The 61,869-nt window shown below is 41.3% G+C and overlaps 3 protein-coding genes and 2 long non-coding RNA genes across 5 annotated transcripts; 3 read left to right on the forward strand and 2 right to left on the reverse strand.

Annotated features, from left to right (window-relative positions):
• Nucleotides 1–15,980: 15,980 nt before the first annotated feature.
• LOC133739183 (uncharacterized) lies at nucleotides 15,981–18,469 on the forward strand. The gene is made up of 2 exons (XR_009860474.1): nucleotides 15,981–17,180; nucleotides 18,142–18,469. It is a non-coding gene; the product is annotated as an uncharacterized LOC133739183 (long non-coding RNA).
• Nucleotides 18,470–22,486: 4,017 nt separating this feature from the next.
• Nucleotides 22,487–27,520, forward strand: LOC133739189 (DNA (cytosine-5)-methyltransferase DRM2-like). The gene is made up of 9 exons (XM_062166929.1): nucleotides 22,487–22,683; nucleotides 22,915–23,052; nucleotides 23,243–23,342; nucleotides 23,430–23,476; nucleotides 24,353–24,466; nucleotides 24,702–24,801; nucleotides 25,097–25,188; nucleotides 25,304–26,026; nucleotides 26,337–27,520. Exons 1-9 carry the CDS (start codon nucleotides 22,681–22,683, stop codon nucleotides 26,766–26,768), a joined length of 1,749 nt encoding a protein of 582 aa, XP_062022913.1. The 5' UTR covers nucleotides 22,487–22,680; the 3' UTR covers nucleotides 26,769–27,520.
• A 672-nt stretch (nucleotides 27,521–28,192) lies between these two features.
• Nucleotides 28,193–33,570, forward strand: LOC133739198 (DNA (cytosine-5)-methyltransferase DRM2-like). The gene is made up of 10 exons (XM_062166938.1): nucleotides 28,193–28,337; nucleotides 28,464–28,522; nucleotides 28,850–28,981; nucleotides 29,407–29,506; nucleotides 29,606–29,652; nucleotides 30,608–30,721; nucleotides 30,964–31,060; nucleotides 31,402–31,493; nucleotides 31,604–32,323; nucleotides 32,688–33,570. The coding sequence occupies exons 2-10, from the start codon at nucleotides 28,520–28,522 to the stop codon at nucleotides 33,114–33,116; spliced, it is 1,734 nt and encodes a 577-aa protein (XP_062022922.1). The 5' UTR covers nucleotides 28,193–28,337; nucleotides 28,464–28,519; the 3' UTR covers nucleotides 33,117–33,570.
• A 5,761-nt stretch (nucleotides 33,571–39,331) lies between these two features.
• On the reverse strand, nucleotides 39,332–42,975 carry LOC133739209 (probable LRR receptor-like serine/threonine-protein kinase At3g47570). The gene is made up of 2 exons (XM_062166949.1): nucleotides 40,152–42,975; nucleotides 39,332–39,982 (listed from the first exon to the last, which is right to left on the reverse strand). The coding sequence occupies exons 1-2, from the start codon at nucleotides 42,859–42,861 to the stop codon at nucleotides 39,540–39,542; spliced, it is 3,153 nt and encodes a 1,050-aa protein (XP_062022933.1). The 5' UTR covers nucleotides 42,862–42,975; the 3' UTR covers nucleotides 39,332–39,539.
• Nucleotides 42,976–44,626: 1,651 nt separating this feature from the next.
• On the reverse strand, nucleotides 44,627–45,596 carry LOC133724517 (uncharacterized). The gene is made up of 3 exons (XR_009853747.1): nucleotides 45,428–45,596; nucleotides 44,938–45,019; nucleotides 44,627–44,850 (listed from the first exon to the last, which is right to left on the reverse strand). It is a non-coding gene; the product is annotated as an uncharacterized LOC133724517 (long non-coding RNA).
• Nucleotides 45,597–61,869: the final 16,273 nt, after the last annotated feature.

The following is a 61,869-nucleotide window of genomic DNA, read 5'->3' on the forward strand; positions in this document are numbered from 1 at the left end:
AAAACATATCGCTTTACTCCCACTTTTTAGTTCATTTTTTTCTTCTTCTAAAAGTTATGATTAGTCAATTTATTATCTACTATAAAACATCACATGTATAAAACTTTGTAATTGTTAATTTGTTTGACCATCCAATGACAACTTCGTAGTCCGCCATTATGGAGAAACTACTGATACAGTTTTGGTTGAATGTTCGACTCAAAATTTTATACTTTGTCAATAGGGTGTTTGGTGGATAAGAACTCAAATAATACAAAACCTATTTCTAAGCATCTATTTGAACTTTGAAGGGAACAATAATGAATCCTTATGGATTTCCCAATAACTAAAACAAGTAATTAATATGGTCAATTATATATACTAATCAAATTAAACAGTAGCCTTAATGTAGTTAAATAATAGTGTATTTCATGGTTTTTTAAGTTTAAGGATATTTTAGGTAATTTGGGTTGTGTATTTAGTAAAATGTTAGAATGAAAAATTAAATGGTATGTGTATTGAGTAAGGAGTGTGTATTGAGTAAGGAGTGTGTATTGAGTAATTAGAGGTGTGTATTTAAAACTTCTCAAACAAAAAATGAGCTAGCAATTAAAAAAATAAACAAATATTTAAATAATTAATCATGAGGTACATAAAATAAACATTAAGAAAAAATGACTAATCTTTTTTTTTTTTTGCCGAGCTAAAACAGAAAAAAAAAAAACCACAAAATAGTTCATGTTATTTTCTTGTTGATTAGAAATTAATTTTTAAAACTCAATACCTTGTGTTCAATTTTTTTTATTGAAAAAAAAATTTATGTTGTCTGATTAAAGAATGGATATGTAATTAAGATTTATAGAGTAATTAATCATTGAATTAACTAAGTTTTTTTTTTAAAGATAATAGTTTGTTTGCAAATTATATGAGTGAGGTTATTTGAGGAAATTCAGTGAGGTTTAGTGAGTAAATTTAGTATTTGAAAATTTGATAGGAAATGTAAAAAACATAGGAGGTCAAGTGAGTAAATTTGGAGGTTCCAATAGAAAAACTCCTTCTTGATTTACCCGTTATATGAATTGTGAAACCAATTTGTGTGATTGAGATTTACTTTCTCTTCTTTTAAAAGTAAAACCAAATTTGGTGTATTCCATTGGATGACTTTAAATGACCTATCACAGGCGTCATTGCAGCAGTAGCATTATGCACTTTCATTGTGTCATAACGTTGAAATTCTTGATATTTTCAATCCTCATAGCATTATTTCTACTCAATATGTGATGAGAGTTACATTCATACTCTAAGTGAACGAAGATTTTTATGATCCAATTTCATCTTTTTTATGTGACGATGACAATGTATTAAGTACCGATATCACAAATAATGTCTTACCTTATTTGGGGTACGACAAGGGAACATTATTTAAGTAATTTTAGTATATAGACAATTAAGCACAGTTAGACACATACGTCAAGGGATCAAAACAAAGCTCCCCATGCCATTGCTCGTTTTGTAGCCCGTGAGAATGGCCAAGTTTTATGGTTAGAGCATGAGCCTCACTGGCTCATGTCCATCATTAATAGTAATAGACTTTTTAATCAGTGTTAATGAGAGAGAAATAAGTAGCTCTTGCACCTTATTTTTTATTTTATTTTATTTTAAATAAAGCGTTGGTATGGCTGTTCTCAAGTCTTGATGAAATATAACCATTGCAAGTGGCCTAGTGGTTCTTGCCTAGTTGGGTGTGCTCCTCAACCTAGATTCGAACCCCGAAGCTGTCAAAGTGGCGAGGCACTGTGCTGCAATGCACAGTTGGAGCATTTCACATGCGCCGAAGGGGTTTATCTTGGGCCTAGGAAGCCTTTGGGTTCCCCTTGACAAAGTCAAAAAAAAAAAAAAAAAAAAGTCTTGATGAAATATATGAGCAATAACATTCAAGCTCTTGCACTTCTTTCGTTATGGGGAGTCATTCAGGCTACAGTGAGTTATTTTCGACATTTGTAATCTTTCTTATAAAATAAATAAAAATTTCTTAAGCTCTTGTACTCCTTTCGTTATGGGAGTCATTCAGGCTACAGTGAGTTATTCCCGACATTTGTAATCTTTCTTATAAAATAAATAAAAATTTCTTAAGCTCTTGTACTCCTTTCGTTATGGGAGTCATTCAGGCTACAGTGAGTTATTCCCGACATTTGTAATCTTTCTTATAAAATAAATAAAAATTTCTTAAGCTCTTGTACTCCTTTCGTTATGGGAGTCATTCAGGCTACAGTGAGTTATTCCCGACATTTGTAATCTTTCTTATAAAATAAATAAAATTTCTTAAGCACTTGCACTCCTTTCGTTATGGGAGTCATTCATGATACAGTGAGTTATACCCGACATTTGTAATCTTTCTTATGAAATAAATAAAAGTTCTTCAAGAACAAAACAAACATAGTTAGACACCTATTACGCTATGAGTAAAAGATATGTTATTGCCCATACATAATGTTAGAATTCTTTTGTATTTTAACAAATTGATTGTGGTACGTTACTCCAAAAGCATGACAAGAATAAGTCCTAGCCTGATGGAAGATAAATTTTGATAAGAACCACCAATTACCCTCTAAGAAGCCCTATAGAGAATAGTTTAGGGTTCAACCTGGCTCATTTATGCACCACTATGTTTGCCACTCCTATAAGATGCAGCTTTCATGCAATAATGTCAATGTGCAATAAGGTTTGTTTTCAATATCTCCTAAGCACAAGTTTGACTTTGTTTCCCTTCTTTTTCCTTTCTTTACCACCATTGTGAAAGTTTCCTTCTAATTTTATGGATCCCCAATCCCATTTCTTTTCTTTTTGTGGGATGGTGAGGTCTTTCACAAGGAGAATTCATGCATCCTCTAACTAAGAAATCAACCTTAAAATCCAACCTCCCCTTTATCTTGAATATCTTTACATTTGAAGCTCCTCTAAATTAAGAAACATTGAATAAAACATTGAACAATTCAAAAGACTCATCTAAAGAAATAAAAACTAATACATTAGCGCGCATAAAATGCTCAAGTGTCTGTAAGTGACTTATAATAGTTGATAGTTTATATGAACCTACCATCTGTTGAAGATAAAAAGTATTTTAAACTCATATAAAGTTTTACCATGTGCAGATTGTGTGGTGCTGCCTTCATTGGAAAGATAAACTCTATATTAGAATTTTCAAGGATTTGAGTCTTTTCATGTACTATTGATTTGGAGTTAAACGCTTAAATTTCTTCAAGATATATATCATAGCAAATTAGTTCACATGTTAAACACAACAATCACACATGCTTAACGTTAACATGTATAAATTCTCTGCATGTTTAACTTAAGTCTCAAGTCTCACATATGCAAATAAACTTCTAAGGATGTGTAGTATTATCGATCCCATAATGTATATACTTCGATATAAAAATGTCAGCGCCTCCTTCCATTTTCTCCTAGAAAAAAGCTCATCAACTTTACATCCATTAATTAGTGGTTTAAACTTCTGAGTGGTTTTAATCCAGGTACATGATGACATATTAAAATAGTTGACTAATTAAGCATCTAATCCTCTTTATAACAAGGTCAATCTGCATTAGGACAAGTTTACCCTACTTTAAGGAAAGAATATAAAATCACCTTTTACTAGTCAACTCCTCCTTTTTTTTCCACACTCAATCGAGGAAGAATCATTGTCAATTAGACAATGGGTTGATACTAATTGTGGATTAATTTTTTAAAACAGACAATAATATGCTGTTGGCACTACTCTGTTATTGGAGATTAATAAATTCACTTCATTTTAGATTTATTATGGTTTAGTTTGGAACTTTTGTTGAAGTTTGTACAAAGCATCCCATTAATATATATGTGCCACTTTGACAATTTGATTTAAAACCAATGCATCAAAAATTACTATGTTTGTTTGTTCCCTTTGCAAAGCTGGAATGCAGATACAAAAACGTATAATCTACAGGAAGATCGACATCAATTTGATTAAGGCCAGGGTTTTAATTAACTTGAAGAAATGGATGAAAGACTAATTATAGAGTGCATAGGCAAGAAGCAGGTTCTCCTCTATTGAATAGACATTTGTGATCCATACCAGTTCCTTCGAGTAGCTTAGAGGCTATTTTTCCAAATTTAGTAGATGAAGTGGCATGCATATTGGAGAAGTAATGAATATTAGAGGAGTAATGAGGCTTGTTGGATATGATATAGAATGTGGGAGGATAGGTATTTGTCATGGAATAGAATAAGGGTAACTTAAAAATGTGGTAATGCTTTGTGTTTTTACTAGAATAATTGACGGTCGATAGAGAAGGAAATGAAAAATACATAACGATCTAGTTTAATACTTTAATTTTAATTCAATTCTTCAAATGTTTTGATAAGTTGAGTTAGTCCTAAAAACTTTGAGAAGGAAAATCGTTAAAAGATCACATAATTTAAAAATCCACTCTTATGTTTAGATTCAAATTCTACCCTTCAAAAAATCAATCCATTTGATGAAAAAATAAATCATGTCAATCAAAATAAAATGATGAAATTTTTTTTTTGAATATAAAAATAATCCATCCCCCAGAAGTTTGGTTCATGTGATTGATTGATTTGTGGACCCTTTTGTCTTACTTTTCTTTCTTTGGGGAAGATGTAATTTTAGTAAAACTAGTTTTAAGTATAACAGAGAGTCCAAAGCTAACTCATTCGCTAGACGCACCACCAGAAAACATTTACATAATATAAAAATAAGGGAAAAATTCACCAACGGTGTCTGGACACTTAGGGGACTTTCAGAATGATACCTGAACTTACAAAGTTATCAATGTGATACCTGGACTCATTTTTTCGTATCAACGTCGTACCTATGACCAATTTCCGTAACGGCTCCGTGACGGAAATTGGCCGTAGGTATCACATTGATACGAAAAAATGAGTCCAGGTATCACATTGATAACTTTGTAAGTTCAGGTATCATTCTGAAAGTCCCTAAGTGTCCAGACACCGTTGGTGAACTTTTCCCAATTTTGCACGTGCGATGCACATGAGTCACTTAATGAAGACAAAAGGACCGATTTACCCTCAAATTCTTTCTTTCTTTTCTTTTCTTTTTTTCTTTATTCTTCTTTCTTTCTTTCTTTCTTTCTTTCTTCTTTCTTTCTTTCTTTCTGGTTGCTTCTTCCCTTTATTTGAATCATCAAGATTCAAATCATCTTGCTCGTCCGATTCCCACCGCCGATCGCCGATCAAACACCGCCGCTGCGTCTGAATCCACCTTCATGCACCACAAATGTTTCTGGTTCCCCCAACTTCAAATCCTATAGCAAATTGAAATTGTGCATTGAGGCTTCACCGCTCACTCCGAGTTTATCCCCGCCGCCGTCGCCAATGACTTGACCACAACAACCTCCACCACCGCACAACAACGTCGTCCTCCGCTGCTTCTCGATTGGGTTTGGGGATAAGGACTGCTTCTTCCTCCACCGCTAGCGAAATCGTGGAGGCTCAAGGCCACATTCTAAGGACCACCGGCCGGAAGGACCGCCACAGCAAGGTTTGCACCACCAAAGGCCCCAGGGACTGCAGCATCAGGCTCGTCGCCCACACCGCCATTCAATTCTACGACATGCAGGACTGGCTTGGATACGACCAGCCTAGCAAGGTCGTCGATTGGCTAATCAAGAAAGCCAAGGCCGAAATCAACGAGCTCGACTAGCTGCCACCGTGGAACCCAAACTAAATTTATGTTCATACAACATTTTCTCCGACGATGCCGATATCCGCCGCGCAGGACACGCAGAACGTGAGCCTCAATTTCTCGATGGTGGAGGCTCCGAGTTCTTTGTCTACTAATCGGCGAGGCACAATGGTGGGTAGCAGCGGAGTGGCGAAGCTGGTGAATAAGAACAGCTCGAATTTTTTGCAGGTAAGGATGGTGTGGAGGCCGAAGTTGTTAATCTTTGTCTGCCTAAAATTGCCTCTGATCGAAGTTGGGCTAGAGGCCGAAGTTGTCGGCTAAACCGATGAAATTGCAGGTGAGGATGGTGTGGAGGTGGTGTTGCATGTCGGGAACGAAGGAGAGGATGGAGGGGTGGGATTGGAGCTGTGATTTGAGAGTGGAGGGCTGGCGGGGTCTGAGTTTCTGATCAATGGTGTATAAAAGGGGGTCGGAGGAGAGAATGAGAGTGGTGGTGGTCAAGTCATTGGCGGTGGCGGCGGGGATGAACTCGGAGTGAGCGGTGAAGCCTCAATGCACAATTTCAATTTGATATAGGATTTGAAGTTGGGGGAACCAGAAACATCTGTGGTGCATGAAGGTGGATTGAGACGCAACGGCGGTGTTTGATCGGCGATCGGCGGTGGGAATCGGACGAGCAAGATGATTTGAATCTTGATGATTCAAATCAGGGGAAGAAGAAACCAAAAAAGAAGAAGAAGAAAGAAAGAAAGAAAGAAGAATAAAAAAAGAAAAGAAAAGAAAAGAAAGAATTTGAGGGTAAATCGGTCATTTTGTCTTCATTAAGTGACTCACGTGCATCGCAAAATTGAGAAAAGTTCACCAACGGTGTCTGGACACTTAGGGACTTTCAGAATGATACCTGAACTTACAAAGTTATCAATGTGATACCTGGACTCATTTTTTCGTATCAATGTGATACCTACGGCCAATTTCCGTCACGGAGCCGTTACGGAAATTGGTCATAGGTACGATGTTGATACGAAAAAATGAGTCCAGGTATCACATTGATAACTTTGTAAGTTCAGGTATCATTCTGAAAGTCCCCTAAGTGTCCAGACACCGTTGGTGAATTTTTCCCTAAAAATAAATATAACTAAAAGAAAGAACCCCAGAAAAAGCTTCTCTAAAAAACATCCATCCACGTGTAATTGAAAGCTTGCATGTCCAACAACCAAATGTAAGGCAGTCAAGAATTACTACTGAAACGGAAAATGGAGGAAGGAAAACTTGAGGCCTCTAATATGCTCCACAACTAAAAGGTGATACGAAAGATATTGTACATCTAAATATTTTTCTAATTTCAATCCTTCCTATTTCTATCTTTTGTTTCCTTAAAAAAATAATAATATATAAATATCAAATAATTACAATCGCTGATACAGACATCTTGACCAAACTCACAGATTTTTTTCTTACTCTGATCTTAGAAAGTAGAAACAACTGGAGCATAGGTTACTCGAGAATGCTTAACCAGATATCCTAGGGGAAATGAACAAGGGTATGTGTGAGCTACTGATCTATTACAATGGCGACTAGCATAATTGCATAAACCATGTTTTTTGCGTATACACAGACAGAAGAGATATGATATTCTCCATCGATGAGACAAATAAGAGCAATTCTCCATGTTTACCATTGAACAATATATAGATTTAAAGTCGCTAGCTTTCTACAAAAACTTGATGATGACCTCATAGAGAGGAAGAAATTCCAAACCTCTCCGATAGCAAAGATAAGAGAAACTCGTGAATTACAAATTCGACAATAAAATTTCCGTCATGACTAAACACAACACCTAAACCATCCTAAGAGGATCAGCAAACCAAACCACAATCAATCTTCGGCTTACATAGACTTTTCTATGCATGGAAAAATTAAAATGGAAACGATTTTGTGTTTAACGAAATAATATAGTTTTACTATGATGCAATGGACTTCATTCTAAACAATAACAGTAGACTAAAAAATGAAATTTTACAAATTCGTACGTAACTGAAAAACATCTTATCGCAACAACTGAAAATGGCCAAGTGGTTGAGCGTCCTGGTTAGGAACCTCCCTACCCGCGTTCGATTCACGAAGTTGTCAAAGTGGTCAGACACCATGCTGCAATGCACAGTTGAAGCATTTCACATGCGCTGAGAGATTTGTCTTTGGGTCTAGGAAGCTTTTGGGATACCCTAACATTGAAAAAAAAAAAAAATAACCATCATACTGCACTATACCATAGTCAATGTTTTATTTACTTTTTGTATGTGTGTGGGTGTTTGTGTCTATATAGATATTAATATCTAAGAATTTCCCTGATATACCCATTTTTCGATCGCATATCCACATCTCGACTATTCAGTTTTTAGGCATATATGAGTACATCATCTTTGCAAATTTTTAGCCAAATTGATAATCATTAAGACATTCAAAACTGCGATTTACAATTATGAACACGAACGGTTCAGGTTGGATAGATTCGGTTCGTTCATTGATTTAATCTAGTTCGATACCTTAACGATCATCAATTTGGCTGAAAATTTATATAAGTGATCTATTCATTTGTTCAACCCACCAGGTAACGCATACAAGAGGATTGGGTGTGGTGATTAGAGATGCTACTGGTACTGTAGTCGCTGGTGCCTGTGGGCAGTGCGATGATGTTTTGTCTCCATTGGTGGTTGAGGCGTTAGCCAATAGGTTGGCTTGCAATGTGGTGATTGATCATCATTTGGCTTCGGTAATTTTTGAGTCTGATTGCCTTCAACTAGTTCAAGCTATCAAAGCTGAAGGTGATGATACTTCTGATTTGGGAAGGATTGTTGATGATATTTCTGCATCTCTTTCTTATTTAGCAAGTTCTTTCTTTTCTCATATCTATAGGGAATCAAATAATTTAGCTCACAAGTTAGCTAATAAATATATATGTGCTCTAGTTTCATGGAGTGGGAGTGTCCCTCCTGTTTGGCTCCAATTTTGTTGCAGCTGGTCAACAGTCTCTTTTCTGCGCGGGCGTGCCAGCACCGTTCGGGTGCGGTCGTTGGGGGTGTCCCTTGACCTGACTTCTTTTGAGCGACTGTAGACGAGGAGAGCACCAACCTCGTCGCAGGATTCTTTGTGCCTCGTGCTGGAGGACTTTGTCTTGTGTCACCAAGTCGATACTTATCGTTGTAGGTTAAGCAGAGCGAAATCACCGGGAAGTAGAGAGAAGTACTTGCTAAAGCGTGACTTTAGCTTGGCTGGGTTGCTAGGGCGTTACCCTTGCTTGGCTGGTTCCGTAACCGTTGTGGTCACGGTACTACAGTCGGCTCCCGAGGAGACTAGGACCGAAGCACTTTGACAGAGGGTTTGGTGGCACTGATAGTCGGCTCTTGAGGAGACTAGGACTTAGAGTGTAATCACCTATAAGAGAAAGAGAAGGAAAGGAGTTGCTCTTAGAGAGGTTTGCTGAGAGAACTTAGATCATCTTAGAGATGTTTTGATGTATGAAATGAGTGAATTGTTCTATGTTGTAGCCTCTATTTATAGGCTACCAAGCAACACTATTTGGCATTTAAACAAATCATAATGGAGCACTTAATGGGATCATGATGGAGCACTTATGAGTTTATGGAGCACTTATGAGTTTATGGAATTGTTAGGTTCAAGCACTTAAACACTAATGGAATGTTAGGTTTAAGCACTTACTGCACCAATTTTGCTGCAGCTATATCTCCACCAAGCATTCAGATTTTGACCATGACTTCTTCATATGAAATGATCCACCATGAATGTAGATTGTTGTGGTAAAATTTCAGAATTTATTTCCATGTGGTTGGGCCGGAAATGCTGCTGGACCTCTTACAGGTCCAGTTTTCCAGTTTTGCTTCTGCAGAAAATTGGACTGATTATTTGAAGGCCTTCCACTCAAATCTAGCTCTGGCACTCTTCATAAGAAATGATTCTTGGGCTGTCTAGAATGGATCTGCAGAGTTTCAGCTCATTTCGAATTCATTTGGTCAGTCTGCCACCCCTCCTTCCTTGTTTAGCTCGGTTTCTCCTAACCGAAGTAGGAAAATGTGCTATAGTTGACTTTTCATGATTCCATAGTAGGCTTTATTTAGCCTCTAAATATATATATATTTCGAACTTGTCGACAATATATAGCTTGAGCCACTGACATTGGCTCAATTTCTCCAAGACGTGTCTTGTCAAGCCAAAATGCTCATTTTGGGTCCAAACACCTCCAGAACTTAATGGGTTTCTTTCTACTTCGTGTATATATCAATAAAATTTGTCGTCTTTCCCTTCAAAAAAAAAAAAGGTTTTATTTTTCATTCTTTTTCCACCCAAGCTCTATATAAACAATAATGCCTTCCATAATCATTGACTACTTGTTCTTGCATGGTTGGGTTGAGGTTCAAATTGAAGGCTTGCCAAATCCATATTTATAATTTTATATAAGTTGAAACGATAATCGGAGAAAAACATGATATTGAATTGGGTTTAGTGAGCTCTGTACTTCCTGGGTCTGAGAAAGGGAGAGGTACCAAAATTGGATTGCTTCGCACAAAGAATTGGTCTTTATTTTGGTTTTTTGATGCATCAATAATGTTTAATGAAGCAAAGATTAAACCTTTTTGGAGGGAAGTGCAGTTTTGATGATGATGTGATGATCTTTTCTAAATTGGAATGAAATAGAGAATTTGTTACGTGCAAGAAGAAAATATGGAATATGAAAGCATGATTTGATGAATTCTTTGCTTATTTTGCTGCTCAAAAGGGAGGTTTGGCTTCCCAAATCCATGCCCAAAGACCAATTCTTGTTGTTTTTTAAGGTCTCATTTCGAGGAAGATCAAATAGCTGGGTTTGTGATGAATAGAAATTTTTTTGTTTTCTTCTTATTTTTTTAGTCGGTAAAATAGGAAATAAAATTTTACAAAAATTACAAGAGGTCTAAGTAGCAAATAGGGAGGTCTAAGAGCATCTTTAGCAATGCTAGCCATTTTTGAGTCAAATTTTAGCTAAAGAAGCTAAAAAGTCATTTTAGCTAGCCACTTTAGAATTACGTCTGCATCAATGCTCTCTATTTTAGCTAGTTTTGAATTTATATTATTTTTTAAATGAATATTAAATAGTTTAAATGTATTTATAAATTACATAAAATAACTTAAAAGGAATGTTTTAAATTATAGAGAGCCTCATCCCGCTCTCTATATTTAAGAGCGAGATAGCTAAAAGTTATAATAGAGAGCCACTTAGGAGTCTGGTGCAGCTGCTAAAATAGATAAAAAGCTAAACATGCTCTCCAAAATAGCTAAGGAGCCACAATAGAGAGTCTGCTAAAGATGCTCTAAGTGTCTAACTAGAACCAAAACTCAGTTATTCGCAGAGAAACATACACTATGGAATATGGAGGTTATATCATGGTGTAAAATTTTAACAACGGTTTCTAGTCAAGATATGGCCTAATAAAGAGGCAAATTAACTTGTTTGGGAAAGTTACCTCGAAGTGAAACCTCTGAAGCCAGATTTGAATGAAGCGAAATCCCCTCAAGGTGAATCTGAGTGAGGAGAAATCTCCTCAAGGCAATTCTGGGTGAGAAGTAATTCTCTAAATGTAAATTTGTGTGAGAAGAGATCTCCTCAAGGTGAATATGGGTGAGGAGATCGAAATCTCCTCAAAGCGAATCTGAGTGAGGAGCATTCTCTTCGAGGGAAATCCGAGTGAGAAGTGGAATTTAGGTGAGCAGACATTTCCTGCAGACGAATATGTGCGAGGAGAATTCATGATGGAACAATTTCAGCAAAAGAAAACAAACTTGATGGAGCTATGTTTCAAAAAGTAACTCATTCAGTTCATCTTTCTCAATTATATGGGATTGACCTCAATTATATTCAAGTTTCAATTTAGACATAGAAAACAGACTATTGGATTATAATCCGCACAAGAGTGTAAAAAGTTGACAGCTCTAAAAAGATCTATAAGTATCATGTTCATCACTACAATTCGTACTATATGGGTCATATGTCTTGGTCTGATTATTGTATTTTCGTAGATCAGAGAGCGACTTTTCAACCACAGAGTCTCTTTTTGGATGTAGATGAAGTTGATATTCATATGTATTTATATGTAATTCCAATATATTGACTCTAAGATATATTTTTCCGGATATCCCCGATATTTTCGATATTTTTTTTTTGTTAAAGTTCCGATAAATATGTAGATACATATATTTTAATCCTTACCAAAGACTGACATATCACCATAACTCAATTTAATGTTTAAACTAAATTGAACCACACAAGCGTAATAATGGTAATATTTACCCACTAGAACACTCATACTTCTATCTAAACCAGAAAGCCACAAACCACCCAAACAGACTTCAACAAAAACAAAATTATTCAGACAGAGAGTTAGGGTCATGAGAAACCAAGGCTAACTATAACACGCGGTGCTGCAGCCTCAAATAGTTGAACGATCAATTGTAATGGATTGTATTAGTTTTTTTCCTATTTTTATTTCGTAATGAAAACAAAGATATACCCATTGCTAATAAAAAAAAATTAAGCATCTGACAAAAATAACTAGAAGATTTGAGAAAATGTAGTTTATTTGGTCTTAAACAGCTAAACACGCTCGATGTTTAAGTTTTTTAATTTCTTTATCTTGTGTTTTGTTTAATACCTCTGTGGTGTGTCTATCTTATTTGGATTTGCTTGCAGGTGTGAAATTCTAATGAATTGAAGGGTTTATTAGGGTTAGTTCAACTATCCATCGGGTGTGTGTGTGATTTTGAAAGAGATATAAAAATTGTTCTCCTTCGTCAGGGTATTCCGAACATTTGCTCCCATTTTTCATAGTAATAAATAGAAAAGACAATGAATCTTATATGTTCGACACGTGTTATGATAATGATAGAGTGACCTTTGCATACATCATTATCAATGTGAAAGAATGTTGGTTTCCATACGTCCAAGTTTATATGTCACTCACTTGTCACAATCAATTTTTCTGAGTGGAATTGGTGCCGATTTTATTCTGTTCATATACCATTATTGGTAAGATTGTGATCGATCCTTCTTTATTCCAATTACAGCTGAGCTCCCCGACACATAATGGATTTGTCATTCCTACTTTTCTCTTAAAAGTTGTGGTATGTGTGATTTTCACGTAAAAAATTTTAGTTATAAAAGAGAGAATATATCATTTAATTTCTACGTAATTGTACTTTTAATACACAATAACACATTCTCTAATTGACGATATTGATGTGTAAATGTGTAATTATACTATAATCGTAATTGAAATTTTTTTTTAGTACTCATATAAAAATTATATGTGTACTATTTGTAACTTTTAGATGATAAATACTATCAATCCACTTTACGCTTGACATGGTCATGATTTCCAAACCTTAATCTTAGTTTCAAATAGTAGTAATAAAGAAACTTTCTTGTTACCGAACAGAAAAAAGAAATAGCCATATGATGTCACCTGTAGATATGTTCGATCTCATAAGACAATGCAGTCTCCAAGAAGGCAAGAACAACCTTCACATCCTTCGTACTTCTATTTTCATCCAATTATAACATTTAGTGTGAGAGACAATTGCTTGAGATGAAACATGTAATTAATCAACACCCACGAAACCTACTGGCTTTCTCTCCAGCTTTTTGGGCAAGGGCTTTGGCTTTCACATAAGCTTTCAGACCAAAAAGTGAAAAAAGCAAGAAGCTGGAGGGATTCGAAAGCTGGTATATATATCGTGGTGGTGGGAGTGGCGGTGGCGGCCTATTCTTAAACCTGAAATCCAACAAAATCTAGGACGAAACCTACTGGCTTTCTCTCCAGCTTTTTGGGCAAGGCTTTGGCTTTCACATAAGCTTTCAGACCAAAAAGTGAAAAAAGCAAGAAGCTGGAGGGATTCGAAAGCTGGTATATATATCGTAGTGGTGGGAGTAGTGGCGGTGGCGGCCTATTCTTAAACCTGAAATCCAACAAAATATTGGAAGAATCTTCCTTTCAATCAAGGGGAACGTCACTCGGACCAGATTATGTGTATGCATGTCACTAATTCAATCTAGAACTCTCTGTTGGACTGCAGATTCTCTTTTATATTCCAATAAATGGAATCTACCATCAGCTATATATGTGATATATGTATGCTATGAATTTCCCACTTTGCCTGCCTGGCCATATGGTATACTGCATCATGAACATAATAGGGTCATAACTGACTCCCAAGAAAGGTTGCATCACTCAAAACTGTACTATCATACAAAACCACTAACAAGAAATCATTGATATCTTCGGATCACTCGTTGGTCTGAGAAATCATAAAGATCATCGAATCAATACAGTATGAACGTAGAAACATCCAACTGACACGAAAAAATGGGATAATGCAGATCTAGATGAGACCAGAAATACTAAATTCTCAATCATATTGATCCATGTATCTTTCTGCAAAAAAGTAGTATGTCATTATCAGCATAATGCAATCACAGAGCATCAAACACTTATTAAGAATAACTGACTTCCCTCGACTGAGCATAGGGATGCAATCCAATCTTTCAAAAAGAAAACTGAGGAAGAGTTCCTTAAGTCAGAGAGTCAACCATATATTGCCAATGCAACTAATGAATCAACATTTTTTCAAAACATCATTGCTATATATGTTGGTACATTATCAACAGTATATGAAGCAAATCAAGCATTACAACAATGCCAATCCTGCTCACATGGACCTTAATACAAACCCAAACCAAATGCTGCATACTGCTGTCCTAAAGGAACTACAAGCTAATCTACATATATAGACCCTCTTAGAGCAAGGAAGAGATTCTTGGACAAAAAAGAAAAGGGCAAGGAAGATAGTTTTATCATAGTGAGCTAGCCAATAAGATCTTAGATTCATAATATGTCTGACACAAAAAAGGAGTTCCTCCGAATCTCATAATCTCATCTCGTTTTGAAATCAATTCGCAAATCAACAACTGCGAGTCCTTAGGACATGATATCATTGATATGGGTCAGTTTTCATTTTGTGACTTGTTGTTTTAATCATTGTAGTTATATGCTTGAATGTATTGTAACTGAACGCAGTGCGCAGCTGGAAGCTAGCTGTTATAATAAGAGACATTTCTACAGTTCTTCTTGCATGCATTTTTACGTAAAAATGGCAGTTGCTAACTTGCTATTGAGTGCAGACTGCAGACAAACTAATTGCACGACTCTTTCCTGCACAGATACTAATGAACAGGCCTTCCATTTTCCTTTATTGCCATCCAGAAAACAAAACAAAAAATAGTAAATTTGATCTGTTCTCATACCTGAAAACGTACATGTACGTGATTAAATCATAAATTGCAAGACTTTAGTTCAGCTTGCAAGGCTATTTCAAACCTTTCAATCTCGACCTGCAAGGACTTGTCTGTGAATGTACATCGTACAATCATGACTCGATCAAAACAAATTTCGAAGAATGCCACGTCAATGAAACCAGTAACAACAAGTCATTGAAATAACAGGGTCATTGATAGATCCAAGAAATCATCAGAAAAGCCATCGTATGATTCGTATCATTATCATGAATCCATGAGATTAATTTAATAGACAATAATTAGTAGCAATAAAAGTCATAATCTCAACCTTTCTGAATGATCCCATCAGAATGTATATACATAATCATTATCACATCTTAAACATCAACAAGGGTGTTCACATGATATGCAACATGACCTTCAAAAAGCATTATAAAAAGAAATAGACTTCAGTGGAATATCTCCTTCCAATGTAAGTAGTCACTAACATGTCATAAACATCAACATAAGGCGATGAAAAGACATAATTCTAACTCACAATAAACATGACAGACTTCTCCACTAAGCAGTTGCACAAGCAATATGGCCTTCAAAAGAACTTGGGCATCATCCCTTTAGTGATGGGGTCTCCTTGCATCATGAGTTTTAGTAGGTGACCTGCTTCGTCTTCTTTTATTTCTTAGACCTGTCAGGTGCTCCTTTTTCGGCATGCTTCTTAGCTATAATATCATTGATCATTTGGTCAAAACCATACGAAAACCTAGAAGCTCTATCGACGAGGTCGACGTATGATATTGGAGGGTCCTTTGCAATTAATTTAATATCTGATATACAATCGCGTGGTTGGCCTGTAGACCTGCAATCATAGCCCTAATTTTTACCTCATCATCATTGTAAGCCACTGCCTCCTTATTGAAGCGCACCATGAAGTCCTTCAACGGTTCATACTTCATCCTTCCTTTGCCTTGACTTGAAACAAGTGTGTTATAGGCTTCTTTTCGTACAATGGACTCATAAACTGATCAATATATAAATGATTTGCTGAGTTGAGTGATAGAGCCAATAGACCCAGGTCTCAGCTTCCAGAACCACTTCCGAGCAGCACCTTCCAGGGTCAATGAGAAAGCTCTGCACCTAATTGCTCCAGGCACAGCATACAGCACCATCCAATAGTGAAAACTATCAAGATGTACAGCAGGCTGGGTCCCCCTGCCCCTCACCAGAATAAGCCTTGATTTGTAGCATCTCAAAGTTGGTTGGCAAAGGGGCCTCAAGGAGTTCTCTAGTGAAGGGAGACTCAACAGTTCGACAATCATAATTCCCATCGGTTATTCCCATAAAAAAATGGCTGATAAAGGATTCGCAGAGCTGGGTGAAAGAACCAATAGCTAGACCCAGGTTTGAGGCAGGAACTGAACCACTTCCGAGCTGCACAACTCAATGTCAGGGGCAAAACTTGACACATTAATGCTTGTGATACGCCTTGCAGCTCCATCCAAGAACGAAAGACTTGAAGGTGCTCGACAGGATCTCCCTGACCAGAGTAAGCCTCAATTCTTGGCATCTTAAAGTTAAGTGGCACGGGTGCCTCAACAACTTCTGTAGTAAAGGGATGACTAGGTTCCCTATCTTCCATAAAACCTCCCTCACCAGAGTAAGCCTCAAATTCGGGAATCTTCAACTTAGCGGTAAAGGTGCCTCTTCTTCCATCTTCAACTTAGCGGTAAATATACATATAATTAATCGGTTATAATAATTAGACAAGTTATCAAGAAAACTAAAACATTTTCTTCATATTATCTATAATCTAAAGGGCGTCAACTGTTCATTCGCGTGGCCACTGTTCATTCGAGCCCGAAGTAAATGACGCTTTTGCCCTTAATTTTTTCTTAAGTTACATCCCTGCTATTCAGTCTGTTATAAATACCCGCCGACGATTTTGCCCTCCCTTTCTAATCAAATTACACCCATTTGCCCTGCCCTGCTGATCTGCTGAGAGATAGAAAGAAGATTGCGAGAGAGAAATATAACAGAGTTCTTCTGGGTCTTCTGCGAGAGAGAGAGAGAGAGAGAATGAAGGCTGATCCGAGAGAGATGAAGAACATAAGACGGGAAGAGGAAGAACTATTCGATACACCAAGTTGTGGAGAATAGGTGAGAATTGGATTTCGAAATTTTCTTTCCTGTTTGAGTTGAACGCTTTGTGGGTTTTGAAGTAGTTGGTAGCTGAGATTTAGGAGCAATCAGTTGAACTCAATCAAGCATGATTTGAGTTGTGCGATCTGAAATCGAAAAACCCAATAAAAAATTCAACGTCTTGCATTTAGTTCAGTTTGATTTGAGTATGAATGCGAAAGACAAACTGAAACTGTTGCTCACCACATGTTTGATGAAATGCGTCTGACAACCTCTTCTCTTTCTTATGCTCATTTAAACTCAATATTCCTTTACAGTTTGTTTAATTCTTGGGTTTGAATACAAATAGTCATGATCTGTATTTGGTGTTCCAAATTTATTTATATTTAGTAATAGTATAAATGCCTTAATATAATGAACCGAAAGAAGTTGTCTTTGAATCAACAAGTGTTTTGGTTTTGGATGAAACTTTGTTTTGACATGATAATCATTGCATATAATGAAGTCAACGTTATAGGAAATCTTGAGGATTGATGTTTTAAGGTTTGTTTTGATGGATGTTTGTGCAGAAGCTTATGATGTGCTTGATCCATTTGAGAATATCACGATTAAATGGGATTTCATTAATTAGTTGGACCCCTGATGAACACGTTGCAAGTATTTTATGAGCTCCAATTTTCCTTCTATGTTATATTTGGTGCGTTTGTTAGATACTTTCGAAGCATTGAGTTCGACCTGATAATACATCTTAGTTTCTAAGCTTTTGCTAATGTTAGAGCTTTCATAAGTTGAAACAAGCCTTTAGATAATTCATGTTCTCCGATGGTGGTTATGTGTTTGCTTGAAACTGAATCGAGCAAAAGAGGAACTAGCTCCTGAATTAGAGTTATTTTCCTCTTGGTGTTGACTAATAGCATTTGACTCCCCAAGATTATTAACTTGAATTTTTTGATATGAAATATGTGGTTTGGATTGGCAGGCCTGATGCAAAGTCCTATGTAGGTATGGAGTGAGTATCCTACATTGAAATTTTTTTCCAAAGGGCAACAAGGATGGTGAAGTGTATGGTGGAGGCTGAGATTTGGAATATTTTGTAAATTTCATCAGTGAGAAATGTAGGACTAGCACAGATGCGAAAGGGCAACTTATTTCCATAGTTAGTACCATTTTAAACCAATAAATGTACCTCATTAGTTTCCTTATCGATTATCTTCTTTTATGTAGGCTGAAATAGTCTCAAGTTTGGAGTTTGTTATGTAAAACCATAACATATTCGGTTAATATTTCTTAGCTTATGATTACTACTATATTGCATATAAAATTAATGAAAGAAAAAACACAAACCCGCAGCATCGCGCGGGCGAGCTGTCTAGTGTGTATAGAAACTCAATTCAACTATATCACAGACATCCTAATATCCCTATCCCAAGAAGCTAGCCGTCGCTTTCTACCCTAGCTTTCAAGAGCGCCTCTTCTAGCTTTCAAGAGCGCTCGTCCGGCAAGCCCAGTGACACTGCCGGCCTCTTGGTCGTGGTGATGCTGCGGTGCTGCCGGACGGGTGGTGCCTACAAAGTCGATGGTGGTTCTTGGGTTTCTGGACGGGGAAGAAACCAACTTGTTTCACGGGCGTTTTATCCCTTTTCGATCCTCTTTGGTAGTGTTGCAGGTCACGGTAGAATTCCGGGGACGGTGGTTGAAGACTGTGGAGGCGTTTGTTGGTATCCAGTAGACGGCGGGATGTATTGGGTGTTCGTACCCAATCGGATCGGACCTGGTGGGCATCCAGCTTTGGTTACTTGGATGGTGACGGCGTTGGGCGGTGGCTTTCCTGGAAGGGCGGCGACGGGGGTCGTGGCTGCTGCAGCGGGTGGCGATGGGTTTGGGCCTGGTTGTTCTTGTTGGGCTTCGTTCTTGGGCTAGGCTCTCCTTTGGACCATGATTGAGCTAGGCTCTCCTTTGGACCATGATTGAGCTACTAGTTTAGCAAATTTTATTTCTAGTTTTTTTTCTCTAGGCCTTTTTTGGCGTTCTAGTGGGTTTTTCCCAATCTAGCATAGTTTTGCCTGCAAATGGATTTGGCTATTTGTCGGCTTAATTCTTAGTGTCTCTAGTTGTACACAAATATTGAGGTCTCTAGGCGACTAGATTTACTATAAAGGAAAGTTAGGCTGTGAGGATTTGGGTCCTTTTGTTTTTAGGCCCGAATAAGTGAGCTCATGTGTTAGCAATGAGGGTTACCGGTTAATTTGCTTGGCGGCTTGTGCCATCTATGATTTTGGTATGAGACAACAATTGATGTAACGTGCCTTCTGGCCATGGATAAGTAATGAAATTATCTATTCCTTCAAAAAAAAAAAAACATTTTCTTCATGATCATCTACGTACCCACCCTAGATTGGTAAAGCTCTAAATACTATAATAATTAATAAAATTGAGGATTATCCTAAAAGATCGATAACTTGAGTATTCATGAGCCCAACTAGCTAGTTCCGATCCAGCTGCAGAACTTCCTCTTCATACGTAGAATACGTGACAACTCTGTTCAACAGTTCTGAATACGAGCTTGGAAGGTTCATTTGAAGAGATTTATAGAGCGCTTTATTTTCGAGCCTCTCCCTAACGTTACTCTTTATAGCTGAAATTAAAGCCCTCATAAACACAAGTTCGTCACGCTCAACCAGGACCGCCTGAGTCTTGAAGCGCCATACAAAGTCCCTCAAGGGTTCGTCCTTCCTTTGCTTCACTGAGAACATGTATGTTGCAGGTTTAGTCTCATGGATTGGACTCCAAAACTCACTCGTAAATAACTCGCTGAGCTGATTAAAAGAAGCGATAGACTTAGGTTTCAATCTCCTGAACCACTTCAATGCCGCACCCTTCAAGGTAAACTGGAAAGCACGGCACATGATCGCATCCGGAAAATCAGAAAATTGGGTCACCACTTTAAAACGGAGGACGTGCAATTTAGGGTCTCCCTCACCAGAGTAATCCACGTGGTTGTACATATCAAAGTTAGATGGTAAAGGTGCCTCTAGGACTTGTCTAGTGAAGGGAGATTTAGCTGTGTAATCAGCTGCTCCCGCAAAGTGATAGATAAACAATATGCTGAGTTGGGTGAAGGAACCAATAGACCCAGGTCTCAGCGTCCTGAACCACTCTCGAGCTGCACCTGTCAAGGTCAATGAGAAAGCTCGGCACATAACTGCTCGTGATGGAGCATAAAGGTCCATCCAAGAACAAAAGACCCCGAGATGCTCAGTAGGATCTCCCTCACCAGAGTAAACTTTGATCAAATTATTCATCTTAAAACGACGCGGTAGAGGCGCCTCAAGGACTTTGCTAGTAAAGGGAGACTCGAAGCTGTAATCATCGATGCTCGGAAACTGCTGGATGAATAATTGACTGAGTTGGGTGAAAGATTTAATAGACATAGGCTCCAGCAGGCATGTGAACCACGTCCAAGCATAACCTGTCAAGGTCATTTGGAAAGCTACACACATATATTCTTGTGACACATTTTGTAGTTCCCACCAAGCACGGAAGATCTCAAGGTGTTCGACAGGGTCTTCCTTACCGGAGAAGGTGATTATTGGCTTCTTATACTTATAGTGCGTAGTTGCCTCAAGAATCTGTTTACTGAAGCGCGAAGGCGGCTCAGACTCCTTACAAGCAACAATCTGGATATTACGTGAACGCAACAGGAACTCCAAAATAGCTTTCATCTGGGCGGAAGTCAGATGATTATTTGAGTCATCAATCTGGATATTATATGCACGCAACATGGACTCAAAAAGAGCTTTCATCTGGGCGGAAGTCAGATGACTCAAATCATCATCAATACAGTAATTTTCCATATTCGATCTGCTCCTCTAGCACCTAATCTTCAACGTAGTTGGGAAATTCTACCCCCTTACGATCGATGGAAAAGTAAATAAGAAGAGTATGAAGTTCAACAAGATTCCTGCTAGGTCTTCTCCTCTGCAAGAGACAATTTGTAAACTCAAACATAAAGTTGCCACACTGCAAGATCATTCACAATATATAGACACAGTACGCATTAATATTCATTATTCAACAAGATGATCAGATATATATATATATATATATATATCTAGGGTTAGAACTTGTACTTGATGTGTTACCTGTGGAAGACAAGTTTGCTAGCTAAAGGTCCTCTGGATTTCACTAAAGTTTAAGTGGCTTGCTAAAGGTCTTCTGAAATTCTCTAAATTAAGTGTCTTTCTTTGCTTTCTGTGAGACAAGAACTGTACGCATGCTTGGTCTTTTGAGGTTGCAGAAGGGACCTTTTGCGTTAGGGTTAACCTTCAATGCCGCTCATGAATTTGCATTAAAACTATATGCTTAATTAGTAATATTTACTATATGTATCTTTTGAATAACCTAATATTTAAGAACTAGAATTATATTTCTAATCCCAAGATCACGAGGAACTCGCTCCTAAGTTCAATCAGAATTTACCTTTTTCCTAATTATATCAAGAATTTCGTGAAAAAAAAAAAACCACTATATCACCACATTACAATGAATCATTGACATTATCTAGTAACATTAGTAAAAATTATTATCAAACTCACCAAAAATATAGTTTGACATTCATAGTATACCTTTACCAAAGAAACAACACAGCCACCAAAAAAAAAAAAAAACGTACACTCCGATAGAATTTATTGAAGTCTTTAATCATGACTTATTTAGTATGGCTCAGTCATAAATTTTTCTTGACGACGTCTGTCTCGAAAGAAACCAGGCCAATATCTGTGGTCTAAATATATTATCGATAAATTGAGTTGGAGATCTAACAATCTTGATATATGTTCTTTTACTACGCAATACTTTTTGTAATGAAAATAAATAACACATGATAATAATAACTGTCCCTTTCTTTTTAGTTTGGCTAAATTATAACTGTCCTCTATCAATCAGTAAATATTTTTGTTTTGTTTTTAATAAGATCAAAACAGATATCTAAAAGTGGTAATTAAATGATGTTCTCTAAAGAGAAATGTAGTAAATGATGAGTGGAGAGGAGTTGCTACAAAACGTGATGAGGGAGTAGTTGAAATCTGTTGGCATGAGCATGAGCCGCATGACATAATGACACGGCATGTCGTTAAGTTTGTTACGCGCACCAGGTGGCAGTCGTTCCTTCCATTTCCATCAGCAGTAGTTTGAGCTCGGATATATTCCGTTACAAACAAGTCTGCCATCGCTTTCTCTTCTGCATGCGCCTCTTCTCCTTCTTTTTCTTCTTTTTCTTCTTCACCATCACATCACCTCTGCATTTTCACCTCAGGTAAAAATCAGGTTTCTCAATAGCCACGAATAGTGCAATTAATCCTGGTTTGGTTTATTATTTTCTAAAGGAAACGGTTTCATTAATTGCTGGGAATTTGATCGAGTTATTTACTTACTGCGTCTGTAATCCTTGTGTGTTTTTACATTGCTAGCTAGCTTGAAATTTGGAGTAGTACAAGCGAAGCTTAGAGCTTACAGAGAAATGGTACTACTACTTGATTGCTTTCTTCTTAAGCTAGCTTCCTACTCGATCATTCCCCTTTCTTTTTCAACTTGTGATTCTGCCTTCGGTTTCAATTTCTTGGAATTTGGGTTAGATTTGTGGGCTGATTCGGTTTCTTAAAGATTTTTTCTTCAAGATTCGCTGCTTTCTTGGGGTTTCTTTGTTTTAATTTCTTGTTCATGTGTGCATATATGCATGTATGATCTTGTGCAGGATGGAAGTACTTCTGGTGTAGAGGACAATGATATTGATTGGAACACAGAAGATGAGCTTGAATTGGACAACTTCACTTTATCTCCTTGTTCTAGTTTGCTACTTACTGGTGGCGAAGCTAATGCCTTCTCTGGGGAGGTAAACGATTTCGCATCAGAATATATGTTTCCTAATTGTCTCTGTATATTACCTGGATGCCTTGGTGCTTTACAGTTGTTTGCAGTGACAAGTTCAGTTTCCCATGAACACTGTAGTTCTCTTTTGTGTATTATCACAAGCAATCATGAGATGTAGATAACTAACATGAAATTAATTTTTCATCCTGAAGGCGAGCTCATGTCCAAGTTCTTCCAACTCCAAAGTTCTTGATCAGTTTATAGGGATGGGATTTTCTAAGAAGATGGTTGAAAAAGCAATTCAGGAACATGGTAAGAGCACTATTTCATTCATAGATTTTTCCCACACTGCATCTATAACTTTATCCTAATGTAACACTGCTATGATGGAATACCCAGGAGAAGAAAATACAGATGCAATTCTGGAAATGCTCCTCACAGATTCAGTGAGTTTTAACATGCCTTCAGATACCAATGCTGTCTTTGACATATACTCTGAGTTTGCGAGCTTGGTTGTCTACACTTTTAGATTCTGCCAAACAGAATTTGTGTATAGCTGAGAGAGAAAGAGAGAGCACTTGCACGTAATGCTAATATAACTTTTGCTGTCTGTCTTTGGTGTGATGAATAAATGAATTATACAAGCACCACAGCCCAACCATGATTTCTGCTCATTTCTTGTTTTCCATCCTTTTTTACTATATGTGCAGTACCTTCTGTTTTTTAGGTCTATTCGTCGTACTTGCCATGTTAGTATTACACGATCCTTACCTTTTACTGTAGCTTTTCTTCTTTTGAGTGTATCTAGTGGTCGTCCCTGTATATATCTATACATTCTCAGCCTAACTTATTTTATCTCATCACCTGTTGCCACTTCGTATGTTTCTCATCCAGTGATTTTTTACCGCCTTTTCTAGTCAATGGTATCATTCATATTATTTCAATGTACTTTATGCATTGCTCTGGCTTCTGCTTTCATGTCCAGCATACATCATATCTTTTATTTCCCTTAACTGTAGCATATAAATTAAAATGAAACTAATAAGGAAAAGACAGAACAAACAAAATAAATAATAATTTCTAACTTCAACCTTGTCAAATACACTTTGATGTTGAATGTATGTCATACGGTAGCACAACAAAGTGGGACATTGTTGGATCGTTACTTTATTCATTTATTTTATTTCCAAGATAAATGGGTAATAGGTATTCTGCTCTCCTCTTTGCATATTTTAAGAATATAAGCTGATCTTGACTTAGAAGAAAAGGAAAGGAAAGGAAAGTGAAGTCAACATTCTTCTATTTCTTGCTATATTTTACAGGTTCTAGAAAGTTCTTCCCAAGAACTGCAACAAACCGATTCAGATCACTTTTCCTCTGATTATGATGGAAGCTTTTTGGATGACTTTTCAGATTTGGAAAGCTCTGGTGATGAGGTAATCATTGGATTCTGTAATAGCTTTCTTTAGTTGGAGCTCCCATTTTTGCTAAGCCTTTCTCTTATTTTGATCCTTCAGCCGAAAGTTTAAAATCGTATTGCAATATCTTTACTTTGTGTCTTCTTATGATTGTCTATTAGTAATAAGCCGATGTAGTAATTGGAATTATGACAATGACATGTGACTTGCAGGTTCCATGCATATCATAAAAATTAGTCTGTCTGTTTTGCAGGAAATCATGAGTCCTACATCCGAGGAGGAAAAGCTACTCATGTCCTTGATCAAAATGGGGTACACAGAAGAGGAGGCTTCCATAGCTATAGAAAGATGTGGTATAATTTTAGTTTTATCTATTTTACATTATGTTGATTTAGATTTCTTTAAGATTTTCCAGTACACATATCCAATTAGTTATTTTTCCTTTAAAATGACTGTATTTGATTTAAGTATAAGTTTGAAACCAAACCAAGTCCAGAAGTATGAATAGACCTACAAATAGGGCTAACTTTTTATTTTCAAGGCATTATATAAATCGTATTGGTTCCTTTCTCAGTAGTCAGGATTGCAATCATGTGCTCGAAATTATGTCTTGGAAACTTGACTAGTCTGCCCCTTCCAAATTTGCAGGTCTTAGCTCTTCACTTCTGGAATTGACTGATTTTTTATCTGCTGCTCATTTGGCAAAGGCAGAAGATGCCCTTCTTCCTCTAGAAGAGAAGGTCTTCTTTTTGTTTTATTTTCCTATTGACTATTACATATCTGAGTTTTCTACGGAATCAGTTTTGTTTATCCTGTATGTTTGGTAGATTGTGATTGCTGATTTTGATTTTACAGCCTGGACTAAAACATTTGCACACTGATTATCCTAAGAAGAAAAGGAAACTTTTGGTTGATGAAGTGTCGAAAAGGAAAAGGCAAAATAGGCTCATAGGCGAGGATAATGAGACAGTTCGTCTCCCAAATCCAATGATTGGGTTTGGTATTCCAACTGGACCATGCCAATCTTACAGAAATCTTCCAAAGGCAGCCATAGGACCTCCCTATTTTTATTATGAAAATGTAGCCCTCACTCCTAAAGGGGTTTGGGACACTATATCGAGATTCCTATATGATGTTCCACCTGAATTTGTTGACTCTAAGTACTTCTGTGCTGCTGCTAGAAAAAGAGGTTATGTTCACAATCTTCCAATCGAGAATAGAATCCCTCTCGTTCCACTTCCCCCACAAACCATACATGAGGCATTGCCCATGTCAAGAAAGTGGTGGCCTTCTTGGGACACACGGACAAAGCTAAATTGCTTACAAACTTGCCATTCAAGTGCAAAGTTAACAGAGAGGATCATGAAGGCTCTTGAGGGCTATGATGACATTCCACCAGAGAGAGTCCAGCGGGGTGTAATGCATGAATGCCGTAAGTGGAATCTAGTGTGGGTTGGAAAAAATAGGGTCGCCCCACTTGAGCCTGATGAATTTGAAATGCTTTTGGGGTTTCCAAAGAACCACACCAGGGGAATAAGCAGGACTGATAGATATAAATCACTCGGGAATGCATTTCAGGTACTAAGTTCTGTCTACTTTTCACTGGAAGTAATGTTCCTTTAGAATTCCTTTTTACTGCTTTAATTGTTATGCAGTGACTCATAAATACTTATATATGTAACATGTAAAAGAGTTTCATTGTTTGTGTTTATGTTCTTATTTTTATTTAGTCAGCAGAAGCATGATACTATTAGTTATTGCCAATGGCCGCAAACATTATATTTCAAGTTATTCTATTAAATCAACCCAATAAATGTTCAATTTAGATCAACTATGTTTGTCATATACTCTTGTCATACATTTTGCTTATGGGTTCAACCTATTCCAGATTGACACCGTCGCATACCACTTCTCTGTTTTGCGAGACATGTTTCCCAATGGCATCAATGTCCTGTCCCTTTTCTCTGGGATAGGTGGGGCGGAAATAGCCCTTCATCGGCTTGGTATCCGTATGAAGAATGTTGTGTCTCTAGAGATTTCAGAAGTTAACAGAAACGTTCTGAGGTGTTGGTGGGAGCAAACAAACCAGAGGGGGAATTTGATTCACCTTCCTGATGTGCAAGAGCTTAATGCTGACCGCTTGGAACAGTTTATGAGTTCATTTGGTGGCTTTGATCTAGTAGTTGGTGGCAGTCCCTGCAACAATCTTACAGGTAGCAATCGATATCATAGAGATGGACTCGAGGGTAAAGAATCTTCCCTATTCTATCATTTCTTTCGTATACTGGACTTGGTTAAGTCTATTATGGCAGGGATATAAGTAAGTCCACATAAAGCTAATCTGTTTGTGGTTACTTGTATCCAATCCCCTTTTCCATCTGAGCATTGGCAAGTAAGACAAGATCATGGCTCTCATTTTTTCTCCAGTTTTGTCTTGTATTGTAGATAAAAATTGTAGAAAAAGACTGTAGTAGCTTGAGGATAGCTTGTATATTGTAGCTCAACTGTGTGAATAGCTTGGGACATGGCTCAGCTTAGTTTCTTTGATAAACCAAAAGCATCTGCAAGCTAGCAACAAGTCAAGTGGAAACAGAAGGAAAGCTACCTGAATGAGTCATTTGATGAGTAGACCACATGTATACTGTCTAGTAAGATAAGTGAACCTCACCATCTGTATTATCCGACATGTCTACAATAAGCATAATAATGCAATATGAACCACATGCATCCATAGACCATGTCCAGAAGTTTGAAACCCAACTTGCAAATGTGTCACCTGTTGCCATGCCCGATTCGCAGAAAATGCCATTCTTATGAACACAGAAATATGAATGCAATCAGCACCTACCCGTAATCGCTATGTTGTCACTGAAACCCTGGACCTGCTTCGTTTCGTACTTCAAGAACTCGTCCTTCCTTTGCTTGATTGAGAACAAGTGCATTGCAGTTTTTTTTTGGGCAGTGTTAGAGTATTGTTTGTGCTGCAAGTTTTAAGCTTCAGAACTTGTTGGTAGGAATGGTAGGCATGCATCTTCAAGTTTGCAGTAAATGGATTTTTGATTTTGATTTTGATAGTGGACAATTCTTTTCTTTTTAATATCTCTCTCTCAATAGACTAGTTGTTTATTTATTTAAAAAAATAATACTAAAATAAAATAAAAAACTAGCGATGAAATATGGTTAACACAATACTACCAGCCTTTAACTATTCGGTTGACATATTATTAAAACGCAAGTATATTACTTGCAATTAAAAAAAAAAATTCTATACTTCATACTTTTGAAGTAAACTTGTTAAATTTCACGTAATTTTAAATCTAAAAATATTATTCACGATACTTATGTTTTTTTTTTTTGTATTTCACACATATTATGAGACAAAAATAAATATAAATTTGTATTTTAATTTTAAAAATTCATTAAAAAAAATATTTTACTGAATTTATCAACAAATAATTATACAAAATGTCCGAATATTACACGTCCCGCCTCTTCCTAATGGATTTGGATTTATATAGGAATGGGACTTTTTAAAGTGGAGAACCAGGACCTGCGTTTCTTTGTTGCATTGGCTCGCCTGGTTTGTACGCATGTCAACTTCTTATTGGACATTGGCAGCCTTGGAAACCCAGCCACGGGCAGCCAAGTACCGTCTCATTACACGGCGTGTCGTCCAGGTGGCAGGGGGGTCGCTTCCGTTTCCGTCAGCTCTTAAAATTGAGCTCTCTCATTACTTTGCAAACAAGGCTTACTCTCACTTCCTCTTCCTCTTCAAATTACGCCCAACACTTTCTCTCTCCTCCTCATTTTCTCTCTCTCTTCACACCTCTTCGTCTTCTTCTCCTTCACTGAGCTCCTCTGCATTTCAAGCTAGCTTTCGGAGAGGCAAGTAAGTAAGCACAACTTCTTCAAAGCCATGAACAGAGAGCAGACCCTGGCTTTAGCGTTGAATTTCTTTACTGCGTTTTAAGCGAAATGTGGCTTCGTTGATTCTTCTTTGTTTTTGCTTGTACAGCTAGCTAGCTTCGACTCTTTAGTTTTGGAGAAGCGGAGCTTCGAGCTTACAGAGAAATGGTAGTAATTTCCTTCTACTTTGACCTTCCTACTCCTTGGTTTTGTTTTGGCCCCCTTTTTTATTTTCTGATTCCCTGTTCATTTCAATTTTAGTGACTTGTGGTGCTTGAGAGAGGTTAAATTAGGTTAAAGAATCAATTTGAGGAGGTGTTGATATGATACTCTATTGGGAATTTACATGGTAGCTAGTGTGGTTAGATTTTGAGATGGTAACAGTATAAAGATTGCTCTTTTCTTAGGGTTTTTTTTTTTGTGTGTAATTTGTGAGGATATGTTGTGATATAATTTTATTGTTCATGTGTGCTTATGTGTTGTAATCTTGTGCAGGATGGAAGTAATTCTAGTGTAGATGACAATGATGTTGACTGGAACACAGATGATGAAATCGACAACTTCACTCTCTCGCCTTCTTCGAGTGTGATACATCCTCGTGGAGAAGCTAATGTGCTCTCTTGGGAGGTAAATTTACTTGCATCCGCGGGTGTTCGATCTCAAATTTTTACTCATGTAGGCATGTCAAGGCTACTTGTTGGACAAAACTTATCATGTGTGATTCCCAATGGCCAATTCAATTGGTTGAATGGGATGTTAAAGTTGAACGCAAAAATTAACTTCTATTTTTCCAAACCAAATTGTATGACTCTATTTATTGGATTTCTTATCAAGTAACACAGTTTTCCTTCCCTTACTCATAGGATGTCTTGCTGCCATTACCGTTAACTGTGGTGACTAATTGAGTACCCCATGAACTCTGCACTTAATTCAGTGCTCTACCATTAGTCACTACATTGATGTATTGTAGAGAATGCATAATATCTAGATGGAGATACCTATTACCTAACACAGATTTAATAACTAACATGCAATACATTTTCATCCTGTAGGTGAGCTCAGCTCCAAGTTCTCCCAATACCAAAGTTCTTGATCAGTTTATAGGGATGGGATTTTCTAAGAAGATGGTTTCCAATGCAATTCAGAAACATGGTAAGAGCACTTTTCATTCATAAAGGAGCACACTTTTTCTTTTAAGTGCTTCATTTATAACCCTATGCTAATGCAACACTGCTGTGATGAAATATCCAGGAGAAGAAAATACAGATGCAATTTTGGAAATGCTCCTCACATATTCGGTGAGTTTTAACATCCCTTCAGACGCCAATGCTGTCTTCATTTAGATAATTGAGGTTGTTAGCTTGGTTGTCTGTAATATTACAGTACGATTCTAAATCTTTAGATTCTGCCAACAGAACTGTGACAAATTGCATGTAACTGAAAAAAGAAGAAATGCTAACTCATGAATTTAAGTAGCCACATTCACTCTTTGCCATTTTTGGAATACATAGCAAGCACAACCAATATGGTATGTCATATATTTTATGCTCATTTCTTGTCTTCCGTCCTCTTTTATTATATTCAGTACACCTTCAATATCTTTTAGGTACATTAGTCTTTGCATCTTCCACACAGCCTCTTGGCCCTTACTGTCTACTTTAGCTAGTCTTCTTTTGATTGTACTGAATATAGTGTTTGACTCAGTATACATATCTTATGTTACCACCAACAGGGTAGCCTATTATCCCCTACTGTTGCCACTTCGAATGTTTCTCATCCACCACTTTTTTTATTGTCTTTTCTATTCAATCTTATCATTCATATGTGCATCACTCTTGCTTTTCCTTTCATGTCCAACATTCTTCATATCGTCCATCTCTAGTAACTGATTAAAGTGAAACTAACAAGGGAGAGAAAAATTATAAAAAACTTAAATTTTTTTTGTGATTCCCTGTTCAATCATTTCTAACTTCACCCTTCTCAACACACTTTAATATTGAATATACGTCATACGCTTGGTAATATAACACAATGGCTACCCTGTTGGAGTTAGTTTGCTCAGGAATCATGATTCATCTAGAATTTCATGGTAGTATGAAGTCCATAATTGTTGGTGCTGTTGTTGGTTATTTATTCATTTATTTATTTTTTTCACAAGATATATGGGCCATACGCATTTTTCTCTCATTTTCAAACATTTTGAGCAAAATAAAGTAAATTTACACTCTTCTGTATCTTGCTAATGTTTTGCAGGCTCTAGAAAGTTCAACTCATGAACAGAAACAAATGGATTCTGATCACTTCTCCTCGGATTATGTGGAAAGCTTTCTAGATGGTTTTTCAGATATGGATAGCTGTGATGATGAGGTATTGGCTTCTCTAAGAGCTTTCTTTAGTTAGAGCTATCATTTTCCCTTCTTCCCAAGCGGTTTTCTTCTTTTGAACCTTCAAGCTACAAAAAGTTTAAATTTTTTTGCAGTATCTTAATCTTGTATCTTGCCATTGTTGTAAATGCTAATACCCCAATTTAATTGGGATTGTGGGCACTATGCCACTTTTTGAGTTTCAGGTTTCATGTTCCTAGAAACTTTAATTTGTCTGTTTTGCAGGAAATCATAAGTCATACATCTGAGGAGGAAAAACTAATGTCCTTGATCACAATGGGGTACACAGAAGAGGAGGCTTCCATGGCAGTAGAAAGATGTGGTATAATTTTAGTTTTATCTACTGTACATATTGCTGATTGGTATTTTAGCATTCTCATGTACACATGTCCAATTAATTACTTTTCTTTTATTCTTTTTTGGCAGTTTGATCTAATGATCTGCTGTACAGCGGCTTTGTGTATGATTTAAGTATAACTTTAGTCTGAACCAACTCCAGAAGTATAAATAGACATATTCATTTAGGGCTAATTTCTCATCTTCAAGGCATTAATTTTGAAAATTACATTGGTTCCTTTCTTGATAGTCAGGATTGCTATGAAATGAATAGGGAGTAGAATATCTTTGAAACTTGACAAGTCTGCCCCTCTTCAAATTTTGCAGGTCATAACTCCTCACTTCTGGAATTGACTGATTTTTTATCTGCTGCTCAATTGGCAAAGGAAGAAGATGCCCTTCTTCCTCTTGAAGAGAAGGTATCTTTCCCTTTTTTGTGGTATCGACTATTTAGTATCCAAAGTTTTCTACAAAATTATCCATCTGTTCAATGTTTAGTAGATTCTGATTGCTGCTTCTGATTTTACAGCCCAGACTAAAACATGTGCACACTGATCCTAAGAAGAAGAGGAAAATTATTGTATCTGATATATCGAAAAGGAAAAGGCAGATGGGGCACATAGACACAGATACTGAGACACTTTGCCTCCCAAATCCAATGATTGGGTTTGGGATTCCAACTGGAGCATGGAAATCTAACAGAATTCTTCCAAAGGCAGCCATAGGGCCTCCATATTTTTATTATGAGAATGTCGCCCTTACTCCTAAAGGGGTTTGGGACACTATATCCAAATTCCTATATGATGTTCCCCCTGAGTTTGTTGATTCAAAACATTTCTGTTGTGCTGCTAGAAAAAGGGGTTACGTCCATAATCTTCCTACTGAGAACAGATTTCCTCTTGTTCCGCTCCCCCCACAAACCATACATGAGGCATTTCCCTTGACAAAAAAATGGTGGCCTTCTTGGGACATAAGAACAAAGCTAAACTGTATAGTAACTTGCTATTCTAGTGCAAAGTTATCAGAGAGGATAATGAAGCTTCTCGAGGGCTGTGATGGCACTCCACCAGAAAGAGTCCAGCGGGCTGTTATACATGAATGCTGTAAGTGGAATCTATTGTGGGTTGGAAGAAATAGGGTTGCCCCACTTGAGCCTGATGAAGTGGAAATGCTCATGGGGTTTCCAAAGGATCACACAAGGGGAATGAGCCGCACTGATAGATACAAATCACTTGGCAATGCATTTCAGGTACTGAGTTCTGTTTACTTTAGAGTTCCTTTGTAATGCTTGAATTGTTATGACTAATATAGCATTTCAAATTACATTTTTTTTTTCTGGTTTTCTCTTCAATTTCAAATGCTTCTGTTTGTCATATATGTCAACTCAGTGAATAGATTGAGACATGTACATACCTAGTTTCTTTCACCAAAAACATCTAGTAGCAGCTTTGTTTGTGTTCTTCTGTTCTTGTCTCAAGCCAGTGGGCGTAAATAAACATTATTCTTCAGGTTTCTCTATGAAGTCAGACCACTATATATTCAATTTAAAATATTTTCTGTTTGTCATAAACTCTCTGCTGTTGCATTTTGCTTGTGGGTTAAACCTATTCCAGATTCACACTGTGGCATACCACTTCTCGGTCTTGCGGGACAAGTTTCCCAGTGGTATAAATGTCCTCTCTCTGTTCTCCGGGATAGGTGGAGCAGAAGTAGCCCTCCATCGTCTTGGGATCCATATGAAGAATGTGGTGTCCATAGAGATATCAGAAGTGAACAGAAACGTTGTGAGGTGTTGGTGGGAGCAAACAAACCAGACGGGAAATTTGATTCACCTTGCTGATGTAAAGGAGCTAGATGCTAACAGATTGGAACAGTTGATGTTTTCATTCGGCAGTTTTGATCTTGTAGTGGGTGGGAGCCCCTGCAATAATCTAACAGGCAGCAATAGATATCATCGAGATGGACTCGAGGGCAAAGAATCTTCACTTTTCTATCACTACTTTCGAATTCTGGACTTGGTCAAGTCTATTATGGCAGGATAAACAAAGTGGATGTAAAATCTATTTGGTTCGTGGTACTACTATCTAATCCCTCCTAAAACCTGAATATTGACAACCAAGACAATAGAGAAAAGGTTTTGGGTTGCTTGGTGGATAACAATTAATTAATTGTCAAAAAGGGCTCATATATAGCCTTGATTGAGAATAGGTTGTACGTATTGTAACTCAACTCAGCTAATTGCTTCAGACATGGCTTTACTTGGTTTCTTTCATAATACTGACGATGATGACAAATACAGTAATGACATACAAGAAAGGCCGATAGCCGGGTATAAGGATAAAGCCATAAAGGCCTAGTCAAAGCAAGAAGATTGGAAGAATGCTTGATTTCAGTGATGCAGATTGGTCTCTCATGCTCCACAGTATCACCAAGTGAACGCATCCTGATGAATGTGGTTGTGAACAAGATGACTGCAATTAGAGATTCCTATCTCAAATCGACCAAGACAAAGTTTGTCACCTAATTATCTGATTGCATAACCTCAAGTGTTGAGATTAAAAAATGTGTGTGTTATATATATATATATATATATATATATATATATATATATATATATATATATATCTAGAGCGAAGTTCCGCTTTGAAATTAAAGTGTGAACTTCGACTTTTGGGTCGCTTTTCGGTAGCATATCCACATCTCGACCGTTCAGTTTTTAAGTACTAGTGTAGAGATCATCTCTGCAAATTTTCAGCTAAATTGATGATCGTTAAGGTATTTAACTCGCTTAAACCAATCGATGGACTGAATCTGTCAACTTGAACCGTACTAACTTTAAGGCAGTAATCAATGCCTTAACGATCATCAATTTGGCTGAAAATTTGTAGAGATGATCTATACACTAGTACCTAAAAACTGAACGGTCGAGATGTGGATATGCGACCCAAAACTCGAAGTTCACACTTTAATTTCAAAGCGGACCTTCGCTCCGGATAAAATCTATGGGGCTGTGACCACTTACCCAATTTCAGCTTAAAAATTGCCCACTTACGTACTCCACTAAGAGTTTTTTAACCTCATTTACCCACTGTTTGGACCCAAAATGAACATTTTGGCCTGACAAGGCATGTGTTGGAGAAATTGAGCCAATGTCAGTGGCTCAAGCTATATATTGTCGACAAGCTCGAAATATATATTTAGAGGCTAAATAAAGCCTACTATGGAAGCATAGAAGCATGAAAAGTTAACTTTAACACATTTTCCTACTTCGGCTAGGAGAAACCGAGCTAAACAGAAGGAGCGGCCGCCTGACCAAATAAACTCTAAATGAGCTGAAACTCTGCAGATCCATTCTAGACAGCCCAAGGATCATTTCTTATGAAGAGTCCCAGAGCTAGTTTTGAGTTGAAGGCCTTCAAACAATCCGTCCAATTCTCTGCAGAAGCAAAACTGGAAAACTGGACCTGTAAGAGGTCCAGCAGCATTTCCGGCCCAACCACATGGAAGAAAGCTCTGAAATTTGGTCAGCATGATCTAGATTCATAGTGGAACATTTTTTATGAAGACATCATGGCCAGAATCTGAATTTTTGATGGAGATATACATGAAGGAATAAAGGAGCCGAAAGTGCTTCCTTATCTCCCAAATTCATCATTCCTATTAGTGCTCCACCTCCCTTATCTCCCAAATTCATCATTCCTATTAGTGCTCCACCTACACCTCCACCTCCCTTATCTCCAATTAGTGCTCCACTTTCATTTGTTTAATGCCAAAGTAGTTGGCATGGTAGCCTATAAATAGAGGTTACATTGAAACACAATTCACACATTCACAACACAACAACATCTCTAAGATGATCTAAGTTCTCTCTAGAGCAAACCTCTTTAAGAGCAACTCCTCTCCTTTTCTTTCTCTTAGCGGTGATCACACTCCTAGTCCTAGTCTTCTCATAAGCCGACTTTCAGTGCCACCAAACCCTCTGTCAACGTACTTCGGTCCTAGTCTCCTCGGGAGCCGACGGTAGTGTTGCGACCACAACGGTTACGGAACCAGCCAAGCAAGGGTAACGCCCTAGCAACCCAGGCAAGCTAAAGTCACGCTTTAGCAAGTTCTCCTCACTTCCCGGTGGTTCTCGCTCTGCTCGATCTACAACATCGAGTATCGATTTGGTGATTTTCAAGAAGCTCAGCAAAAGTCCTCACCACGAGGCACAAAGAATCCCACGACGAGGTTGGTGCTCTCCTCGTCCACAATTGCTTGAAAGAAGTCAGGTCAAGGGACATCCCCGACGACCGCACCAGAACGGTGCTGGCACGCCCGCGCAAGAAAAGAGACTGTTGACCAGCTGCAGCAAAATTGGAGCCAAACATTTTGGCACGCCCAGTGGGACAACATTAGAAGTTTTTCAGTAGGACAAAATGGTGGTTACCAAGGCTAGATTTTGGTTGGCACAGTTCGGTTTTGAGTTTGCAGCTGGAGATTCAATGGTGTTGGACTGTTGGAGATGAGGATGATCTGATGATGGAATATGTGTTGATTTGATGGGGATTGGGGAGGAAGAAAAATGAAAAAAAGATGAGAAGAGAATAGATGAAGCAGAACTGCAGAAACTGCAGAAAACTGTCGAAGACCAGGTGAGAGAGAGAGAGATTATGTTTTGTGTTTTGTGTTTAATGAGATTTCAAACTTTAGTCTCACCTAAGAAGAGTATAAATATAAACTTTGAGGACATTTAGCCATGAGCAGCTTGTGCTCTAGCGGTGAGGGGTTGAGTTCTTGTGAAAGAGGTTGAGGGTTCGAATCATCTCTAATACAATTTTATATGTTTTGTATAATTGTTCGGTATCACCTAAAAAGAATATAAATATAAAGTTTGTTGATATTATATTGAGTGCAGGTTGTGCTCCAGCGGTGGGGAAGTGAGCCGTTGTGGAAGGGGTTAAGGGTTTGAACCTCATCTCTTGCGTGGTTTTGTATAATTATTCGGTATGAGGTATTGTATACGGTCGGTATGGTATGCCGACGGTATGCAATATCTCATACCGTAGCCGAGCCGAAGGGAGCCATACGGTACGGCTCAGCCGAGTCGAAAGTCGGCAGGCCGAATGGCTCATTTTGCCAGCCCTAGATTTTGGCTAACAAACTCTATTCTCTTAATAATAGTATGAGACCCTTTCAAAAAAAAAAAAAAAATAGTATAGATAATGACCAGATTTCTAGTTGAGAACTGGGACACACTAAAGACTAAGGGCCTGTTGCAATGTGAATTCTCTAATGACTGTTAGCTAGATGAGATGGTGAAATGTTCTTAACAATGTAGGTATAGAGTTGACTTCATAACTTTACCATTGTAAAAATAATTAGGACAGTTCTAAATAGCTCCATACAAACTTGTTAAATTGATCTACCTATAAGAAAAGAATGGTCAATGTAACAATGTAGAGTCTGAAACTTTCTCAAACCCAAAGGTAAAAGTTGCCGGCTTTACCTTATTCAATTGCCGACGGCATCCTCTGTTTCCACTTTTCCGGGATGAAGCTTCTCTCTCACTGTCTCTTGCCCCTTTTAGCTGTCTTTTACTTTACTGATCAAGACTAGAGAAAGCTTGGTTTTACTCTAGTGATGGTACAGGGCGGTGCCGTTTTGGCTTGCTTTTACTTTTCTGATCAGGTCCAAAACGGTGACATCTTTGCCTGGCTAAAAAAGTACAAAAACCCCGTTCTATAACTTTTTGTGTTTTTGTTGCCTAATCAGGGTTTCCATGGAAGAGCCTGTACATCTTGATACCCCGGGGGTCCCAGGTACAATACTCTCTTAATTTTATTGCTTTGTTGCTTGTGAAGATTACAATCAGCTCTATTTGTGAAGTTCGAGTTTTCAGTCACTTTTCGGTCGCATATCCACATCTCGACCGTTCAGTTTTTAGATACTAGTGTATAGATCATTTCTGTAAATTTTCAGCCAAATTGATGATCGTTAAGGTATCTAACTCACTTAAACCAATGGACGGACTGAATCTGTCAACCTCAACCGTACTAGCTTTAAAACATTTATTAATGCCTTAACGATCATCATTTTGGCTGAAAATTTGCAGAGATGATCTATACACTAGTACCTAAAAACTGAACGGTCGAGATGTGGATATGAGACCGAAAAGTGACCAAAAACTCGAACGTCACACGTTAATTTCAAAGCGGAGCTCCGCTCTGGATAGGATCAGATCCTATCCAGAGTGAAGTCTCACTCTGAAATTAACGTGTGAGGTTAGAGTTTAGAGTCACTTTTCGGTCTCATATCCACATCTCGACCGTTCAGTTTTTAGGTTCTAATGTATAGATCATGTCTGCAAAGTTTCAGCCAAATTGATGGTCGTCAAGACATTGATAATTGCCTTAAAGCTAGTCTGGTTAAGGGTGGACAGATTCAGTTCGTCCATTGGTTTAAGTGAGTTAGGTACCTTAAAGATCATCAATTTGGTTGAAACTTTGCAGAGATGATCTATACATTAGTACCTAAAAACTGAACGGTTGAGATGTGGAAATGAGACCGAAAAGTGACTCTAAACTCTAACCTCACACGTTAATTTTAGAGTGAGACTTCACTCTGGATAGGATATGATATATGTGGAAATGAGACCGAAACTGAACGGTCAAGGTTAGAGTTTAGGGTCACTTTTCACTCTCATGTCCACATCTCGACCGTTTATATAGATCATCTCTGCTAAATTTCAGCCAAATTGATGATGTAGGTATCTAACTCGTTCAAACCAATGGACGAACTAAATCTGTCCAACCTGAACCGTACTAGCTTTAAGGCAGTTATCAATGCCCTAACGACCATAAATTTGACTGAAATTTTGCAGAGATAATCTATACATTAATACCTAAAAACTAAACGGTCGAGATGTAGATATGCGATCGAAAAGTGACCCTAAACCCTAACCTTGCTCTGGATAGGATCTGTATATATATATATATATATATATATATATATATATACACATACACTATTATTAAGAGAAAAGACTTTGTTAGCTAAAGTTAGTGTGAAAAGACAATAAAATCCTTAGACCTTATATTAATTTTAGATAATTTTTAATAATTGAGTGGTAGTATGGTAAATGGAAAAATTAAAAATTATGTAAAAAATAAAATAAATAATTTTCAGATAGTTAACTACCTATATCTCTGCAATAACCACACACAATTTCAAATAACTTTCCTTTTTTCTTTTCAAATAACTTCTATTTTTTTTCTCAATATAATAATTATAAAAATGGAGCTTCTATTCATACCTCCAAATTTGGCATTTGGACCTCCCTACTTAATAGACCTCCAACTTACTTTTACAAATAACCAATTTGCTATCTACACCTCTCTAATTTTCCTATAATGCCCCTCGTCCAATAAAATCAATAAAAGACCTTTTTTTCTTTTTTTTAGATTCTATTCATACTTTAAAAAATCAGTAGTTGGATCTCTTTCAGTTTTTGAAGATTTGGAATTGTAGCAATTTTTTTTTTTTTTTTTTTTGAAGTTCATCCTCCATATACGAGTAACAGAGGTGCTAGCATTTTTTCAATGAATTGTCGACTCTTGGTTAGCGTAGGCAACAATACCGTGTTTGCTCATCATCTCGTATAAATATGTTTTATAAGTATTATTTTCATTGCATTTAGGTGTCATTGTCCCTAAACTGATTCTCTCCTACTTGTTTCCATAGCAGCTTGAAATGAACATGCATGGTCTTTTTGTTTTAGATATTATGAGATAGTGGAGGAAATTACAATAATCAACCATGAGTCTAGTGCATTCTCCATAGATTTATATCAGATGGTCGAATTTTTCATCATATCTATAGAATAGTTCCACATAAAATTGCTCTGCACTGATGATGTGCGGGAAGATCTTGTGGACAACTACCCATTGCTGCGTTTGTCATATAAACGTGCTGGAGTACTGCTTTTTGTCGCCGCTCGTTCACATGTTTGATTGCATTAAGAATGAGTAGGGCATCATTAACTGAGGTGACTTTGTATTTCTCATTTTCTATCCTTTTACTTTTTATTTTTTTATAGCACAGTGATAGATCTTGTAAATTGTCACCTATGTGAGCAAGGAAGTCTATCACTTTACGAAGGCAAAGTCAAATTCAGAAAATTTTGACTTCAATGGTAAATAACATTTGGAGATATATATTTTAGGGTTTACATTAGAAGAGAAAATTTTTCCCAAGTTGAAGACTATTACTGTTCGTAGAGATAAGAAGAGATTTTTTTTCCCTTATTTGTGTCTTTATTGGTAATTTGACATGAGTTGACAAAGTCAACTATTACTTGGAAAAAGTGAGAGGTCTAAATACTAATTTTAGAGGTATGAATAGAAGCTCCCTTATAAAAATTTTACACATGCTCTAGCAGAAAACTAGTATATATATAATCTAAGGCTTGAGGGTATACATTGAGATTAGGTGACAAACTTGGTCTTGGTCAATTTGAGATAGGAATCTCTAATTGCAGTCATCTTGTTCACAACCACATTCATGAGAATGCGCTCACTTGGTGATACTGTAGAGCATGAGAGACCAATCTGCATCACTGAAATCAAGCATTCTTCCAATCTTCTTTCTTTGACTAGGCCTTTATCCTTATACCCGGCTATCGGCCTTTCTTGTATGTCATTGCTGTATGTGTCATCACCGTCATTATCCTCATCTGTTTCCGGGAGCAATGGAGTGTCAACGATGTCCATGACATGGTCAGGGAAAGCCATGGCTGTGAACTGGTGAATGCTTAGACCATCTTTGAACATGTCGTCTGTAGGCCTTTTCCCTGTGAACATTTCTAGCAATAGAATCCCATAGCTATAGATATCTCCCAGAATGGAAACTTGACATCCCATGCCATATTCTGCATTTAAAACACACATTAGGATGTCATAGTCAAATAACGTTTGATCTTTAGATTGTTTGTTTGGATTTTGCTTCTACAACTTCCAGCAATAATATTGAGGCAGTTATCTTTGTGATCAATAAGCTATTAGGAATAGAAAAAAATCAAAAATAATAATAACTTATACCTGGAGGAATGTAGCCAATGGAACCCTTTAGCCTAGCTGACATGGTCTGACTTTTGGAATGATTATTTGATGCTTCAAAGGGAAAGCTTGCTAAACCAAAGTCACCAACATGGGCTACCATGTCCGCATCGAGAAGGACATTGCTTGGCTTTAGATCACAATGAACAATGGATAATTCACAATCGTCATGTAGATAATCTAATGCACAAGCAACATCAATTGCAATATTGAGCCTTTGGATAAGGCTCAATTTCTTACTTTGAGATTGCTCATTATCTCTGGGATGCAGCCAAGAGTCAAGACTTCCATTTTCCATGAACTCGAAAACTAGACTTTTGAAGTCATTTCCCTGATTATCAATGCTTGAGCAGGCAGTTATTATCTTAAGAAGATTGCGGTGCCTTATGCTTCTTAGAGCTCTGCATTCATCAATGAAACTCTTCGAAGCTCCTTGTTGTTGAAGGTTTAATACCTTAACAGCAACCACCATTCCATTACTACTGAGTAATCCTTTGTATACAGAACCAAAACTTCCCGAACCAATCAGGTTGTCCACAGAAAACCCGTTAGTTGAGTCGACAATTTCCGAGTAAGAGATACTTGGATATGAATCATTATGAGAAGATGAAACCAAAGGTCCATCTATCGACTTTTTCGACATTGAACGGGCAGCAACCAAGCAGGAAAGAGCAATTATTAAAGCAATTGCACTAGTCAAAGGGATTATCACTTCTGGGGCAAGTAGGGCTCGCAATGAATGAGGCTTTCTGCTGGAACATGCAGGTAGAACTAATTCTGGAATTCCTCCACAGAGCTTATCATTTCCGAGCACGGAGATACCAGTTGCATTGGAGAAGATTCCTTCTTTAGGCAATTCACCCTCAAAATCATTGTAAGAAAGGTTGAGATACTTGAGAGCTCGAAACTTGCCTAAAAATTCAGGAAGCTTGCCAGATAAGTTATTGCGTGAAATATCCAACTCTTCCAAGCCTCTCAGCTTTTCCATAGACTGAGGAATATGTCCACTGAATTCATTACCTTCTAAAAGCAGGAGTCCCAAACTAATACAACTGCCGAGGGTCTCGGGGATTTCACCCGATAACTTGTTTCCTGATATGTCTAGCTCTGCGAGATGTACCAAACCACCCACTTCAGATGGAAGTGAACCAGTCAAAGAGTTGTTAGACATGGTCAAAGAAATCGAAAGGGATTTAATCGCCATTAGCTCTCTTGGTATGGTGCCATTTAGATTGTTACTAGAAAGGTTGAGTATCAATAGATTTTGGCAGTTCCCAAGTCTTGGAGGTATGCTTCCCTGAAACCTATTCCCCTCCATGAAGAGCCTTGTCACTGAAGTCAAGTTACCTAGGGAGGATGGGATTGGCCCTGAAAATCTGTTCAGATTCAGATATAGACCCTCTAACTTGTTAAGCTTCCCGATCATATCAGGGAGACTACCGGATATCTGGTTTTGTTCCATTCCCAGATTTTTCAAGTTTACCAGATTCCCAATGCCAGTAGGAAGGGCTCCATATATCAAATTGCCTCCCATTGTAAATATCCTCAGCTGGGTTGATAGGTTGGCTATAGATTCTGGCAATTCTCCTCCAAGATGATTACGGCTAAAACTCAGCACCTTAAGATTGGTGCAATTAGCCAGGAAACTGAGAGAAGTAAGGTCACCAGCTTTCTCACTTCCCAGTGAATTGTCATCAAAGTTTACTCTCTCTAAACTTCCCAAGCTTCCAAAATACTCGGCAGGGAGCTTACCGGTAAGACCATTTTCAGCAAAATCAAGAAGCCGGAGTCTAGAAGCATTTGACAATGATACAGGAATATTTCCTGTGAAATTGTTGACACCACCAACAAAAACTTCGAGATTAGGAAGAGTTATGCCAACATTTGGTGGCAACTCTCCATGCAGGTGGTTGGAAGCGACATTGAAGGTGTATAATGAGGAAATATTGTAGATTGAAGAAGGAACTATACCAGAAAGCTTATTATCTGCAAGTACGAATCTTCTCAAACTTGTTAGACCCCCTAGCTCACTGGGTATGCTTCCTTGGAGATTGTTCTTACCAAAAGAAAATGCATACAAAGAAGAAAAGTTTCCTAACCAAGCTGGGACACTTCCTGTGAGGATGTTAGTATCAAGCCATAGATGAGTCAACTCAAACAGTGAACTGAGTTGGTCTGGAATTGGCCCCGTAAGTCCATTGTCACCAAGATCGAGCACTCTTAGTTGGGAACAGTGAGATATATTAGTTGGAATATTCCCCCGCAAGGAATTGGTGGCCAGGTTGAGCTGTTGCAAGTGCAGTAGACGCCCCAATTGTTGAGGAATTCCACCACGAAATTTGTTGTCTGTGAGGTTGAGTTGAGTAAGATAAGTAAGATTTCCTATTGAAGGAGATATGGAGCCTTCCAGTTCTTGAGACTCCAGGTCCAGAATGATGACTCGATTGTTGGAAGGGTTGCATGTAACGCCTACCCAACTGCAGAAATGGATGGAATTATTCCATGAGCTCATGATATGGCGAGGATCTTTAATGATTCTTCTCTTGAAGTCTAGTAATGCCAGGAGATCGGATTCATTTCCTAAAGTGGGCGGTGTTGCAGATTCCAGAACTGTGTTCATGCATAAAACGATGAACACAGGAAGGAGTTTGTGCAAAAACCACCTACAATTTGATAGTGAATCCTCCATCATGTGCTAATTGCTGGTTTCACACAAGGAACAAATGAAACTTCTTGGTTTCGTATGAATGGGAAGTATACAAAAGAAGTGATCTTATACCAAAATGGCAATTGCAAGAATGGGACTACGGTGGTAATGACGTAGTAACTACTTGGAGATAGATGACAACAAGGTCTATAGATGGATGCTACTGACTGAACGATCGATGTAGATTTTTCTTTGATCGGTGTGGAAATTCTAAAGATTTGGTTGGGAAGCACCGACTACTTGAATTATCTTCAATCTACTGGCCTACCACTCTGGTCCAATACTTAAATTTTCAATATGAAGATCAGAGGTCTAGCTGGGAATTGGGAAGCCTAAGAAAGATACGTGTCCTACAACATGAATGATACTAAAGACTTTTAGCAAGTTGAGATGGTGAAATTAATGTTCTGAAACCACTTGGCTGTGGAGCGGATATGAGAGCAAGTTCACCCGTTGAGCTTGACCGGTCAAGACTATTCACTGCTTTTTTGCCTTATATTTCCACTATTGAGCTTGACCAGTCAGATACTGTTCACAAAATGCCACGACTAGTCAAGTTTTTAGTCGAGTTCTTGACTAAAAACTTGACTAGTCGTGACATTTTGTGAACAGTATCTGACTGGTCAAGCTTAATAGTAGAAATACAAGGCAAAAAAACAGTGAATAGTCTTGCCCGGTCAAGCTCAACGGGTGGACTTGCTCCGAGACTTCAAAGACGAGCACGAGGCGCTAGGCAGTAATTTAGATCCTCCCGCTACCACAAAAGTGGGCTTACCACATCATTGTGTGAGATGGGTCAGCGGGGACCAATGATTGGTGACTATTCTCAATAACAACGACTTAGACACTAAAATATGGGTTGGTTTCTTTTGCTGGCGTGACCGACACAAGAAACTCACCAATCAGTGAGCCTAATTGTGGGTCCCAGCAAACTTCTTTGCTATATAATTATTATTTAATATATCAATGTCATTTGTGACTCATAATCAATGTTTTAAAAGACTGAGGCTGTTAAACAGCGACAAGCGTGGCCCGTGGCCCACCATTGTACCGATACTGTCCCAACTTAACCACCCGTTAGGTGTTGGGTTTTAATCACAAAAGGTCTCGGTACAATTGGGTAAGAGCCACCCACTTATAAGTTATATTTTATTTGTCACTTTTCCAATGTGGGATCTTTCCTCTCCAACACGCCCCCTCACGTGCAACCTAGCTCTAGGTCTGCACGTGAAATTCATTCATCCAATTCCCATATTGGAAATTGGGACACAAGTCTCATATTGGAGACTTGGTCAATACAATCCAAGGCCCACATTGGACACTTGGTAATTTCATTTCAATGGCAATACAAGGAACCCCAATTTGGGCTCATGATACGTGCCTACGTGGAGACGCAATTGGAGAGGGACCCGCTCTGATACCATGTTAAACAGCGACAAGCGTGGCCCGTGGCCCACCATTGTACCGATACTGTCCCAACTTAACCACCCGTTAGGTGTTGGGTTTTAATCACAAAAGGCCTCGGTACAATTGGGTAAGAGCCACCCACTTATAAGTTATATTTTATTTGTCACTTTTCCAATGTGGGATATTTCCTCTCCAACAGAGGCGTAGCCGAGGCGTTTTCGGGAGAGCCTCAAGAAGGCGTTCGCCTTGAGGCATAAGGCGTAAGCCTTACGTATAAATTAGTTGTATTTATGTATATAACTAGTCTTATATATAGAACATGTATTGTAACCAAAAACTAAAATTTGACAACCAAAATCAGACTACTCCCTCCCAATTACACAATGAAACTCAGAAACCAATCACACAGACTGAAAAAACAGAAGTTGGGAATTGTTTACATACAATTCTGATGGTAATGGCTCAAAGCTTAAAAGCTGATTATCAGCATCATTGTTACTGGCTTCACTAAGATCCCTCAATCTTCTCCTTGAAGGAGTCTTGTCTATGCAGCCACATCATGTGCCCCTGAAACTCACAAAACAAACATAACCGTCACGTCACAACACAAACATAACTGTCAATTTCTCTATAAGATAATAACAGAAGCTATACCAGAAGCTAATTATCAGTGATTAGTACTCTAGCCAGCCTCACTATACTTGAAGGTGTTTGATCTGCCATTCAAGGAACATTACTGCAATAAGTAGAAACTTAATTGAGAAAGCAATTCTGCTAGAGGTAAAGCCAGCAACTTTGGCCATAATGAAACACCACTCCTTTGTTTTGATTACAAAATGATTACCAGAAACACATGATAATCCCAGATTGCTGTCATATGTGAGTAATATGACCAAAGCACATGATAATCCCCAACACTATGGTCTGCATATTCTGGAAACCTTGCCAATACTCATGTTCTTTCCCTCATTTAGTATCAATTGCTATCACTGCACCGATTGCTATCATACATGATTTCCATTCATTTATGTTATTATCATAATCTCACATTCCCAGTTGCACCAAAGTGATTAATTGAACAAGAAAACAGAACATTTGCTGCAAATCGGATTCATCAGCAAGATCGAGGAAATCAAATTCATACCTTAAATCCTTTGCTGAAAATCCGATTCCAACTCTCCAAGTGAGAAAATCTCTTGCTCCAAGTGTGAAAAAAAGCCTCATTTAGAGCCAAATCCTTGAGAAAACTCATGGGCTCTTGATGATTTTATCAAATTTGTTGCCTGGGAATTGGGATTTGGAAGTGAAAGAGTCGGAGTTTTGATGGAGGAGGCTGAAGGAATCGAAAATGACTTCAGCTTGAGACCTGAAGGAGTTTTAACTCTCAAAACACCAAAACGACGTCGTTTTTGGTGAAAAAAAAAACAAAACAAAAAAATCTCAGGCATTCGCTTTAGACGCCTTAAGGCGCGCTTTGGCTGCCTTGTCCGCCTCTGCGCCTCACCTGCAAAACACACTCATTTTCTACAGCGCCTCGCGCTTTCTAAGCCTTAAGGCGCGCCTGAGGCGCGCTATTTAATACATTGCTCATAATTCATATAATTAAAGTTGTGTTGTAAATATTTGTGGATAATCATGTAAATAGATGTTGAGTAATAGGTGCCTATCCCTATAGATTGGTGATTGATAGGTTGTTGTTTGGCTCCAATTTTGCTGTAGCTGGTCAACAGTCTCTTTTCTGCACGGGCGTGCCAGCACCGTTTGGGTGCGGTCGTCGGGGGTGTCCTTTGACCTGACTTCTTTCAAGCGATTGTGGACGAGGAGAGCACCAACCTCGTCGTGGGATTCTTTGTGCCTCGTGGCGAGGACTTTTGCTGAGCTTCTTCAAAATCACAATCGATACTCGATGTTTGTAGATCGAGCAGAGCGAGAACTACTAGGAAGTGAGGAGAACTTGCTAAAGCGTGACTTTAGCTTGGCTGGAAGGTTTGGTAGCACTAACAATCGGCTCGGGAGGAGACTAGGACTGAAGTATGACTACCGGTAAGAGAAGGAGAGGGCTTCTCTAGAGAGGCTTTGATAATCTTAGAGATTGTTGTTGTGAATTGCGTGTTTTGAAGAGTGAATTGTAACCTCTATTTATAAGCTACCATGCCAAGGTGTTTAGCATTAAACAAATGATAGTGGAGCATTAATTGGAGATAAGAAATGATGAATTTTAGAGATAAGGAGATAAGAAGGCATAATTGAAGATAAGGAATGATGAATTTTGGAGATAAGGAACCACTTTCTGCTCCTTTATTCCTTCAATTTTATCTCCATCAAGCACTCAATTGTTGACCGTGACTTCTTCATAAAAAATGTTCCACTATGAGTGTAGATCACCCAGATACATTTTCAGAGCTTTTCATATAGTGGTTGGGCCGAAAACGCTGCTGTACCTCTTACAGGTCCAGTTTCCAAGCCTTTCTAGACAAGGAAATTCCTTCAATCTTATCTCCATCAAGAACTCATTTTCTGACCGTGACTTCTTCATAAGAAATGTTCCACTATGAGTGTAGATCACCCAGATAAATTTTCGGAGCTTTTGATATAGTGGTTGAGCCGAAAACGCTGCTGGACCTTTTACAGGTCCAGTTTCCAAGCCTTTCTAGACAAGGAAATTGGACTGATTGTTTGAAGGCCTTCCACTCACTTTTAGCTCTGGCACTCTTCATAAGAAATGATCCTTGGGCTTTCTAGATTTAATCTGGAAGGTTTCAGCTCATTTCAATTTCTTTTGGTTAGTCTGCCGCCTCTCCTTCCTTGTTTAGCTCGGTTTCTCCTAGCCGAAGTAGGAAAATGTGCTAAAGTTAACTTTTCATGCTTTCATGCTTTCATGCTTCCATGCTTCCATAGTAGGCTTTATTTAGCCTCTAAATATATATTTCGAACTTGTCGACAATATATAGCTTGAGCCACTGAGATTGGCTTAATTTCTCCAAGACGTGCCTTGTCAAGTCAAAACGCTCATTTTGGGTCCAAACATTGCCCCCCAGACCTCGAAGTCAAAGGTCTTCGTCTTGATTGAAGAGGTCTTGAATCAGCACTACTCTTATAATGTTGTCGCTCCAAAACCACTTGTATTGGCTTGACTGTTTCCATATAGGCCTCTAAATAGGCCATAAAGCTTGAATGCCGTAATTTGAAATGTCTTTGTCATGAACTGTCGCTTCCTTTGCCAACTTTATTGCCCCCCATGGATCTAGCGAAACTTGGGTAGGTTGTAGGCAATCAAAACTTTAGCGTGCCCCCCATGCGAAGGAGACTGCTTTTGATCGCGAATGAGGATCCTTCTCTTCCTTGGTGGTAGCTTCGCCATGTGTATAGCAACAAATATTTGCCTTGTTTGCTGGCTCTCTGTTGATTTTCTCAAATGTAGGTGTTGGAGCCGCTTTCCTGGCTAGATCAAGACCTATAGTACTTGGCGAAATAAGATGCAAAATAGCAAACTGTTTGCTTTCATTTAATCCTTCGCGAGTCTTATGCCAAAGAGGATGATTGGATCATGGCTATCGTCATCATGACGTGTGACCAAGTGAAACCACCATATTTTGCTGCAACTTTAGCATCTAAAACCGCATCGGTTTTAATCATGTTTTATTTAAAAAACATCAGGCCACTATGCTGGCCCTGCGGTGGTAGGAAAAGGTGGAATATCTTCACTGTCGCCTTAGATGCGATTCTCCAGATGGAATAATGACTCATTAATTATCAACTAGGGCCACTCACTGGCCCAGCTAATAAATTAATCTCCAAACATATTTGAGCTATAAATCAAGGCGTATTGGAGAAGTATCTTCACTGTCGCCTTAGATGCGATTCTCAAGATTGAATAATGGCTCATTAATTATTAACTAGGGCCACTCACTGGCCCAGCTAATAAACTAATCTCCAAACATATTTGAGCTATAAATCAAGGCGTAATGGAGAAGTGTTCCTCATAACCCAGAAATGGCATCCAAGAAACCATTCGTTATCGATCAGGCAGATGAAATCACTGAGAAAGCCGCATTCACCTGGCGGACTAACATGAGTGTTCGATGTAGAAGTCAGACCGGAGAGGAGAGAAGTCGACTGATGGGCTTTGGTGGCGGCGATAATCAAGCGAGTCTGGGTCCCACACCTCGCGATCGTTTGCCAGATGATGCTATGGCCTATTATGCGCTTCCCATCCGCCGTTCCATCCCGGCTCTTCTCCGGTCTCCTGCTGATCTTGGAAGTTGGGGCCAGAAACATCATAGAGTCAAAATTGGTTTCTGGCCCTCAATCCAACCTCCTGATGTAGCCTGGTACAATGAGGTTCGTGCCCGAGATTTGGCCCGCTGGCGCGCAGTAGGCATTGCGGATGCTATTGACTTGTGTTTTCAAATTCCCGGCGGCCTTAATCGCACTCCTCTCGCCGCGATCTTTTGCTTATGGAACACAGCCAGCAACACTTTTGATTTCCGCTTTGGGCAGATGAGTATTTCCTTATTGGATATTCTAGCTATCACGGGCCTACCCATCCACGCGGCACCGTATGTTCAAGGCCAATTTGATGACGAGAAATTCCCGCTGCAGATGACTCAGACTGGTCCCAGCATTCATAGCAGATCTTACCCGTCTTGGCGAAATTACTACCGCGGACATCATGACGAAACAGGGGAATTGCCTTCCTCGAGTGGTGGCTCTGTAAGTTTATTTTCTGTACTTCTGCTGGTAAACCAACTGGCACTTGGTCCTTTTTGGCCACTGCTCTTTATAATGGCACAGTCGTTGGCCTTGGTCAACCGGTTCTGGGTTCGCTTTATCGAGCCCTTTATCAAGTCGCTCTGCATCCATTCGAAGTCCAATCCTCAGGCCCCTTCTGGATTCTGGATTTCTGGCTCCAGACTTATTTCCCCCATTTTTGCCGACCAGACGTGCCAGCAGTGCCTCCAAATGACGTTCTGTTGGGCCGGTGGCTCTGCCGCGAGGAAAGGTATGAATCTTCGGCATTTTCCGAGTGTTTCTCATTTTTGTATCTTCTGGATCAGATGCCGGATGTGATGTTGGTGGTGAATAGAAGATTCCCCGCAATATTGGCAAATGGGTTTCTTCCTCGCCCGGGTCATCGCGAAGAAGCTATGATGATGTTTCGCCGCACTATTTCTTGCTCCGACATTCAATTGGCCATGGATGAACTAAGTTACGAAATTTATGCACCCAATCACTTTGCTCGTCAATTTGGGTTGGCCCAGTTGGTACCCTGGCCTCTGGTTGATTCTGCCAATTATTACACCTCTTGGCGGAGATCAGCTCCGCCTGGGTCTGCCCCCTTTCAGAGTCAGTTTACTTTGATAGTGATTCCCCCTTGGGTTCAGAGCGCTATACCCCCTCAACGATGTCGATGATGACTATGCTGATTGGTGGAAAGAAGTGTCAGTGAACTATTGGGGCATGAATAACTATGACCTTTTCGCCATCCTTTTCCGCGACTTGGAACATCCCTTTGCCGTGGACAGCAACATCCTTGAACAATATTAGGCTGGCGAGGCTCCGCCTCCTGTTCCTGCTCCTCCGCAACATCAACCTGTTCCGTCCCTGCAGCCGCAAAGGCCCTCGTGGCAAGCACAACCGGGAATACAGATTCGTGAACATGGGGCATCAGTAAGTTTCCAACTTCCCTCACCATTTCTTTTCCTTGGCTTGAGTATCAATCCTTATTGCTAAGTACATTTGTTTTATTTTTAGCGTACCAAACGGAGCAGGGCAGCCTCTACTCAGGCCGGGAAACAAAAGGCAGTAGCCGAAGAGCCTCCTGAGGGGGAGTCCTCTGATGATGACGATGTGAGCCTTGCTGAGGTAAACTGCCCCAGAATTCTGACTTTGCACATTTGACTTTCCATACCCCTTCTATTTTCTGAGTTGTGATTCCTCTTTTGTGCAGGTAATTGCTGTTCACACTTGCAAACGCAGTCGCGCCCAAATCGCTGAAGAGGACTTTGAGGATGACGAGCCTTTGTCAATGCGGCTGGTAAGCTCTGGCCCTGTTTTATTTTATTTAAATTTTAGAATCTGGGCAGGATCTTCATTATGTATCTTTTGACAGGTCCGTCAGAGGACCACTGATCCCTCTCGCCTGAGCGAGGCTGGATCCTCAGCCGCTGCAGAATAGCCAACTCTCTTGCTAGTTCAAGCATCAACTAACCCCGTGGCACCTCTTCCATCTACTACATCTACAGAGCATCTGCAAGGTCCTACCATTCTAATAACGATCTCTGATGACGAATCCTCGGAGGATGAAAGCTTGGAAAGCCACTCTGAGACTTCTGCCGCTTATGAGGAACTGATGACGACAGAGATTCTCGCGGCACTAGAGGTGAATGAGGTGGGGCCTCTTCCTCTTGGTGACCACGTACCAGATATTGACTCGACAGCTCGAGAAGTAAGCCACTGTTTGGCCAATACTTTCCATTTCCCTTTAGATCCAACCCCGCTTTCTGACATTTCTGAATCTAACCAGGATTCTGTTTGTACCGAGGAGGTGGCTACAAATGCTGAGGGTCCTATTGGCGAGACAGTCGCCCCAGAGATGGAAAATGATACTGACGGTGGTGGTGCCCCCCAAGTCTCGCGAATAAATGAGACAACCGTCGAAGCCGAGGGCCCTGTGCTTGAATCTGCTCCACTTGCCCATGGTGAGCCGCGAGTTGAGTTTCCAGATTCTCCCGCGGCTGAAGGGACAGACCAACCTATTGAAGATGAAGAAACTGAGGAAGTCGTCCACCCTTTTGCATTGGTGGTTCGTGATCCTGTGGCGCCTCCGCCGCCTCCTCCTCCTACCAGATTCGAGAGATTGATGAGGGTGTTGGAGGTAACTTCTCTTTCTGCTGTGGATGAGGCTAAGGTGGTGCTTCACGAACATCTGGGTCCTCGGGTATTGGAGATTGACATCCTCCCGCAAGTCTTGGAAGCCCTAAGGTATCTTTGCCAGGAAAAGGCATTGACCCTGCAGCAATTTAGTGCCATTGACGATCTGCTGAATGAACTTGGTGAGGCCCGCCAACGTCAACCGGCCGCGAACGCCCAGGCTCAGGACACTCGAGAAGCTTTGAATAGCCTCTCTCGAGAAATGGACATCTCTCGCGGTATTTTAAATGAGCGAACCAACCGCCTGCGGGAACTACAAATCCAAAGGTCCGACTTCAAACTTCGGATCGAGGACCTCCATACCGGTTTAGCCTTTGTTGAAAATGCGATTGCTACAGAAGAAGCCCAACTCGATGAACCTCTGGCAGCTTCTGAAGAAATGGGCCGCAACCTGGCCCATCTCAGAGAACGGGCCACTCAGGCCGAAGCTAGTGCTATTGCGGCGAACCTCCGCGTGGAGGAACTTTGCTTGAAATTGAGCTTTGTGGGCCAATCTCTGTAGGCCCCCTCGAAAACCGTTCGGTCACCTCACATGCTATTAATCCTCTCTTTTCCGAGATTTAAGGCATTAATCACTCGTTGAAAAACAACGGTCGTGAAAAAATAATCTCGTGAATAGAACAGTTACCTCCTCGAAAACCGTTTGGTCTTCTCACATGCTGTTAATGTCTAAAAGTCCGGCGGTAGCTGAACCTTTGTTAACGCTGATCCGGTGGGCGGATCGATACTTGTGGTGCTCTCAAAGCTTCCGCCACCTGTTAAGTAAAATACAAAGGGCGTCAGAGGGAGACCGCGTTGGGCGGTCTTCAACTCTCCGATGCCTAAGTTAGTCAATGTATTTATGTTGACAAAGTAACAGTAGTTAAGTATTGAATGCGTCATTAATGAGGAGAGAAGAGAGAACCTTTTATAGGTGAGGAGGAGGCTGACCTCCTCCTTGTTTTCGATGTGGGACTGATGTGCTTCAGTTCCCAGTTTCAGAAGCTTCTGATGCTATCTTGGCGCGGCGCTTGGCGGCGCGTCGGCGGTGATCTGGAGGTGATCCGACGCTGAGGTTGTAGCCCGCCTGGCGGTGTGTTTGCATGTCACTCCTTTGGTTGGAATTAGTACCTTTGGCGGTACAATGAGTGTGGCCCATTATAGCTAATTATGCTTGCAAATGTACATGTATGTACAAGTCCCCCAAGTCCCCAGTCAAGGAGGGCAATCTTGGTTAGGGAGTTGCTCGGCGGTTTGAAGCGTTTTCTTCCGCTAGACTTTGCAAGAGCATAATTAGCGTCAGTGCGTTGTCAACCATGGATTTAGTGAGAAAACGCTTTATACCCTTTCGGGTGAGCCCCTGCTAGGCCCCCCAGGGAGTCCCCCACTCCCCGGCTAAGATAGACCTCCGGATGGTCGGCAAATTGTTTGTTGAGGGGGAGCTGCACGGAGCAGAGGGTGTTGAGTAGCGAACTCAATCTTAGTACCCGAGTGACGGGGGTCAACGTGCCTGATCAGGGCCGTCGTAGACTGTTGACAAGTCCCCGTGTCCCGTAGGGATGGTCTGACCGTAACGCCGCGTGGCGGGCGTTGTCAGAGTGAGGCGTGGCCTCGGGATCCGCCGCTGGCGGATATCCCCCCACTGATTGCAGCAGGAAGCAGCGTCCAGTAGACGTGCCTGGCGGTACTTTATTGAGCGATATTGCGCTGAACAAAGCACGCAGCTTGCAAGATGAAAGGGGGTTCCGCTAGAGGTGTGTAGCGGAAGCCGCCCCGCTTGCAGGATGTCAAGGGAGAAGCTCCGCTGGCGGGGTTTCGCTCAGCGGAGACTTCGTCACTTGGAAGGTGACAAGGGAGAAGTTCCGCTGGCGGGGTTTCGCTCAGCGGAGACTTCGTCACTTGGAAGGTGACAAGGGAGAAGTTCTGCTGGCGGGGTTTCGCTCAGCGGAGACTTCGTCACTTGGAAGATGACAAGGGAGAAGTTCCGCTGGCGGGGTTTCGCTCAGCGGAGAGAAGTTCTGCTGGCGGGGTTTCGCTCAGCGGAGACTTCGTCACTTGGAAGATGACAAGGGAGAAGTTCCGCTGGCGGGGTTTCGCTCAGCGGAGACTTCGGAGGGTTGGGGAAGTCATCCCAAGTAGTTACTTCCACCAGACGCTTCGTCTGGTGGTGGTTGACACGTGTCCAACCCGCAGAGGGTTAGCGTGCTGAGGCATGTCTCCTAAGCCTGGCCGTCTTCTCGCCATAAATGATAGTAATTATGGATTTCGTAACCGAGGCGACGCCTCGGTTAATCCGGAGAGTAAGTGGTGGTCTGCGACACGTGTACGGCTGTCGGGTGATGTCGTTTTTGAGCGGACGGCTGAGAACGCGCTGATGTTGACATAAAAGGGGGGGGAAACTCAGCGAGATTTGACACTTTGGTAAAAGCTTCAAACTCACAGTCGTCGTCTTCTCGCTCTGTTCGTCCGAGACTGAAGAAAGAGGTTGCCGGAGCTTGGAGATACCGTTCCCGGAGAAACGACGATCTTACCCCCCTAAGATTTCTGTGCACCATCATATCGTAGGCTTCACCACCGAGGTTGGTACCTGGATTCCCTTTTTCCTGTTTCATTGGATCTGCTATTTTCTGGGTTTTGTTGTTTTTGGTTTTTTTTTTTGGGATGATTTCTGTTCTTCTTTGGCGTGTTCTGAGGTGTGAAGTGAGATTTGGGGGGGTTGGGTTATGGTGGTGGGCAGAGAGTTGGCGTTTAGGGATTTGCTAGATGGTCGAATCTGGGTTGAGTGTTTGTTCTTATTTTGGCATTTTCTGGGTAAATTGTTCTTGATGTTCTTGGCTATAACTGATGTAAGAATATGCTAGATCTGTGTTTGTGCTAACTGGTGTGGGTTTTAGGGTTTGGGATGGCTAACGTCATAGAGATTTCGAGCAGTGAGGATTCCGGGTCTGACGTGTCGTTCAGCGCGGCGGATAGGATATTTATTGACTCGTTGCGTCCGTCTGCCCATGCAGGAACCTCACTGCCAGAACCGCTAGAGGTTGAGCCGCTACAGACCATACCTTGGGAAGTAGCTATGGGTCGTGGTCCACGTCCAGAGAGCTCTAGGGCGGGTGAGGACGCTGCTGCCAAAGCTAGGCGCGACTAGCGTTTGGCGAGCAATAGCGCTGCCAGCGGCTCCGCTGGGGAAGAAGAAACAGCGGGGGAGGATGCTGAGTCAGCATGGTTCCTCCAGGATGGCACCGCCGTTGACGAGGCAGGAGGGCGGATGAATGCCGCCGCCGTCACTCGAATGAAGAAGACGTTCCGGTTGCCAAGCTCGGTGAAGCTGCGCCCGCCGACGGTGGATGAGAAGGCGTCGATTCTCCCAGAGGGATTTGCGGCCGTGCATGAGGCGATATTCCGCCAAGGAGTGACACTCCCGCTGGTGCCAAATCTCCAAATCCTGGTGTGCGAGTTTGGCCTTGCCTTCGGTCAGATTTGCCCCAACATGTGGCGGTTGCTGCTAGCGCTAAACTCTCTGTGGCGGTTGTCAGGATGTGAAGGGCCCACTGTGGCGGAGGTGCTTTACTTCTACGAGCTGGTCTACGTGAAGCGCCAGGGTTGCAGAGGGCAAGTGAACTTGAGCCGCCGCCAGGGAGCGCCAAAGCTGATCGAGAATCTAAGGGATTCAATGTCCTACTGGCGGGGGACCTTCTGCGTCACCACAGAGGGGTGGGAGTATCAGGCTGTGGTGAACGAGGAAGGGCCGACGTTTAGGATTAAGTCGGAGTTCCAACCTATCCGAGGTTGGTAACTAGTTTCCGCTGAATGTAGCTGGCGGGTGCTTGTATTTTGCAGACGTACTTTTACTAATCAACTTGTGTTTGTGCAGCGGGACTGCGGTACAACCTAACGCGCGAGGAGGAGTGTCGCGTGGCGCGGATGAGAGGTTGTTGGCGGAACCGCAACTTACTGGACTTCCGACTTCAGACTGGTTAGGAGTTGTTAGTCGAGCAGAAACTAACTCGCTCCGTTGGTGAGAAATTTCCGCCATACTGCTCTCTTTTTTGTAATAAGTAGCCCAGACTGACTGGTTTATATATATATATATATATATATATATATATATATATATATATATATATATATAGAAACTCCGCCAGGCAATAAAGCCAGCCGCGACTCTTTCGAAAAAACGATGGATCGTGCGGAGGTTGACAACTTCCTGGAGACAATGTATGCCGAGGGTCTGACGGCCCAGAAGACCGTGGTGAACCCCGAGACCCTGGCGGTGAGCCAGTCCGAGGTTCCTGTGGTGCTGCCAATGCCGCACCACTCCCATCTGGGGGCCGACGGCATGCCCGTCGTTCAAGCGGGGGACCCCGTGGCAGGCGGCAAAAAGGGGGCCGCAACAGCGGCTTCTCAGAAGGAGAGGGTACCCGCCAACAGGCGTGGCCCTCAAAAGGAGAAGGTGGTGCAGCCGGCGGAGACAGTTATCGCGCCAAGGGAGGAGCCGCCGCTGAGGGTTACGAGGGCCGCTGGCGGGAACACAAGGGTGCTTGAGAGGAAGCGCCGGCAGATAGACTCCCCCGACGAGGAAGAAGGGGAGGATGTGGAGATTATCGGGGGCCGGCAGCAGAAGAAGGCCCGTCAAGCCCTGCTGAAAGCTGCTGTGGTGGAAGGGGAGGCGCCCGCCGCCAGTGACTTGGACTCCTTCGCCGCTTTCGCGGAGTTTATGACAGATGGTGAGCGGGAGTTCCTCTTCCACCTGTGCGAAAGGCTAGGGTTTGGCGGCCTAGCGGGGATCTCGCGCCCGACCGCGATTGACCAATCGCCTTACAGCTCGGCGTTTGGTCAGATATCAGCTGGGCTGCACGACATGTTTGAGGCGGCGAAGAAGCAGCCTCTGGTCGAAGGGGAGCTGAGGGAGGAGATTCAAAGCCTCCAGAGGGAGCTGGCGGAGGCGAGGGAGAAGCTGGCGGAGACAGAAAGGCGGCTGGCCAAGGCGGAATGTGACTTCGCCGACGCCCGTGGTAAGCTCAACGTGGCCATCGAGCGGGACTTGGAGAGGAATGAACGCGTCTCCAAGTTGGAGCAGGACGTCGCCCTGCTGCAGGAGCGGATAGCCGCTAAGGACAAGAAACTCATTATCATGCAGCGGGAGTCCGCCGCCAGGGTGACGGAGCTGAAGCGGCTGGAAGGCCGGGTTGCCCGCCTGAGGGCTGAAGGGGATACTGCCGCGGCCGCCGCTGTTGAAGCATTTAAGCAGTCGGCGGAGTATGCGAAGGCGATGACAGAGTCAGCGAAGGCTGGGGCCCGAGCAAACATAGACATGCTGAAGCGGAAGGGTGCCATCGACTTCGCCAAAGCGTCACAGCCCGATGCGCCGCCGGCCAAGAGTGCCCCGCCGGAGAAAGATGTCGTGCCTGCCCCAGCGGGAGGCGCCCGCTCAGGCAGTGGAGAAAGTGGCGCACATCCGACGGAAGGGTCCCAGCAGACTCCCAATCCCACCCCGTCGGAGGTGTCGCGCGCTGGATTTCTGGCGGCGCACACCCGGGCGGACGGCACCATAGAGACCCCAAGTCCGACAGCCCGAGGGTCCGATCAAACGAGTCGAGCGATCGTGCCGCCGCCTGCTGAAGCAGAAGATGCCGAGGGCAACCCCTGAAGCCAGCTGGGACCGCATTAGATTTTTTTTTTTTTTTGTAGCCGCTGAGGCATAACAATTTGTGATGAATGTTGTGAAATGAAATGAAGTTTTGAATTGGTGTTTGCTATGATGTGTTTGTACCGCTAGTACTTTGACTTATATTTTTCTTTTGTCAATCAATGAAATATTAAAGGAATTAAGATTGGTCCAAGTGCACCACGTAGCGGACGAGGTCCGCTGACGATTGCTGGCGTTGCCAGTTGCCCTCAGTGCTAGACTTGGTAACAATGGTTTGAATAATTCCTCGTTTCATTGATAGCTGATTGATCAGCGTGTACAAAAGTGGGGTAGTACCCGTTGGGTAGCTTCCCTTAGCTAAATATTGAACAAAAATTTAGCTAAGTCAAGATGCTCCTGGGTAGCGGATGACTATTTGTAGTAATACCGAAGGTGTTCGGTATTCCAAGGGTGGGTCGACGTGACGCCATCCTTGTCCATTAAGTAGAAGGTGCCTGGGCTAACGACTTCCACAATTTTGTATGGACCTTCCCAAGTTGGGCGGAGTTTTGTTGGTGGCGGAATGACTTCCTTCATTACCCAGTCCCCCAACTGGAGGTTCCGGGCCTTGACTCTGGCGTTGTAGAAACGCGATACCCGTTGTTTGTTTTGCAAGTTGTGTAAATGGGCCTTGTGTCTTTTTTCCTCAAGGAGGTCCCTGTCCAGGTTGACGCCGTCGCTGTTGGTCTCTGGGCAGTAGCCTTCGACCCTAGCGGTAGGCTGAGTTACCTCAACAGGTAGGACAACCTCTGTTCCAAACATCATACAAAAAGGGGTTTCGCTGGTGGCAGTAGTTGGAGTTGTCCGGATGGCCCATAGGACCTCTGGAAGCCTTTCTGCCCACAAACCCTTGGCGTCGTCGAGCTTCTTTTTTAGCAGCTTCTTGATTATCTTGTTTGCTGCTTCGACCTGGTCGTTGGTTTGAGGATGGGCGACAGATGCAAAACTCAACTTGGTGCCAAGGTTGGCGGTAAAGGAGATGAGTTCCTTGTTGTTAAACTGTGTGCCGTTGTCTGTAATGATTGTATGTGGGACACCATAGCGGCAATAGATGTTCTTCCAGAGGAAGTGAATTACCTTGGCGGTAGTTATTGCCGTCAGTGGCTCCGCCTCTATCCACTTGCTGTTGTAGTCGATGGCAACAATGATGTACTTGAACTGGCCCTTGGTGGTTTGGAACTTTCCCATCAAATCGAGGCCCCACGTGGAGTGAATCCATAGGCCGATGATAATTGACAGCGGCTCTGCCGGTGCATGTGGGAGATCTGCAAACTGTTGGCATTTGTGGCAAGACCTCGAAATCCGCCGGGCGTCATCACCAAGTGTGGGCCAGAAGTAGCCCTGTCGCATTGTGCGGTTGGCCAAGGATCTGGCGCCTGAGTGGTTTCCACATTCTCCGCCATGGATTTCCGCTAGGACGGCCTTTCCCTCCTCTGGGGTTAGGCAGCGGAGGTTGGGATAGGTGAATCCTTGGAGGTAAAGCTTGCCATTCTGGATGTTGTAGCGGGTTGCTCTCCGCTTGAGCTGTCGCGCCTGAACCTTGTCCTCCGGCAATGTGTCGCTGCGTTTGTATGCAATGATCTCGTCCATCCAGCTGGGGCTGACCTCAATGTTGAAGATCTCCGCCAGGGTCTTTGTGATACTCGGCCGGTCAAGGCACTCCACTCTTGTGTCCGCTGGACTTTGATGTGGTTGGGCGGTTGCCAGTCTCGCCAGTGAATCGGCCTTAGCGTTCTTTTCCCTGCGGATTTGTGTGATGGTGTGAAATTTGAACTTTTTGAGCAACGTTTTGACGTACCCCAAATATGCCGCTAACTGTTGGTCCTTGGCCTGGAAGCTGTCGTTGACCTGGTTAACGACTAATTGAGAGTCGCTGAAGATGTTGACGCTGTCAGCCCCTGAGTCAATGGCGAGGAGCAGGCCGACGATGAGTGCTTCGTATTCCGCCATGTTGTTGGAAGCTTTGAAGTTGAACTTCAACGCGTACTCCGCGTTCAGTCCCCCGGGTCCTGTTAAGATGACTCCGGCGCCGCTGGCCTTGGCGCTGGCGGAGCCGTCCATATGCAGGTTCCAATCTGAGTGTGGGGGAGTTGCTTCCTCAGCGGTTACCATTTCCGTTCCGGGCTCTGTCGCGGTACCGGGTTCTGGCTGACGCTCGGTGAGTTCAGCGATGAAGTCTGCTACTGCCTGGCCCTTCATGGCGGTTCTTGGCTTGTAGTCTATGTCGAACCCGCTGAGCTCAATGGCCCACTTACTGAGGCGCCCTGAGTGTTCAGGGTTCTGCATCACTTGCCTCAGCGGTTGATTGGTTAACACATGGATTGTGTGAGCCTGGAAGTATTGGCGGAGGCGCCTGGCTGCAACGATGAGTGCTAAGGCCAGTTGCTCCAAGGGAGGATACCTTGTTTCTGCTCCGTTCATGCCCCTGCCGGCGTAGAACACTGGGAGCTCGTCTTGGCCTTCCCACCGGACAATGGCGCAACTTACCGCCGATACCGAGACCGCTAGGTAGATGAACAGTGTCTCTCCTGGCACAGGGACAGAAAGGAGAGGGACTGCCGCCAAGTATTCCTTCAGGCCCTGGAACGCCGCCTGACACTCGGGGTTCCAGTTGATGACTTTTTTGTGAGTCGTTTTGAGGAGTTTGAAGAATGGGGCACACTTATCAGTGAGTCTGGAGATGAATCGAGAAAGGGCGGTTAACTTGCCCTGGAGACATTGGACGTCCACCTTATACTCAGGGTCCGCCAGGTTAAGGATGGCCTGTACCTTGTCCGGGTTAGCCTCGATGCCTCGCTCGCTGACGATGTAACCCAGAAATTTGCTGGCGGTGACTCCAAAGAAACATTTTTCTGGGTTGAGGCGCATACCATAGGCCAGGAGAATGGTTACTATGATCTTGAGGTTTGCCACATGTCCGCTGGCCTTTATGCTCTTAACTAGCATGTCATCCACGTAGACCTCGATGATTTTTCCTAGATGCTCAGCGAACATGACGTTCATCAACCGCTGATAAGTTGCACCGACGTTCTTCAGACCGAAAGGCATGACATTGTAGCAGTAGAGGCCTTTGTCAGTGGTGAAGGTGGTGCATTCCTGGTCGCCGGGATGCATCTTGATCTGATTATATCCGGAGAAAGCGTCCATCATGCTGAGGAGCTCATGTCCGGCAGTTGCATCGACTAGCTGATCGATACGAGGTAGCGGGAAACTATCCTTTGGGCATGCCTTGTTGAGATTTTTGAAGTCGACACACATCCGCCACTTGCCGCTGAGCTTCTTGACCATTACCAAATTGGAGATCCACTGGGGATAGATGACTTGGCAGATGAATCCAATGCCCTAGAGCTTGGCAACTTCCTCTCCTATTGCCCGGTACTTTTCCTCATCAAAGGCCCTCCGCTTCTGCTTGATGGGATAAAAAGAGGGTTTGATGGTCAGCTTATAAGTGATGATTTCAGGAGAAACACCTCTGGGTCTAGTTGGGCGCCTATGCGGATCGTCCGCTCAGGGGTGCTCGTCCGAGATGCAGACAACTTTCAATGATGTCTCTGGGTTGACTGGTTCCTTCTTGACATACTTCTTCTCCTCATCCCTAAGATCCTCAAAGATGTTTGGTGCCTGATTGCCCACCGTCAGAATTTCATGGCGGCGCTCTGATTGCGCTACAGTTGTTGAATAGCATTCTCGAGCCAACTGCTGGCTTCCTCTCACACAGCCCGTGCCGTTGGGTGTGGGGAACTTCATGAGAAGCATGTATCCGGCGATGATGCACTTGAGCTTGTTAAGCGCTGGTCGTCCAATGATGGCGTTGTACCAGCTGAAACAATCGACAATAATGAATTTCGTATGTACCTCCGCCATGCATGGACTAGTACTAATAACCAGTCGCATGTAATCCGACCCCAGCGGTTGTGTGACGTCGCCGGAGAAGCTGAGCAGTGGCTCGTGATCCTGGAGTAGTTTCTTGTTCCGCTTGAGGTGGTTGTAGCAGCCGTTGAAGATGACATTGACAGCGGACCCGCTGTCCACCAAGATTCTCCCTACTGAGAATTTGCCAAGAATGGCGTCGACCAAGAATGGGTCGTCATGCGGTAGATGCACTCCGCGCTCCTCCTCCTCCGAGAAGGTAATAGGTTCCCAACCTGATTTCGGGAGCTTGGCGGACCTCTCGTAGCGGATGTTGCAGACCTCCTTTGGGTGATTGGCGCGTGCATAGCGCTTTCTTGCCCTGTGAGACATGCTGGTGATTGGAGCACCGCCATCGATGGTGTTGATGCGGCCCAAGGTCTCGACGTTGGCAATTACTGGTGGTGGTTGGCGCACCTTGAACTGCTCCAGCTTGCCGTCACGGTACAAGGTCTCAATGGCCGTTTTGAGAGCATTGCAGTTGTTGGTATTGTGGCCGCTGTCCTCGTGGTATTTGCACCACTTGCCGGTGTTCCTGGGCTTGCCCGGTTTTGGGTACTTTGGAGGGGGTGGCGGTGGGATCTGATCCTTGCACTGATTGTAGATGTCTTCATACGAGGCCGTGAGGACCGTGAACACTGCGTACCGCTGCGAGTACTCTCCCTGCTTATTGCGGTTATCCCCATGGGTTGGGCGGTTGCCCTTGTTGTAATTCTGGTCCTTCTGCCGCTTGTTCTGGTGGTGGCCCTGCTGCCACTCCCTCTTCTTGTCAGTTGGCGGTGTTGAAGGGGTCTTGTTAGCGGTTTCCTGATGACTGGGGGATGGCCGTGATGATTTTGTTGGAGTTTCTGGTGGCGGTGGGGTTTCTCCATATGTAATGAATTCCGCCTGGGCGTGGATGACCGCCTCACTCATAATGTGGTCGTACGCCGCATTTGGGTGACTGTAGTTGAGGTGATAGAGGAATGGCCCCTTGAGAAGTCCCTGCTTGAAGGCCGCCGATGCCATTGTCTTGTCTAGGTCACGACACTGAGACGCTGCCGCTCGCCACCTTGTGACGAAGGCCTTCAGTGATTCGT

This window comes from Rosa rugosa, chromosome 1 (genome assembly GCF_958449725.1).
Source record: "Rosa rugosa chromosome 1, drRosRugo1.1, whole genome shotgun sequence".
Classification (NCBI taxonomy): Eukaryota; Viridiplantae; Streptophyta; class Magnoliopsida; order Rosales; family Rosaceae; genus Rosa; species Rosa rugosa.

Excerpts from the sequence above, each read along its gene's own strand:
- LOC133739209 (XM_062166949.1), bottom strand. The coding sequence starts at position 42,861 with ATGATGGAGGATTCACTATCAAATTGTAGGTGGTTTTTGCACAAACTC. Across the intron at positions 39,983-40,151 it reads CATTGGCTACATTCCTCCAG|AATATGGCATGGGATGTCAA; the intron begins GTATAAGTTATT and ends TTTTAAATGCAG.
- LOC133739198 (XM_062166938.1), top strand. Across the intron at positions 31,061-31,401 it reads CATGGCAGTAGAAAGATGTG|GTCATAACTCCTCACTTCTG; the intron begins GTATAATTTTAG and ends CAAATTTTGCAG. Across the intron at positions 32,324-32,687 it reads CACTTGGCAATGCATTTCAG|ATTCACACTGTGGCATACCA; the intron begins GTACTGAGTTCT and ends AACCTATTCCAG.
- LOC133739189 (XM_062166929.1), top strand. Across the intron at positions 23,053-23,242 it reads CTAATGCCTTCTCTGGGGAG|GCGAGCTCATGTCCAAGTTC; the intron begins GTAAACGATTTC and ends TTCATCCTGAAG. Across the intron at positions 26,027-26,336 it reads CACTCGGGAATGCATTTCAG|ATTGACACCGTCGCATACCA; the intron begins GTACTAAGTTCT and ends AACCTATTCCAG.